The sequence below is a fragment of the Lactuca saligna genome, chromosome 5 (genome assembly GCF_052625555.1).
Source record: "Lactuca saligna cultivar CGN05327 chromosome 5, ASM5262555v1, whole genome shotgun sequence".
NCBI classification, from domain to species: Eukaryota; Viridiplantae; Streptophyta; class Magnoliopsida; order Asterales; family Asteraceae; genus Lactuca; species Lactuca saligna.
The window spans coordinates 136,072,396-136,144,484 of record NC_136421.1 but is presented as its reverse complement, the minus strand read 5'-3'; the positions used below and the strand labels follow the sequence as shown (position 1 = coordinate 136,144,484).

The 72,089-nt window shown below is 37.7% G+C and overlaps 1 protein-coding gene, 2 long non-coding RNA genes and 1 other non-coding gene across 8 annotated transcripts; 1 reads left to right on the top strand and 3 right to left on the bottom strand.

Moving 5' to 3' along the window:
- Window positions 1-31,155: 31,155 nt before the first annotated feature.
- Window positions 31,156-31,584, bottom strand: LOC145045749 (uncharacterized). The gene has a single exon (XM_078994073.1). It carries the CDS (start codon window positions 31,582-31,584, stop codon window positions 31,156-31,158), a length of 429 nt encoding a protein of 142 aa, XP_078850199.1.
- A 1,243-nt stretch (window positions 31,585-32,827) lies between these two features.
- On the top strand, window positions 32,828-32,934 carry LOC144999111 (small nucleolar RNA R71). The gene has a single exon (XR_013660633.1). It is a non-coding gene; the product is annotated as a small nucleolar RNA R71 (small nucleolar RNA).
- Window positions 32,935-38,322: 5,388 nt separating this feature from the next.
- On the bottom strand, window positions 38,323-38,908 carry LOC145047762 (uncharacterized). Its single transcript, XR_013682396.1, has 3 exons — window positions 38,755-38,908; window positions 38,572-38,648; window positions 38,323-38,487 (listed from the first exon to the last, which is right to left on the bottom strand). It is a non-coding gene; the product is annotated as an uncharacterized LOC145047762 (long non-coding RNA).
- A 10,162-nt stretch (window positions 38,909-49,070) lies between these two features.
- LOC144998139 (uncharacterized) lies at window positions 49,071-54,262 on the bottom strand. Of its 5 annotated transcripts, none has more exons than XR_013660147.1 (7): window positions 53,792-54,262; window positions 53,575-53,683; window positions 52,343-53,446; window positions 51,532-51,944; window positions 50,493-50,637; window positions 49,996-50,098; window positions 49,071-49,467 (listed from the first exon to the last, which is right to left on the bottom strand). It is a non-coding gene; the product is annotated as an uncharacterized LOC144998139 (long non-coding RNA). The 5 variants fall into 5 exon arrangements; XR_013660146.1 differs by lacking the exon at window positions 49,071-49,467 and adding an exon at window positions 49,664-49,918; XR_013660149.1 differs by lacking the exons at window positions 49,071-49,467; window positions 49,996-50,098; window positions 50,493-50,637 and adding an exon at window positions 51,016-51,203.
- Window positions 54,263-72,089: the final 17,827 nt, after the last annotated feature.

Below are 72,089 nucleotides of genomic sequence, written 5' to 3'. Positions count from 1 at the left end.
CTTCGGTGTTTTCAGTAGTACGGGCCCAATATACTATCCGCACCGTATCAGTGTACAACCCAAGTCCTCCTCTTAGGATCCCAAGTCCCAAGTACTCTATTATGCATAATCCACTCTCTATAGATGTCTCATAGCTCCTCACTGCTACCTACTCACTCTCAAGCATCTCATAGCAGCTCACCTTCCCCTAGGCTAAGGCATCACAAATCAGGCCACCCTAGTCCTAATAGGAATACCTAGCCCACTCTAGCAAGAGAATACATCATATCAAACTCATAAACATATAACATAAGGGTATTTTGGGAAATCACCGTTCGGGCGCTTATTGATCGTACACACGTCTCTGCTTTGTGTTTGTCTAAAAATGTTTTACTCTTTTTAGAAAACTTGGTTCTCTGTTGAAAATATTTTCCAAATCATCAGTTTGAGTTCAAATACTCCCGAAGGTGTACCCAAATCCCTCAAACCAAGGCGCTGATACCAACTTGTAACGACGTAAATTACCAAAACAATTTTTTGCATTTTATAAAAACATAATTCATTTGTAAATCATAAAAACATTATTGTTTGAAACTCAATTTATAACATATATCAATCCCAAGATCTCATAGCATAAAAATCTCGTGTGTGTACTGATCAAGCCGATGCCTTCCCGCGATCCTCACTAGTACCTGAAGCACATAGCACAAAACACTGTAAGCACAAAGCTTAGTGAGTTCCCCAAAATAACACATATAACACATATTAGCCATTCGAGGCTATAACTCTGTCAGTCTGTGCACCCAAACTCTGTGAACCCTCAGGTTCTAACTCTGCAAGCATGCACAACATAAATCACATAGAAGAATGCAGTGCAACAAACAATATATATATATATATATATATATATATATATATATATATATATATATATATAAAACATTGTATCATATAACTTTATTTACCTACTCAAGGTAAAGTATAGTGAGAAGACTCACCTTGCGTATATCAGTAACTCGTAAATCCCTGAAATTACTAGTGCTCGATCTCCCGAGCTATAGTTCTCCTATACACAAATATATCTCTAATTAACACTTTCCCAACTAGGGTTGAATAATTCTATCAAGTCAACACCGGTCAACTCTGGTCAATGGCCAACTGTCAACCCAACTCGCCAAGTCTGGCGTGGACTCGCCGAGTCCCTACGAGGACACAATTCCCCTGAATCCCTTCCGACTCACCGAGTCACTCACCCAACTCGGTTACCCAACCCCTGGTTCGAAAACACAGAACAACTCGCTCCAACTCGCCGAGTCTGCCAATGGACTCGGCGAGTGCATAGCATGCACAACCCCAAACGACCTTTTGAGGTCAGATTTGTTCCACTAGCTCATAGATCCAGTCTTTCCAAACATATTTACCACATAAAGTTTATGTCTTGGCGCTCATATCACACCTATTGACTCATAAATGGTGTTTTAACCTCTCACACAATGATCCCAAACCAAAACCTCCATAGACTCATATAAAGCCTGGACAAAGAGGCACTCTCGACCTCCATGGGTCCAAATCTAGAACCTAACTCGCTTAAGGGACCATGGGAGCACTAGATCTAGTCACAAAAGGGCTCAATAAGCCCTAAATCAACATGAACATCACCTCAACAGAAAATGGTTCAAAAATAGTTCCTCAAACGTGATGTTCTGGACCTCAGATCTTCAGGAAGTTAACCCTCTTGCTTCCTCTTGGCTATAGCTTCCTTTCCCTTGCTAGACAACACCTCCAAGGTCGATAATGGCTCCTTCTCTCACTCCAAACGCTCAAGTTCACTAGGGTTTCACTCTGGGGGGGCTGGTGAGCACAAATGACGGCCATAAGGCCCTATAAATAGGCCCCAAACCCGAGAAATTAGGGTTTCATTAAACAACACGGACTCACCGAGTCCACCAATGCGACTCGCCGAGTCCGGTTATTAATATAGGTGAGAAATCGCATCTCTACTCGGTGAGTCTACGCACCAACTCGCCGAGTTCTTCCACAAAACTCAAAATAAAATGAATAAATATAATCCTTGAAGTTCCGGATGTTAGAATTCTCTCCAACTTGAATCTGTCTTCGCCCTCGAAGTCCCATTCCTGAAATAGCTCCGGATGCTGCTCCCGCATCTCACGCTCTGGCTCCCAGGTCAACTCGGATCCTTTTCGATGTTGCCACTGAACCTGTACCAGGGGCACCTCCTTGTTCCTCAGAACCTTGATCTCCCGATCCAAAATCGCAACTGGTCTCTCTGCGTAGTTCAGGCTCGCATCCACCTAAATTTCCTCTATTGGCACTACCGCGAACTTGTCGGCTATACACTTCCTCAACTGAGACACATGGAAGGTATTATGAATCTGCTCAAACTCCGCAGGTAGCTCCAAGCAATACGCTACCCTGCCCACCCTTGCGATCACTCTGAACGGCCCAATATACCTGGGCCCTAGCTTGCCCCTCTTCCTGAATCGAATCACTCATTTCCAAGGAGATACCTTCAGGAGAACATAGTCACCGACCTGGAACTCAAGCTTGGATCATCATCTATCCGCATAACTCTTCTGGCGGCTCTGAGCGGTCAACAATCTCTGCCTAACCCGCTGTATCTGCTTTGTCGTCTGAAGCACAATCTCTATGCTACCCATCACTCGTTGCCCTACCTCTCCCCAACAAATAGGAGTCCGACACCTCCTCCCATACAACAGATCAAAAGGCGGCATACTAATGCTCGAATGATGGATGTTATTGTAGGAGAACTCTGCTAAGGGCAAATACGTGTCCCAACTTTCACCAAAATCCAACACACATGCTCGGAGCATGTCCTCGAGCGTCTGAATTGTCCGCTTGCTCTGTCCATCAGTCTGTGGGTGGTATGCGGTACTAAAATGCAGCCTCGTACCCAACTCTTCAATAAATTTATTCCAAAATCTGGAAGTGAAACGCACATCTCGATCTAACACAATCGAGATCGGTACCCCATGCCGCGATACCACCTCTCTCACATATATCTCTGCCAACTTCTCCGCAAAAGAACTCTCACAAATGGCGAGAAAGTGAGTGCTCTTTGTCAAACGGTCTACTATCACCCAAATTGCATCGACACCCCTCGCTATTCTCGACAATTTGGTGATAAAATCCATGGATAACTGTTCCCATTTCCACTCCGGGACTTCCAGTGGCTGCAACTTACCATGAGGTCTCTGATGTTCGGCCTTAACCTTACGACAGGTTAGGCACCTCTCAACAAACCATGCTACATCTCTCTTCATACAGGTCCACCAATACTCCCTTTTAAGATCTAGAAACATCTTAGTGGCTCCGGGATGGATCGAGAATCTCGATTTATGTGCCTCCTCCATCAAGATGGTATGCGTTCCTCCAACAAACGGTACTCAAATCCAATCCTGGAAGGTCATAAGCCCTCTGCTATCGGTCACAAACTCCGTCACCTGCCCGATAACTAGCTCTCTCTTGCGGTTCTCCGGTCTCACTGCCTCTTCCTGAGCCCCTCTGATAATGTCCAATACCGGAGTCATCACTGTCAATCTCATACAAATATCCCGAATCGGGGCGCTCTCTGCTCTACGACTCAGGGTGTCGGCCACTACATTAGCCTTGCCCGAGTGGTACAGGATCTCGCAATCATAATCCTTTACCACTTCCAACCATTTCCTCTGATGCATGTTCAGGTTTTGCTGATCCATCAAATACTTCAAACTCTTGTGATCCGTGTATATCGTACACCGAACCCCATACAGGTAATGGCATCAAATCTTGAGGGCGAACACCACAGCCCCCAACTCTAGATCGTGAGTGGGATATCTTGCCTCATGGGGCTTCAGCTGCCTCGATGCGTAAGCGATCACATGCCCCCTCATTATCAACACTGTGCCCAACTCAGATATCAATGCGTCGCAATACACCACGAAGTCCTCCATCCCCTCTGGAAGAGTCAACACCGGGGCTTCGCATATCTATGGCGAAGAGTCTCAAATTAGGTTTGCTGCTTCGGGCCCCAGCCAAACACCACACCCTTCCGGGCCAACCTGGTGAGAGGAACAGCAATCTTGGAGAAATCCCTGATGAACCTCCGATAATAGCTGACCAACCTTAGAAAACTCCTGATCTCAGAAAGAGATTTCGGCACCTCCCAACTCATTAACGCCTCCATCTTGGCCGGATCGACCAAAATTCCCTCTTGGTTAAAGAGGTGACCAAGGAACTGCACCTCTCGTAACCAAAAACCGCACTTGGAGAATTTGGCGTAAAGCCTCTCCGATTTCAGCACGCTGAGGATCTCCCGCAAATGCTCCTCATGCTGCTCCCTGGACTTTGAATACACTAAAATGTCGTCAATGAACACAATCACTGATCGATCCAACATCGGTCTACATACCTTGTTCATGAGATCCATGAATGTTGCAGGCGCATTGGTGAACCCGAATGGCATCACCACAAACTCGTAATGCCCATAACGAGTCTTGAACGCAGTCTTCTGGATATCCTCCTCGCGCACCCTCATCTGATGATATCCAGATCTCAGATCAATCTTGGAAAACCAAGATGCTCCCTGCAGCTGATCGAAAAAATCATCGATCCTCGGAAAAGGATAACGGTTCTTGACCGTTAACTTGTTCAGATCTCGATAATCTATGCACATTCGCTGCAAACCATCATTTTTCTTCACAAAAAGGATCGGTGCTCCCCACGGCGAGCTACTCGGCCGAACAAACCCTTTCCCCAGCAGCTTCTGAAGTTGCGAGGATAACTCCTGCATCTATGGAGGTGCAAGGCAATAGGGTGCCTTGGCAATAGGAGTTGCCCCCGGAATCAAATCAATGCGAAACTCAACCTGTCTCTCGGGAGACACACCCGGTAACCCCTCGGGGAAGACATCCGGGAATTCATGCACTATCAGGACCTCCTCAACCATACTTGGTCTCCCTGCACCAACCCTCGTATCCGACACATACGTTACAAAACCACTACATCCCTGCTGTAGACTTTGCCTCGCTCTAGAAGCCGAACAAAACGCTGAATCGGGGCGGGTACCCTCGCCGTACACCGTAAGAACTCCCCCACTTGGGTCTCGTATAGTCATCAGCTGTCGCTCGCAGTCGATAACTGCTCCAAATCTGCTCAACCAATCCATGCCTACGATGACACATACGTCCCCCATCGCAATCAGGACCAAATCAATAGGAAACTCTACACCGAAAATCTCAAGTACATATCCTCGAATCACCTCCGTGGCATACACTGCTCTCTCATCGGCGATGGAAACTCTCAGAGGTCGACTCAACGCCTCTCGACTAATACTGATGTGCCGACTGAAAGCCAACGATATAAAAGATCGACTCGCACCCGAGTCAAATAACACCAAAGTAGGTACAAAATTCACAAGAAAAGTACCTATGCATATCATAATATAAGCACAAAATCTTAAACATTAAAATAATTACATGAAAGAATACATACCAGCCACGACATTGGGCATTGCGTGGACCTCCTCCACGGTCAACTGGAAGGCTCTCCCTCGCGCCTTCGGTACCTCGGCCTTCACTGGCCGGCTCTCAGTAGCTCTGATAGCAGCAGGGGCTGATCCCTGTGGTGCTCCCTGGGTAGTCCCTCGCAACAGCGGACACTCTGCCTTCCGGTGTCCGGTCTAGTTGCAGTGAAAACACACTGCAAACCCCGTTGGGCAGTCCTTGTCCATATGCCCCTCCTTGCCACACTTGTAGCAAGATCCCGCTCTACAAACTCGATCATGACCCTTACCGAACTTCCCACAAGTGCGGCCCTTCTGGTTCCCTGCCTTGGGATCAGCGGGCTAGGCCCGTTTGGCTGCCGGCTGAGACTGTACCGGTCGTTGATCCCTCCCCTGAGACTCCGCCTCCTCCCTCATCTGAGTCACTAGCTCGATCTCCCTCTTCCGAGCATTTTTCTGAAGCTCGGAAAATGTCGGGTACGAGGAGTTCGACACGAACTCCCGAATGTTTCCCCTCAAAATACTCAGATAACGGCTCATTCGTGCCTGCTCAGTAGACACTGGTTCAGGGCAGAACATTTCCCTCTCGTGAAACATCCTGGTAATAACCGTAACAGACTCTGTACCCTGCTTGAGGGTCAAAAACTCTTGTGCCAACCGATCTCGTTCTACCGAGGGAACATACTCATCATGAAACATGGTGGTGAACCTCTCCCAGGTCACCGCCGCAAGCTCTGCTGGAGAATAGTGTGCTGTCGCGAACTTCCACCAGTCCTTCACCCCTAGGTGAAGCTGGTTCAGCGCAAACCGAACCCTCAAGTGCTTCGGATACGAGCAAGTATAGAAACACCCCTTAATGTCAGATACCCACCTCATTGCTGCAATCGGATCCTGCGTCCCATCAAACTCTGGTGGCTTCGTGTTGCTGAACTCCATGAACAACAATGAGTCACCCATGAACAACAATGAGTCACCCCCTTGCGGTGTAACAGCAACGACGGCTGCAGTGGCCGCTGCGACGGCAGCCTCAGAAAGAGCGGTATAACGCTCGTCAAAAGTCTCAATCAACATGGTCTTAATAGACCCGAACATCTCTGGTATCTCTTCCCTGATGGCCACAGCCACCTCCTCATGGATGATCCGGTGGATCTCCTCATCACTAGTCTCGCTGGTCTCTGGCATAAGTCGTGTCCTCACCATCATCTACCTCTGAAACACAACATACGATATATTAGAAATTCATTCGAGCATACTCGCACTCGATAACGCATCCCTCCTTTATCTCTGGCATCCCGAAGATTCTTACTTGAATTGTACACCGCTTCGGTGTTTTCAGTAGTACGGGCCCAATATTACTGTCCGCACCGTATCAGTGTACAACCCAAGTCCTCCTCTTAGGATCCCAAGTCCCAAGTACTCTATTATGCATAATCCACTCTCTATAGGTGTCTCATAGCTCCTCACTACTACCTACTCACTCTCAAGCATCTCATAGCAGCTCACCTTCCCCTAGGCTAAGGCATCACAAATCAGGCCACCCTAGTCCTAATAGGAATTCCTAGCCCACTCTAGCAAGAGAATACATCATATCAATCTCATAAACATATAACATAAGGGTATTTTGGGAAATCACCGTTCGGGTGCTGACTGATCGTACACACGTCTCTGCTCTGTGTTTGTCTAAAAATGTTTTACTCTTTTTAGAAAACTTGGTTCTCTTTTGAAAATATTTTCCAAATCCTCAGTTTGAGTTCAAATACTCCAGAAGGTGTACCCGAATCCCTCAAACCAAGGCTCTGATACCAACTTGTAACGACGTAAATTATTAAAACAATTTTTTTCATTTTATAAACATAATTCATTTGTAAATCATAAAAACATTATTGTTTGAAACTCAATTTATAACATATATCAATCCCAAGATCTCACAACATAAAAATCCCGTGTGTGTACTGATCAAGCCGGCGCCTTCCCGCGATCCTCACTAGTACCTGAAACACATAACACAAAACACTGTAAGCACAAAGCTTAGTGAGTTACCCAAAATACCACATATAACACATATTAGCCACTCGAGGCTATAACTCTGTGGGTATGTGCACCCAAACTCTGTGAACCCTCAGGTTCTAACTCTGCAAGCATGCACAACATAAATCACATAGAAGAATGCAGTGCAACAAACAATATATATAAAACACTATATCACATAACTCTATTTACCTACTCAAGGTAAAGTATAGTGAGAAGACTCACCTTGCATATCTCGGTAACTCGTAAATCCCTGAAATTACTAGTGCTCGATCTCCCGAGCTATAGTCCTCCTAGACACAAATATATCTCTAATTAACACTTTCCCAACTAGGGTTGACTAATTCTATCAAGTCAACACCGGTCAACTCTGGTCAATGGCCAATGGTCAACCCAACTCGCCGAGTCTGGCATGGACACGCCGAGTCCCTACGAGGACCCGATTCCCTTGAATCCCTTCCGACTCACCGAGTCACTCACCCAACTCAGTTACCCAACCCCTGGTTCGAAAACATGGAACAACTCGCTCCAACTCGTCGAGTCTGCTAATGGATTCGGCGAGTGCATTCCATGCACAACCCCAAACGACCTTCTGAGGTCAGATCTGTTCCACTAGCTCATAGATCCAATCTTTCCAAACTTATTTACCACGTAAAGTTTATGTCTTGGCGCTCATATCACACCTATTGACTCATAAATGGTGTTTCAACCTCACACACAATGATCCCAAACCAAAACCTCCATAGACTCATATAAAGCTTGGACAAAGAGGCACTCTGGACCTCCGTGGGTCAAAATCTAGAACCTAACTCGCTTAAGGGACCATGGGAGCACTAGATCTAGTCACAAAAGGGCTCAATAAGCCTTAAATCAACATGAACATCACCTCAACAGAAAATGGTTCGAAAAGAATACCTCAAACATGATGTTCTGGACCTCGGATCTTCAAGAAGTTAACCGTCTTGCTTCCTCTTGGCTATAGCTTCCTTTCCCTTGCTAGACAACACCTCCAAGGTCGACAATGGCTCCTTCTCTCACTCGAAACGCTCAAGTTCACTAGGGTTTCGCTCTGGGGGGGCTGGTGAGCACAAATGATGGCCATAAGGCCCTATAAATAGGCCCCAAACCCGAGAAATTAGGGTTTCATTAAACAGTGCGGATTCGCCGAGTCCACCAATGCGACTCGCCAAGTACGATTATTAATCTAGGTGAGAAATCGCGTCTCTACTCGGTGTGTCTACGCACCAACTCGCCGAGTTCTTCCACAAAACTCAAAATAAAATGAATAAATATAATACCTGAAATTCCGGATGTTACAACTTGCCCCTATTCCGAAACCTGATAACACCCTTCCAGGGCGATACCTTTAGGAGGGACATATCGCCCACCTGGAACTCCAAATCTGAATGCCTCCTATCGGCGTAACTCTTCTGCCGACTCTGCGCAGTCTGCAGTCTGCCACGAACCTGCTGGATCAATTCTGTCATCTTGAGCACCACCTCGGTGCTTCCAATGATTCGCTGACCGACCTCGCCCCAACAAATCAGGGTCCTGCACTTCCTCCCATAGAGCATTTCGAAGGGAGGTCGATCGATACTCACATGGTAACTGTTTTTATACGAAAATTCCGCTAACGGAAGGTACATATCCCAACTGCCACCGAAGTCTAGAACACATGCTCGCAGTATGTCCTCGAGGGTCTGAATCGTTCTCTCGCTCTGTCTGTCCGTCTGAGGATGGAAAGCAGTGCTAAAATGGTGATGAGTACCCATCTCGTCTTGAAACCGTTTCCAGAATCTGGAAGTAAAACAGATATCTCGGTCTGACACCACTGAAACAGGCACTCCATGACGTGCCACCACCTCCCTCACATAAATATCGGCTAACTTTTCTGCTGATATGCTCTCCTGGATTGGTATAAAATGAGCACTCTTCGTCAACCGATCCACAATAACCCATATAGAATCCACTGCACGTGCAGTCCTGGGAAGCTTCGTGATGAAATCCATGGTAATGTCTTCCAATTTCCACACCGGAATGTCTAACGGCTGCATCTTTCCATGAGGTCTCTGGTGTTCTGCCTTAACCTTCCTGCAGGTCAGGCACATCTCCACATACCAGGCGACATCCCGCTTCATGTAGGGGCACCAATAATAGTGCGAAGATCTCTATACATCTTCGTAGCCCCTGGATGAATGGAAAATAAAGACTTATGGGGCTCATCCATCAACACTTGTCGTACTCCGCCCCAGTACGACTCCCAAACTCTCCCGTGAAGGGTCAACAATCCTCTACTATCATAGTCAAAAGAAGCTACTCGGCCCACGATCCTCTCACACTTATGTCTCTCCCCCTTAAGGCCCTCTACCGGTGCCTCCTTATTTTGCTCCAATAATGGAGCAATCACCGTCATCCTCAAACAAATGTCTCTGATCGGGGCTGCTACTGCCTTGCGGATCAAGGCGTCGGCCACTACGTTGGCTTTCCCTGGGTGATAGAGGATCTCACAGTCGTAATCCTTCAACACATCTAACCATCGCCTCTGCCTCATGTTCAGATTCGGCTGATCCATGAGGTACCTCAAGCTCTTGTGATCCGTGTAAATGGTACAAAGGACCCCATAAAGGTAATGTCTCCAAATCTTGAGGGCAAACACCACTGCCCTCAACTCTAAATCATGTGTAGGATAATTAGCCTCGTGAGGCTTCAACTGTCTCGACGCATAAGCTATCACACAGCCTCGCTGCATCAACACTGCTCCCATACCTGTGATCGAGGCATCACAGTAGACTACGAAATCCTCTACTCCCTCTGGTAGGGTAGGAATTGGTGCCTCACACAATCTCTGCCTGAGGGTCTCAAACGCTACCTGCTGCTCAGGCCCCCCACGAAACACTACTGACTTCTTGGTCAGTCGGGTGAGCAGTACTGCTATCTTGGAGAAATCCTGGATGAATCTCCTGTAATACCCTGCCAATCCTAGGAAACTCCGAATCTCGGATGGAGACTTCGGAACCTCCCCCTGCATCACAGCCTCAATCTTGGCCGGATCTACAAAAATACCCTTCTGGTTGACGAGGTGACTAAGGAACTGCACCTCACGCAACCAAAACTCACACTTGGAGAACTTCGCGAAAAGTCTCTCCCTCCTCAAAACCTCTAGCACCTTTCTCAGGTGCTCCTCATGTTGCTCCTGGGTCTTGGAATACACAAAGATATCGTCTATGAATACTATCACAGATCGATCCAGCATCGGCTTGCACACGCGGTTCATGAGGTCCATGAACGCGGCCGGAGCGTTGGTGAGCCCAAACGGCATCACCACAAACTCATAATGACCATACCTGGTCCTGAAGGTAGTCTTCTGCACATCCTCGCCTCTGAACCGCATCTGGTGATATCCAGAGCGTAAATCAATCTTGGAGAACCAAGATGCTCCCTGAAGCTGATCAAACAAATCATTTATCCTCGGAAGTGGGTAACGATTCTTCACCGTTACCTTATGCATCTCCCGGTAATCTATACACATACGGTGCGACCCGTCCTTTTTCATCACGAATAAAATCAGTGCACCCCAGGGAGAACCGCTCGGCCTGATAAATCCCTTGTCCAGCAGCTCTTGCAGCTGCATAGACAACTCCTGCATCTCTGGGGGAGCCAACCGATACGGTGCCTTGGCTATCGGAGCCGCACCAGGGACTAGATGAATCCCGAACTCAACCTGTCTTTGAGGAGGTACCGTCGGCAATTCCTCCGGAAATACATCCGAGTAGTCTCGCACCACCGGAACATCATCAACTGTCATCTTGCCCTTCTCCCGCGCATCTGAAACATAGGCAATATAGCCGACACAACCCTGCTGGAAGTAGCGTCTTGCCCTCGCTGTTGAACATAGTACTGGCCCGTGCTGTGGCTTCTCTCCCTGAATCACTAACTCTCCCCCACTGGGAGTGCGAGCCCTCACCAACTGTAGCTCACAATCTATCACCACCCCATTGGGGCTTAGCCAATCCATGCCTACTATGACCTTATTCCCTCGCAAGGGAATAGGGACCAAGTCCACCGGAAACTGCTCATCGAATAACTGCAGAGAACACCCTCTGTGCACCCTTGCAACCCTAACGGTCCTATCAGCTGCTATCTCAACCTCAAGTGGACAATCTAGCTCCCCTGGAGCTCTGCTAAACCTCTTGCTAAGTGCAAGAGAGACGAATGATCGGGTAGCTCCAGAATCAAACAATACTGTAGCTGAGATGCCGTTCACCGAGAACGACCCTTTACAAATCATATTACCATAAGAAACAATAAGGAAATAAATACTGAGATAAGGGAAAAATACATACCCACTACCAGCGTCTCGACTCGGCCCTGACGGCCATCTGAAATCCTCAAGGTAGCAGGAGCTGGTGCTGACACCTTCCCTGCTGACGCTAAACTCGGACACTGGGACTTTTTATGTCCCCTATGATTGCACTGGAAGCAAGTCAGATCTGATGCCGCAATGGTGGTGGTAGTGGTTGTACAATCTCTGCTCATATGCCCAGTCCGGCCGCACATATAGCAGCCGACACTCCCTGCCTTGCACGCCCGTCGTGCAATCTCCCACACTTGTCACACCCAGCGTGGCTCTGCTGATTCCTAGCTCTATGATCTGAACCCTTGGGCTTTTTGCCCAAATTCCCTGAACCTGGAGCCGCCTCCGGATTCCTCTTTCTCTCCATCTCAAGGTCAATCTCTCTCTCTCGAGCCCTAGCAATCATGTCATCCAACCTCTTACAGCTGGACCGGCTCACGAACTGGCGGATATCACTCCGCAGCATCTCATGATAACGGGCTTTCTTCATTTCCTCATCAGCTGCGTACTAAGGAACGAGAAGTGCCCTCTCTTTGAACTTGGCGGTAATTTCCGCCGCCATCTCTGTAGTCTGAGTCAACTCCTGGAACTGACGTGCTAACTGTTGCACCTCAATAATCAGTGCAAACTCAGCTCTGAACCTGGTAGAAAAATCTGTCCAGGTCATGGGATCCAAAGCCGCGTCATCCCCAATGGCATGACCAACCTCCTCCCACCAATCTCGTGCCCTATCCTTCAGAAGACAGGACGCCAATCTGACCTTGTCTCCCTTGGGACATCTGCTCGTGCAGAATGCGTTGGCCACATCTGCCAACCATCTGGTACTCGCAATGGGGTCCCGCGCCCCGTGGTTATCTGGAGCTCCACATGCACGGAATTCCCTAAAGGTAAGCATGCGCGACCCCATCATGGCCGCTACCTCAGCACAGAAAGTACTCAATCTCTCATCCATCAACTCCAAGATACCCTCCTTGATCGAACCAAAGATCACAGGAGTCTGCTCAAGTATGGTGCAAGTAATCTCTGAAGAGAGAAACTCCCTGGTCTGCTCCTCCATCTACCCGGCCTCCGGGCCTGATCCTGATCCCCCTTCGGCACCTGAACTACCGACTGCTGGTCAAGGACGCAATACCACCATTCTGAAAACACATCAAAATAAATTTCAGAATCATAAATATATCTCGAGGGATCACTATTATCACAAGTTTCCTGGTCTCATCTCAGCTTTCTTGATTTGAGTACGGATCCTCTGCTTTCAGTAGTACGGGCCCATACTACCTTCCACATCTATCCGTACCTTCCTCAAGAACTGCCTTGACTCCACTAAGTCACTTTACAACTACTGATCTCTAATACTACCTTCCTAGGCTTGCCCTAGGGAACTTCTGATGCTACCCAAACCAGTCCTCAACTGCTGAAAGCCTCCTTGTAATGCCAATTAGCCATTACCTGAATACCATCATATGTGGCGAGGCTCGGATAATCCTTCGAGTAAAGACCCGTCCCTACAACGGTCAGACTCATACCGGAGCTGCGCAATAGGGCCAAGTCTAGCACTTTGAGATTATTCAACCCTATTCACATGTGACGTGGCGTATTCACCTAATGGCTAACTCCCATCACTCAGAGCCCCACATAGCACAAAGCAAGCAGCATTCAGACACAGGAAACTACTCAAGCAACTCTATCCTCAGAACAAGGGCCTATCCTAGCATACAATGCTAAGCTCATGATATTAGGCATACCCTAAACATGACATCCTACTGCTGCCCACTCAACTAGTATGAAATTCTCATAAAGCAGAAGCACATTTAGCTGACACATATGGCATCCTCTTAGACCTTAGTCCTATTCTAGCATATTGTTCTACTGAATACTGAAACTGATAAATCATAACATAAACTTGTATGGGTAATTTTGGAGTACTTACTTGAGCTCGGCTGATCGCATGCACCACACCCCTTTTCTCTTTTCAAAGTTCTTTTCTTTCTAAAAATTCTCTTCACTTTTCTAAAACTCTTTTCATTTTTTTTGTTAAAAAAACATTTTACCACTTCCTTAGTTTGAGTTCAGACACACCCAAGAGTGTGCCCGAATCCCTCAAACCAAGGCTTTGATACCAACTTGTAACATCCTAAAATACGACCCAATTTTTTTTTGTTTTAATAGTAATAAAAATCATATACTGATCGTCATATCATAAAAACCATACGTCAAATATCTCAACTCATATAAAAATGTTGTGAAACAACTGTATCAAATCAAACTATGAATCAAAACAAACTCCCAGGATAAAGACTGAAGCTGTGGTGTGTGCGATGCCATCATCCCGAGCTCTTCCCCTTACTTGCGGAAGTACCTGAAACCAAAACTGAAACTGTAAGCACAAAGCTTAGTGAGCTCCCCCAAACTACCACATACCATACAATAACATATAAGCACATATTGGGCCTTGCCCACTGCATCGGACCGAAACCCGGAAACTGCATCGGACCGTAGTATGGAACTGACTGGGACCTTGTCCCCTGCATCGGACCGTAGTCCGGAACTAGCTGCATCGGACCGAATTCCGGAACTGACTGCATCGGACCGAAGTTCGGAATTTACTGATCATAGCATAGCATAAACAAATATCAACTAGCATAACACACATCATCATAAACTCATATACTGCATACTACATCAGGCTGTAGCACAGAACACATAACACATAAATCAAGTCTGAGCCACGAAGGCATCAAACACACTAAAAACTGCATCAGACCGAAGTACGGAAGCTACTACTAACTAAACGGGTCGGCATTGTGGCCTTAGACCTGTTCCTACTAGAAGGAAACTCACATCGTAGCCTAGCTGCTGAAAGGACTGCTCCGGAATCTGTCTGTTGCGTCTCCGGTTTCACTCCGGCTACAATATCCATGAGCACCATCAATCAAATACTGATAATAATACTGAGGGTAAAATGACTCTCCTACCCCTGGTCCAAGTCAACCTAACTGTCAAAGTCAACATTCATTTGACCTGACGCATCGATTTGGGTCGCCAACTCGTCGAGTCCTTACTCTTACTTTCTTGATTCCACTCGCTACTACTCGTCGAGTTTTGGCGCAAACTCGGCGAATTCCTCTTTGCTACTAACACTCAGACAATCTGCATCCGACTCGCCGAGTTGTATGAACAACTCATCGATTTCTCCTTCATCATATGATCATTCTAGCTGTGACTCGCCGAGTTGTATGAACAACTAGTCGATTCTGTTCTTGAAGTATGAAGATGGCCTTGGACTCGCCGAGTCAGGGCATTGACTCGCTGGGTTCTTCCACGAATGAGTCTAACCCTTTAGCTCACCGAGTCCATCTCTCACTCACTGGTTACACTCGACATAACTCGAAAAAGGAAAAACAGGGGACTCGCGACTCGAATCGCTGAGTCATAAGAACGACTCGCCGAGTCGTATGCATGCAAACACTATATACTCGATTCTGCTTGAAACCAGTCCATACCATTAATAGATCTGGGTTCCTGGGACTTGATTTACAGGTAAAGTTTCCAACTTTACGTGTAAATAACATCAAATGAAGGTTTTAAGGTTCAAAGCACAATATAATAGTAGATCTAGAGCTTCCATGCAAAATGGATCCATAAAGGTGCTAGACCTAAGCTTCTGGAATTCAAATCTAGCTAGATCAGAAATCTAATCAACTCGATGAGTCCTCTATGCTCCTACCAAGCCAAGAAATGGTTCAAGAATAGATTTAATAACTTCTGAAGGGGGATTTAAGCATAGAAACAAAAAAGGGCCAAGATATACCTTACTATCTTCTGAAATTCCTCAAGGATCTAGGATCTCCTTCTTCTCCTCTTGATCTACCTTCCTCTATCTCTCAAGATCTTCAAAGAACACACCAAAATCACACAAAATGCAAAGAGGGTTCTAGGGTTTCGAGAATAGTGCTCCGAGGGGTGATGGGGACTGACTTGTGGCCTCAAAAGTTGTTTAAAGAGGGTGAAAACCCTTGAAATTAGGGTTTCATCCAGACTGGCGGACTCGCCGAGTCGCCAACTTAAACATGTTCGAAATCCCGGCTCTATTGGATGACTCCAGCTACCGATTCGTCGAGTTCCCCTTAAAACTTGAAGAAAAATAACAATAAAAATATAAATATCATACCAGAATTGGGGTGTTACAACGAATCTTAGTGAGTTCTCCAAAATAACACACATATCTCATTATCCTCTCATGGCTATGCTCAAATAGGACCCTCCGATCAATGTGTCTCAGTGGACCCTCCGGTCCCACAACTCGGGTGGACCCTCCGGTCCTAACTCAGTATGCTTAGAATAATACACACCACAAATCACAAAGATATAATGCAGGATATCACAACACTAAATATAAGCACATAAGACCCTACGATCACACAAGGATTACCACTCTAGGTAAGTATAGTGAGAAGACTTACCTCTCAGAGTAAAGCAAAGTATCCCGCACTTGATCTACTGGTCAAACCTTCGCCCCTCCATGGCCTCCAACATCCCCACTTGACCAAAACCCTAAAGTCAACGGGCGTCAACAACCAAAGATGATCAAACTCTAAAAGTGAACGGAAGTCCACACCAAAGTCAACTGTCCATGTGACTCAACTCGCTGAGTACAGCTCATGAACTCGTTGATCCTCTCAGAAGTAAAAACCCGTATCTACTTGTCGAGTTGCTAGCCAACTCGTCGAGTCCATGTAGCGTCCAAAAGATCAGGTAAAACCCAACCTACTCGTTAATCACTGAAGAAAAACCAGATCCAAAGGCGGGTAAAACCCTCTAAACTCATTGAGTTGCCTCATCAACTCACTGAGTCTATCGCGCATCCAATCCATCGGGTAAACCCTAACTGACTCATCGAGTTGGCTCACCTACTCGTTGAGTCTATTAAGTCCCTTTTCTCATTCATACAATTTTGGGCATAAATAAGGTCTCATACTCTGGATCTAGCCTCCTAAGGATGAATCAACACGTAAAGCTGCAAGCTTTATGTTCATGCATGGCATGAAAGGCACAAAATGCCAAAATAAGCTCCATAAATGGTCCAAAGCATAAAAGCTTTCCTTTAGCTTGATAAAGCATGGATCTTTGGGATCATAAGGACTCATATAGCTCGGATCTGGAGTTTCAACCTCCATTATTGACTCAATAACTCAAAAAATAAAAAGATGGATGGGAATAATCCCTTAAACACCCCAGGAAGAGATGTATCACAAGAAAAGCTCAAGATAGAAGATTTTTACCTTCACAGAAGCTAATCACTAATGAAAAACCGGATCCAAGAGTCTCTCCTTGATCCAAATCATGTTGCTCTCTAAAGTCTGTTTACACAAAGGCACAAGATCGCTCAATTTAGTCTCTCTCTCTCTCTCTCTCTCAACATTGAATGGAGCTGGTCTAGGGTTTTTCTTAGAGCTCTAAGGTGTTATGGGCGACTGGAATGAGGCTTAAGGTCCTTTAAATAGGACACAAACCTAAGGAATTAGGGTTTTCTCTAAACAACTCCAACTTATCGAGTTGGTCTCTCAACTCGTTGAGTTGATCACTAAACCCATGTGGCCAAAACCGTCTCCACTCCCCAAGTTGGGCACCAAACTCGTCGAGTCACTATGTTATAATGAATATAAATTGCATAAATATGATACTTGGAATTTCGGGATGTTACAGAGATTGTGTTGCATATGGAAGAGTGATGTTTCATAAAGAGAATAGCAACAAGTAAGAGGTGGCAATGTTTTAGATGTTTCAATCATATGACTAAATCTTAAATAAGGAGTTTGTTTCATTGTGTGACAACCTGAATTTTCATTTTTCTTTTTAAAGCTCAGTCAGTCAACTCAACAGAGTGTCACAATCATTAGTGCAGATTTCTGGCCTGGTTACAGGTCATTCTAAGGAGTTTTGAGCATAATACACTTTAGGTATAAGTGTTAGAAAGTACCCGCTAGAACAACAGTGTAGCAAAACGAACCTCAACCCCATCTAAATGAGTTCACAACCACAAGACCATGAGTTTACGGCCGTAAACTCATGTGGCCGTAAACTCAAGAGTATATATAGGGCATTGGGTCATTTCTTCATCTCTTGGCCAAACTTTCCTTCATTCTCTCTCAACTATCATAACTACAATCACCCTAGATCTTCAAAACTAGTAAGTATTCATCCTTTATTAGTTGATACACCTCTTAATATAGCATTCTCTCATGATTTCATCCACAAAAATCATGTTTCTTAGATCTTCAAGAAACACCAAGAACACCAAGAACACACACTAGTGTTCTTGGCCAAAACCGACCCTTCAAGCTCCTAGATCGTAAGTACTCTTGTTCTAACTTGTTATGTACTAGATTTAACATGTTTAGGTATCAAAAACATCAAGGAAAAAGGATTGGATGAGAGTTTACGACCAAGGATCACCCAAGGCCGTAAACTTCCTTTTATGGTGCAAAGTTGCCCTAAATTCCTTCCTTATACATGGAAACTAGCCTAGACCTTTACCTTGATGTGCTAAGTACTTGAGAACATCAAAAGACCATCATCCATATGGGTTTACGGCCGCAAGCACATGGAGAAGTGGTCCATGGGCCGTAAACTCCATTTAGGAGTGTATTGATGCCACAAACACTTCCTAAGGCTTAGACTTGAAGATAGGATGCTTCATTATGACTTTTAGGACTTCAAACCACAAAATGGTAGGAGTACCATGAGGTTACAGCCGTAAACTCATGGGTTTACGACTGTAAAATCCAATGGAGTTGGTCTAGTGGCTGTAAACACCCTTAGATACCATTTCACTTCCCTTTGATGAATCACATGTGATTCCAACACTTAATCAAGGTGTTTCGTAGTCCCGTAAGGTTTTCCTTTTCATATAGTTGTTTATAAACACTATATTCATGTCAATATGTGTCCTTAAATGTCATTTAGGACTTATTGTGTCTCGGGAATTCATTCGTGGAACTTCTCATCCTTACACGCATACCCGATTGAATCACCCACATCAGGTGAGTTCATACCCCATAATGAATCTTTTAATTGTTTTAACTGTTTAAGCTGAGGGGGGGGGGGAGGGGAATACAAGTTGAACATAATGATAATTGTGTAAATGTTTGTTGTTAAACATCTTTCAAAATGTTACTTATGTTATTTATAAGTTGTCAAATCATTTCAAAACTCTTTAAAGTTATGTTACTTTATAGTTACACAAAACTTCGCTTTTAAAGTACAAGCATAACTTAGTAGATAAATGAGTCTTTTCAATAACAATCCAAGTAGAACATTAGTAAACTATAATAGGTATTGTTTAGGAGAATGCTATTCGTTACTTCTAGTACAATGAAGCACACAAAGAGTCAGTTCATGCAAGAATCAAACAAACAGTGAAGAGATACATAACAATACCATACAGAACATGTAGAAAAGAGATACAAAACAATAACATACAGAACATGTAGAAAAGAGATATAGAACAATACCATATAGAACAAATAAGTTAGGTTGCTATAGCATGAGAACACACAAACAGGATCTAATTATACCAATGAATCACTAGCTTATTGTTTTAAACAAAAGGTGATAGTTATATTAGGTATACATGATCATATAACTTTAATGTGAATTACATAGCTTGCAAGAATTTGCAGGGGTCGTGTTTGGTTCTCTTAATCTCTTGATATGGAGAGCATTTAGTAGGGGCTGTAGCCTTCACATTATGACCGTAATAAAACAAATATGTTTTTAGGTTATTTAGTACATCCGTATGTCATTATAAACAACATCTGTGTACTTACTTTTCCCATTACTTTCATAAAGTGACAACACCACTTGAAAGTTGAACTATTTTTTAGTCAAGATAGTTATAAACTAAGGAAAATATACTTTTTACAAATCGACAAAGGAATAGTCAGGTCTAGCACAGAACAGAAGATGCCTTTGTAGAAGGATATGATTAAAGGATAGGACCATAATGCTTGTCTTATGATTCCTTAATGTATACATCACAAGATACATATATACCAATAGGTTCCAACAGCTAATAGGATGTGTGCTCTCTACTTCATTTCCTGTTCCTCTTTGGGTTGTGGGCTTGGAACAGATTCACCCAATCTGTTATCTATCGGATTCTATGTATATGTATTCTTAGTATACATTAAGTCATCATAAGAGTACCAGGTATGGGTCAGGTTATAGGACACAGAGTCAGAGCACGGTTTTCTAGTACAAAACATACTTTCCAAAGTCATTACTTTTGAGTATTCAAAACTAGAAACTTCCTAGTAAAGGGGTTTAATCCATTTTATTAAACCAATACAATTTTAAAGACTTTAGGTGAGTAACTCTATAATACCTTAGTTTATACACCATGTTTATATATGAAACTAATACCCAATAGGTAGTTAAATGTGTATTTTATGCCTTACTTCTTGTTCCTCGTTGGGTTGTGGGCTTAGGGCAGATTCACCCAATTAACTTTCTAATCGATATTAGATTATATATAGCAATATAAACTAAGCTATTATAAAAGTAGTCACTATGGTCACTATTTTTACTATAAGAAATATAGGTTTTCTTAAAGAACTTTTCATTAGATATAAAGGAATCATTACAACTAATTCCATGAGTAACAAGTGAATACACCAGGGTTATATATGACAACGATCTAACAACCAATGGGATGTGTGCTATCCACCTTACTTTTTGTTCCTCATTGGGTTGTGAACTTAGGGCAGATACACACAATTGATTGTTTTTTTACTCCGAGACTTATATAACTTGTACCCACTTAGTACCCATAGAAAGGCATGTAGTGTCATTTTACTTAACTTTCATTCAAGTAGGAAATATATGATTTTCTAGAGGAACAGGCGAACTTTTCAAAACAGAGTTACACGTTACATCATGATGTGTGTAAAATGCACTTGTTTTTATCCCTACTTTTTATTAATAAATTTAGCACACAAAGGCAGTGAACCTGTCTTTTAGTGGTATAGATTAGTAAGTTAGGTGTCGAACTCAGGGAATGGAAAATTAAACTAATACCTAATTTTAACTAAAACAATTAATAAAAGTAAAAGGGGTTTCTCCTAGTTTTTCAAGACTAGAAACTTAGGCACACTAAATTAACTAAATAACTAAAGCAAACAACTAATTCACGAATTTGATAAAGATGTTTCTATTTAGGTTCAACCAATTAACTCCTATGGTTATTTGTATTTATGATAGATTAATTGTTATTGGTTACCAATTATAATGGTTAGGTTCATGTTCATTACTCCTAACCCTTAGACAATTAACTAATTTAAGCGGTGATCAAGTGTTTAAACTAATTAATTCCCTAGATTAACGATTTGGATTAAATAAGATTTGTATGGTCAATTAAGTTACTAATTCAATTAACCTCTTGTTTGATGGTTTCTCAAACAAGCTCACACATTAATATTCCTATTGTCTTATTAATCTTAGTTTCATAATCATTACTCCAAAGCATATGGTTTAGTGTTCACATAGACATATGAGGTTAACAACTAAGAGATGTTCATGCAGCCTAATTGTCTTCCAATTAACAGAAAATAGTAGTGATTAATGCATAAGGTTCTTTAACAAACTTAATTTAATAGATCACCAATAAACAATCAAACAAAAACTAATAATTAAACCATAGGAGTTCCTTGGTATTCCCCAAACAGAAACAAAAACGAATTTAGTTCATAGTTGCTGTAGAAACAAACACAAAAACAAGTTTTACTAGATCAAACATATTCAATTCCTAAATCTAAGTGGTAGGATTAACCTAGTTGCTTGAATTCTTCAAAAGATTGAAGCTTAGGGTTCCTCAGCGTCTTCTAGGGCTTTTAATCGCAGCTTAACCTTGAAAAATCGCCAGGAATGTTGCCCCATTGGATAAAGACTCGGTTTTTATAGATATCTCAAACCATGGTGTACTCGGCGAGTAGTAGGACCAACTCGCCGAGTAGGTGCATAGTTATCTGTCTTGAATCAGGCATCGTAGCTATCTTCTGGAACATCCTCGTGTACTCGCTGAGTAGAGTCGTCTACTCGCTGAGTAGATGGTCTTTTGTCTCTTATTTTCATCCTTTGGTCTTCAATTGCTTTCCCTTGCTCCCTTTTACTCCCAAGCATGTCTTCTGGACTGAAAACAAAATTCAAACCATTTTAAGTACCTTTTGTCCACATTGTTCACATAATTAATTAAAAATGATTGAAAATGTATACTAAATAATTAACTAATTATGCACATATCAAAATACCCCACACTTGACTTTTCCTTGCCCCCAAGCAAAACTAAATTTTAAGCATATTAGAATCACATATAATAACTCCAATCTAACCCAGCCATTATGCCAAGACCGCAACGTATGCATTTGTGTCTAAAATTTTTCCTAAGGACCCCCCATACTCCAAATACTCACAATCCTCATAAACATTCGCCCACTCACCCCGAACTATGCTCATTTTATGCAACCCTCTGAGTCCATCCTCAGAAAACCTCTTACCCTCAAGGTATTTTTAATTGAGCAACCCAAGCATACATAATCTAGAATTACAACTTTTCGATACCACTGTGGAGCTCTTTGAATTCTTCACTTCCTTGATAATTTGATCTTTGATCTCTTTGAATTCACCACCTTGTATTGATTGATTTTTGGTATCTTCAACTTTTTGGATTTCTTGGAATTTTGATCTTTAGATCTTCACTTTATTTGCTCCAAAATTCTTACAACTTTTCTAGTAATTCTCTCTCTTTTTTTTTACATGTATTCCTCACTTTTTCCACTCAAATCCCTACATGCTTAGGTAGGGGCGCTCAATCTCAACCTTTATTGGCTAACGATAACAATTTTCCTGGATACATTTCAGGTTTAGGCTGCTAAATGTATTGCATCCCTTAGGCTGAGCAAGGTCGTGTTTTTGTCCCATGATTTCACTGGAATAAGGAAGCCACAAATGCACTAGAACGTATATAGGCTCACCTAAACATTTGGGTCTTCATGCGATTATCAACATAATTCTAACATGGAATCCTAATTTTCTTTTACCAAAATTTTCTAAATTAAATCCCTAAGTCATATTTTTGGTATGCAACAATTTTTAAAATTAGCCTAAATTAAGATTCTAAATTTTCTAAAATGTGACTAACCCCCTACCCCACACTTATTTTATGCAATGCCCTCATTGCATACTATGCAAAAAGAAAAATGCAAATATAGAGAGAATTGGAACAAACTCCCCTGGGGTAGCAGTCGATAGGTTGACAATCTCTTCTTCAGCTCCTTCTTCAATTGACTTTAGCCATGGGAACAGCTCATCCATGGCACGGGTGTCATGCGTCTCGTGTGGTGGACAACTCGAAAATTCCACGGAACAAGGTCGTTAGAAAGTCTCCAATAGCCATCCCTCAAAAAGAGTGTATGAATGTTGCAGTGAAAGTGCTCAAAGCAATTCTGGAAATCCAAAAGTAGCAGGCTACTCGGCGAGTAGTATCGTGGACTCGGCGAGTAGGCCTTGATGCAGAATAAGATCGTGTAACATCACATGTACTCGCCGAGTAGAGTTTGTGCACTCGGCGAGTAGTGAGTGTTTTTCCAAAATTGGTCTAATTGCTGCTTCTCTCGACTTTGGTGTTGAAATCGGAAATGTAAACTGACTCTCACTCTAATTCCTTCAGCAGCAACACTCCCTATGACCCTCGACTCTCACGGACTCAATCCTAAGGACAAAACTCCATAATTTCTTAAAAATCTCTCATTCCTTTCTCGGCCCTCACAAGTTAGTATGCTTCCTTATCTTCTATCCCTGAAAAATAAACAACTAACAGTGACAATAATAATCCACCCACCATAAAAATCCAAAGTGTTTAACAATTGTTTAGAACAAAACATCATAAGCATAAAACATAAAAACAAAACAAATTCTTCAATCTTCATCATCCATTCCAGCTCCTCCTGCTCCACTTCCTCCCTCTCCATCTCTACTTCTCATCCTCTCATCCCAATTCATGATATAGGGATAGCCGGGTCCAGGTCTTGGGGCAATTTGCATTTGTTGAAAGAGGTATTCGAAAGATTGATTAGTGTAGTTCACCCCTTGCCCAATATCATCCAAGTAGTGTCGGTACTCTACTTGGTTCCAGCCATCATTTTCCTCCACCGGAATAACCGGTGGATCTTCCCGCACCCGTTCGCTCCTTTGTCGGACCCGCCTTCCCGGCTTCTCGGGGACCGCCGGCTCATCTTCATGTGGAATAGTGAAGGAATCGCCAAACTTCTCAACTATCCGTGCCCTCCTATAAAGTGCAGTGTTGAATGGTGGAGGGTGGATAACCGTTATGCTTGAGCTTGTGGCAAATCCAAGATCCCAAATGACTTGGCCAGTCGGGTAATAAACATGCCTCCACTTATCTTTGAATTGATTTTCTCTTTGACCGCCCCCTCAGCAAGGAATTTGGAAATGCAGTAAGGAAGGTTGCAAAAAGCATCAAGAGTGATGATGCTCCACAAGTAGAAGATGTCAAGGGTGGGGACTTTGTCCCCATCCTTCCGTATGTTTATTGTACTAGCCACAAACCGGTGAATGAGTCGGTGGATTGGAGAACGAATGTGGCCTTCTTGCGCGGTGGAAGGAATTTAGACTTGGTTGGCAATTGTGTTCCACCATGTAGACGCCACCACCTCCTCGGGAAGTTCTTTGTGACAATTCTCCAAGAAAGCTTCAAAATAGTCCGTCATCACCATGTCTTGATCATAAACACCCAACCTCCATGAGAACTCCACCATGCTGCATTGTCGCAGCTCCCCGCCCAAAGAGAAAGAGATTGTGTTAGGATTATAGAACTCACTACCACCTCGAAATGCGATGGTAGCAAAAAATTCCTAGCACAACTCAGCATAAACCGGCTCTTGGATCTTAAATAACTGCAACCACCCATCACAAGTGATGTTGGCATATCCCAAATTGCAATCCTTTACCAAGTACGGGGTGAGTTCTTCTTCCAACCCAACATTTCCCAACCACCCCCAATCCACTGCATTTGGAAGGTGAATTTCCTTCTGCCTGAGTGCCTCCAGTCTGTTTATGGCCCTTGTTTTTGACGACTTGGAAGTAATTTGTTGAAAAGATAGCCATGGCATATCACCATGGCTTCCCCCACGCAAAGATTGACCCCTTCTTGCCATGATACCTGCATACAAACATCAAGAACACATAAACAAACAACACCCAGTAATTAAAAACAAAGAATTAGGTCTGCACTGTTACCTACTCACCGAGTACACGACTCTACTCGGCGAGTAGTATGAACACCAAGACAGATCGAGTGCCGGATCTGTATAGACTGTCCAAAAGTCCAAATTTTTCATAGGATTTTGTTGTAATTACTTATCTAACCATAGATCTTGAAGAAAATCCTCCTAACATTATCTAATTTGTGACTAAATCAAAACCCTAGAGTTTGAGGAAAACCCCCCAAATCCGAAATCACTTAAAATCTGGACAAATCTATGATAAAAATCAAACCTTTCATGAATTTAAAGGGTAAAGATGTTACCTTTTTGCTTGAATAGGGAGAATTGAGTAGAAAATTGAAGAAACTTGAAAATAGTTGAGAGGCTGTTGCACGACGAGTAATGGGATGGAATGGTGAAAACCCTTTTTTTACAGATTTATGTTTCACGCTTTTTAAATTGGCTACTCGCCGAGTAGAATGGGTCTACTTGCCGAGTAGAAATGCTTTTAAACATCATCTTAGCTTAACCGGGCATCTACTCGCCGAGTACACGACTCTACTCAGCGAGTAAATGTCACAGATTGAAAATTTCTGTGAATTTAGAAAAATTAATGTATTAATTCATGTTTTTAAACCATCCACCCCACACTCTAAGCATGGCTTATCCTCAAGCAGTTATGGGCATAAAAGTAGATGAAGAACAATGAAAAAAAACAATGAAAATAAAGAAAAGGAAAGAAAATGCAAACTTGAGACTCGAGTTGCCTCCCGAGAAGCGCTTCTTTTTATGGAGTCATTAGCTGGACTCCTCCCCTTCTACGTAGTTGCAATCCCTTCCAGCATCAACTCTTCCATTCCTTCATTCTGGGGGACTCCTTCTTCATACTTTTTTACTCTATGACCATTGACTTTGAAGGGCGTGCCATCTCTTGATAACAACTCTATAGCACCATGTGGAAACACCGTCTTCACCAGAAAAGGACCATCCCACCTTGATTTGAGTTTGCCCGAGAAAAGCTTTAATCGTGAATTGAAAAGCAACACTTTTTGGCCTTCATGGATTTGTTTATCTTTAATCCTTTTATCATGCCATTTCTTGGTCTTCTCTTTATAAAGCCATGAACTAGAGTATGCATCATTCCTTAGCTCTTCAAGGGCATTCATTTGCATCAACCGGTTGCTCTTTAGTTCTTTCATGTCGAAGTTACACCTCTTTAAAGCCCAAAACGCCTTATGCTCTAGCTCGACTGGTAAATGGCATTGCTTTCCATAAACTAACCTATATGGTGTAGTACCAATAGGTGTTTTGAAAGCTGTACGAAAAGCCCATAACGCATCATCTAGCTTATCCGACCATTCCTTGCGGTTGCTTCCCACCGATTTCTCTAAAATTCGCTTCAAGGCTCGATTTGTCACTTCGGTTTGTCCACTAGATTGTGGATGGTATGATGTGGAGAAATTATGGGTAACCCCATATTTCTTTAGCACCTTTTCCAATTGATCATTGGCAAAATGTGTGCATCGGTCACTTATTAGGGCCTTCAAACGCCAAAACGTGAAAATAGCTTCTTCAAGAATCGCACCACTACCCGTCCGTCATTTGTTGGTAACACTTGTGCCTCCACCCATTTTGATACATAATCAACCGCTACTAGTATGTACTTGTTTCCTTTGGACATGGGAAATGGTCCCATGAAGTCAATTCCCCATACATCAAACACCTCGCACACTTGGATACTATGTTGTAGCATTTCATTTCGAGATGAAATGTTTCCCACTCTTTGATAAGCATCACATTCTTTGACAAATTGGGCTGCATCTTTAAAGATTGTAGGCCAATAAAACCCAATGTCAAAGATCTTCTTTGCAGTGTAGTGTACTCCATGATGTCCTCCCGTGGGCCCGCTATGGCAATGCTCTAGTATTCTTCGGCTTTCCTTCCCGGACACACATCTTCGTATGATACCATCCGCACAGCTCCGAAATAGGTATGGGTCATCCCAAAAGTAATATTTTATTTCAGCAAAGAATTTCTTCTTTTGTTGACTGCTATATTCCTTCGAGATGTATTTTGTAGCTAAATAATTAGCTATGTCTGCGAACCATGGCTCTTCTCCCACTGACACCATAATGTATTTGTCCGGAAAGTCGTCTCTATCTTTATCTCCTTGCAATTACGGGTTCTCCAGCCTTGACAAGTGGTCAGCTGCTACGTTCTCCATTCCCTTCTTGTCTCGTATCTCTATGTTGAATTCTTGAAGAAGTAGCACCCATCGTATCAGTCTTGGCTTAGCATCCTGTTTGGAAAACAAACACTTGATAGCCGAGTGGTCAGTAAAAACAGTAGTTTTAGATAAAACCAAGTAAGGGCAAAATTTGTGAAACGACCCAGAAATACGACCCAAAATTTTCGTTTTTAATACCATCAAAACTATAATCAGAGTATCATATAAATAAACCATGCGTGATATGCCCCAAAATATAATAAAGTACTGTGCGGAAACTGTAACATACTATATCCAAAAACAACAACTAAATCAAATCCAGACTAAAGCTGAAACGGTGGTGTGTGCGATGCCGTCACCCAGAGCTCTTCCCTTTGCTTGCGGAAGTACCTGAAACCAAAACTGAAATTGTAAGCACGAAGCTTAGTGAGCTCCCCCAACTTACCACATACCATACAACAACATATAAACACATATTGGGCCTTGCCCACTGCATCGGGCCGGGGCCCGGAAACTGCATCGGATCGAAGTCCGGAACTGACTGGGACCTTGTCCCCTGCATCAGACCAAAGTCCGGAACTAACTGCATCGGACCGGAGTCCGGAACTGGCTGCATCGGACCGAAGTCCGGAACTGACTGCATCGGACCGAAGTCCGGAACTGACTGCATCGGACCGAAGTCCGGAACTGACTGGGACCGTGTCCCCTGCATCGGACCGGAGCCCGGAACTGACTGAGCATAGCATAGCATATCATAACAAACATATTGCATACTGCATCGGGCCGCAACCCGGAACATAAAACACATAACACATAGCACATGAATTATGTCTGAACCACGAAGGCATCAAACATACTAACTACTACATCGGACCGAAGTCCGGAACTACTATTAACTGGACGGGCCGGCATTGTGGCCTTAGACCCGCCCCTACGGGAAGGAAACTCACCTCGTAAGCTAGCGGATGAGTGTGGCTCGGAAAGCTAACGGCTGCTGCTCCTGAATCTCCTCGGCTACAAATCCATAAACACACTCAATCAATCACTAGCACTACACTCAGGGTAAAATGACTCTTTTACCCTTGGTCAAAGTTGACTTACTCAGGGCTGACTCACCGAGTCGGGATACCCGACTCGCCGAGTCCTAGACTCTCCGCTCAACTCTTACATGCTGTTACTCGTCGAGTGTGGCATCGACTCGACGAGTACCCTCTGGATCCAAGAACTCAGATGATCTTCATCCGACTCGCCGAGTCAGATGAACAGACTCGACGAGTTGTTCTTGATCCTCAAGAAGATTGCCTTGGACTCGCCGAGTTGGATGAACAAACTCGCCGAGTCCCTCCATCACTGAGTCTACTCTTAACTCGCCGAGTCCACTCCCTAACTCACCTCGTCCACTCGACACTGAAGAAACTGAGGAACTCGGGACTCGCGACCTGACTCGTCGAGTCGTTCTTCCGACTCGCCGAGTCGCCGCCATGCAACATATTTTTACTCGATTTCTCTTGAATCCAACACATGCAAATGATAGATCTAGGTCCATTAAGCTGTTTTACCACGTAAAGTTTCCAACTTTACGTGCACAACCACATGAATGAGGGAAATAAGACTAAAATATGCACAATAAGGGTAGATCCATGGCTAATAAGCAATGTAACTCCAAAAAGACAGTAGATCTGGACTCTACAACACCCCAACACTCAGATCCAAAGGTATTTCGGCTTAATAACACATTCAAGCAAGCATAAAGCTTGGAACAAGCATCAAATAGCCCTTAAAAGAGCTCTAATGGAAGTTTAAGCATGAAACCAGAAAAGAACTCCGAAAATACCTCAATAAGTTCACACTTGATCTTGGATCTTGGCACTAGAACTCGTTTCCTTGCTTCCTTCTTCTTCTCCTTCTTCACCCCTTCACAAAATGGAACAAGATCACTTATAAGCTCACAAGAGGAAGGTTTAGGGTTTCTCACAGTGCTCTCAGGGGGAAAGTGACGAGATGGAGGCTATAATGGGGTTTAAATAGTGAGCAAATCCGGGGAGTTAGGGTTTCACCCAGACGGACGGACTCGCCGAGTCCAGGATATGGACTCGCCGAGTCGCCGGCTCCCGCGTGCACAAGATGCGCGACCCGACTCGGCGAGTCAGGCTAGAACTCGCCGAGTCCCTCTTGAAAACTTAGCCCAAATCAAATTAATTAACATACCGGAAACGGGTCGTTACAATTTGTCAAAAGCATATACCACAGCTAACAACTCTTTTTCAGTGGTGGTGTAGTTTTCTTGGGCTGGGTTTAAAGTCTTGCTAGCATAATATATGGGTTGAAAGTGCTTATCAACCCTTTGACCAAGGACAGCTCCTAATGCATAGTCACTAGCATCACACATAATCTCAAAGGGTAAGTTCCAATTTGGTGCAATAATGATCGGGACATTAGTTAATTTTTCCTTTAAAAATTCAAATGCCTCTAAACACTCTTTAGTAAAATTAAATGGTGCATCTTTTAGTAGTAATTGTGTTAGAGGTCTAGTTATTTTGGAAAAATCTTTTATGAAACGCCGGTAAAAACCCGCGTATCCTAGAAAACTCCTAATGCCCTTTAGATTAGTTGGTGGGGGTAATCTAGCAATGGTGTCAATCTTTGTCCGATCCACTTCAATTCCCTTTTTGGAAACTTTGTGGCCCAAAACTATACCCTCCTTGACCATGAAGTGACATTTTTCCCAATTGAGGACCAAGTCGGGTTTTTCACACCTATCAAGCATTGAGTCAAGATTTGTGAGACAGTCATGGAAAGAAGATCCGAAAATGGAAAAGTCATCCATAAAAACTTCCATGAATTTTTCCACCATATCGTGGAATATAGCTGTCATACACCTTTGAAAAGTCGCAGGTGCATTGCATAGCCCAAAAGGCATGCATCTATAGGCAAAAGTCCCACTTGGGCAAGTGAATGTGGTCTTTTCTTGGTCCATTGGGTCTATGGGTATTTGAAAATAACCCGAAAATCCATCTAGAAAGCAATAATAGCTATGGCCCGATAGTCTTTATAACATTTGATCAATAAAAGGTAAGGGAAAATGGTCTTTACGAGTAGCATTGTTTAGCTTTCGATAATCGATGCACACTCTCCAACTGGTTACTGTTCGTGTCGGGATTAGCTCGTTCTTTTCGTTGGTTATGACCGTCATCCCTCCTTTCTTGGGCACCACTTGGACCGGACTAACCCATGGACTATCGGAAATGGAGTAAATGATTCCTGCATCTAAGAGTTTGACCACTTCCTTCTTGACTACTTCTTGCATGTTCGGGTTCAACCTTCTTTGGTGTTGTACCACCGGCCTTGCTCCTTCTTCTAGATTGATCTTGTGAGAGCAATAGGATGGGCTTATTCCCTTGATGTCGGTGATGCTTCATGCTATGGCCCGTTTCCGCTTCTTCAACACTTGCACGAGCTCCTCCTTTTCAGACTTGGACAGATCAGAGGCTATGATTACTGGCTTTTGATTGCCTTCTTCCAGAAAACCATACTCCAAATGGTCTGGTAACGTTTTGAGCTATGTTCGTTGGTTCTAAGTGATGGACTCGCCGAGTGCAGGTAAGGTACTCGGCGAGTTGGTGGCTGCATTCACGAATTCTAACTTTTCTTCAGAGGTACTCGGCGAGTAGATCGGTCCTACTCGGCGAGTAGGACTGTCAGATTGCTTCATTAGCTCTTCATACTCTGCTTCTTCCAACAGTCTTTCAATTTCCATTGAATCTTTTTATGGATCAAATGCTTCATCTAAAGCTGTAAACTTGCTGGAATCTTCAAGAATGTCTTCCTCCAATAGTTCATCAAGCATATCTATTGAGAATGTCGTGTCGTCACTACTCCTAAAATACTTCATAGCTTGGTCCACCCCGAATGTTACTGAATCGTCTCCGACCCGCAAGGTGAGATTTGAGCATCTCATGTCTACTATAGCGCTGGCCGTGTTGAGGAAGGGCCTTCCAAGGATGATTGGAACTTGTGGATCTGCCTTCATGTCTAGAATGATGAAATCAGTGGGAAAGACAAATTTATCCACTATCACTAGTAAGTCTTCACATATGCCTCTTGGGAAGGTGACTGTCTTGTTTGCCAAATGTATTGCCATGCAAATTGGCCTTGGCTCCGGGAGGTCCTGCTTCTTAAAGAATGAGTATGGCATTAGGTTCACGCTTGCTCCAGAATCAGCTAAGGCATGAATAGCAGCCAAGTTGCCAAATTGGCAAGGTAAAGTCAAGCTCCCCGGATCACCCTTCTTCTTTGGTAGCTTATTTAGCATCGCAGCGGAGCAGTTTTCATTGAGCACTACCTTCTTCACTTCTTCCATCTTTCTTCTATTGGTGAGAAGTTCCTTAAGGAACTTTGCATATTTAGGCATTTTCATGACGGCTTCAATGAAGGGTATGTTGATTTGAAGAGTCTTGATGTGGTCTAGAAACTTCTGATACTCTTCTTCCTGTTTCTCTTTCTTAGCTTGGGCTAAGTATGGCATTGGAGGCTGGTAAGGCTTTTCAGGAACCTGCTCATTGGTTTTTGATGGTGTACTCGCCGAGTCCATAGGAGGTACTCGGCGAGTAGGACTGTCAGATTGTAAATTTTGGTTTTCTGCTTGCTTTTCTGCCTCATCCTTCTGTGAATCCTTGGGTGCTTCAGTCTGAATAGGTGCCAGGGGAGTGATTATCTTCCCACTTCTTGTTGTGACAATGCTTATGTGCGCGCCTCGTGGGTTATTTTCGGTTTTGCTAGGAAGTTCGCCCGGTGACCTTTGGTTAAGTTGTTGAGCAAGTTACCCAAGCTGTGTTTCTATATTGTGGATAGATGCTTGCTGGTTCCTAAGCATGGTTCTTGTTTCTTGAATTGCAGCATCATGATCACTATGCCTTTTCTCTGAAGTAGCTACAAATTTAGTGAGCATATCTTCCAAGCTCGGCTTCCTTTCTTGTCTATACTTCTCCTCCTTGGCTTTCTTGTACTCGTCATAAGGGAGTCACTCTTTCTTTTGTTTGCACCAATCTTCATCATATCGGTCTCCACTCGAGTAACACACTTGCGCCTTCTTGTTGCCATTCTCATCTAAATCACAGTCTCTAGTGAGGTGAGGTCCATTGCAGTTTTTACAACCCACCCGAATAGCATTGATCGTCTGATCCATTTTATCCATTCTCCTATCCATGGTTTTTAGCATAACCATGACCGCGGATAGGTCTTCAGTAGCAGCATAAGCGGCTCCCCTAGTGACATCATGTCTAGGGTTATGGTATTCTCTAGAGTGTTTAGAGAATTCTTCAATCAATTCTTTAATCACCGGGGGCGGCTTCTTTGTAAGTGGGCCTTGCGAGTCTAGTAACTGCCTAGTTGTGACATTGACTCCATCATAGAAGATGGAGACTTCTTGCTGGCTGTTTAGATCATGGTGTGGGCAATTTCTTAGCAAGCTCTTGTACCTCTCCCATGCTTCATATAGCGACTCTCCAGCTTGTTGTTCAAAGTTTGCAATGGCCTTCTTCAACTTGGCTATCTTAGAAGGTGGGCAAAAGTGATCAATGAATTCTTCCTTCATCTTGGCCCAAGTAGTGACTAATCCGGGGGGAAGTGACTTTAGCCAGTCTTTGGCAGCACCCTTGAATGTTACCGGAAGAATACGAAGTAGTTGAGTCTCGCGGGTTACATTTGGAATATTGAAGTAATAAGCTACATCATTGACTTCATCCAAATGCTTGTAGGTATCTTCATGATCTTTCCCATAAAAAGGTATTTCTTTGAGTGAAGCTAGGATATGACCCTTTAGCTCGAAGGTAGCAGTCGCGGGAATTGCGGGTTGCACAAGTCCCGGGCCATTGTCGTCGTGCATCCTCTTCTTCTATTCTCCCATGGGGATTTCATCAATGTTAGCCATTGTGAAAGCTAACTCTTCCTCGGACTCGGTTTCGTGCTCGTATGTAGGCTCCTCTTCTTCCTCGGTCTCATACCCGGTATCTTCTTGATTTGGATCTTCGATTATCAAAGAGGCACTGGATGCTCCTGATTTACTGCTCTTCTTTTTCCCAAAAACGGTCTTCAAGTTGGACAAAGGCGACTTCTTTGGTGTACTTGAACTCTCCACGTCCTTTCCTTTGTTCCTTTTCAATGCGGATTCGGGATCTTCAAACGGGGGTACCAGTGGGGTGTTTGATCCTCTGGTCATGAAAGTCCTGAAATAAATAGAATAAAAGCGTAAAAAGAACAAAAAAATGTACTAAAAAAATAAAAATTAACTGCTAAATAAACTGGTACTCGCCGAGTAGGTGCGACTGCACTCGGCGAGTATCAGTGAAATTTTAAAAAATTCTAAACTTAATATTAAAACTAAAACAGATGCTAAAACCTAATTACTAATTACTAAATTGCAATAAATGAACTCTATGCAAGTAAACTCACACAAAGGATCGAAAAAATTAGGAATTGGATTAATTATTTAGAACCGTTCCCCGACAACGGCCCCAAAAACTTGATGTGTGTAAAATGCACTTGTTTTATCCATACTTTTTATTAATAAATTTAGCACACAAAGGCAGTGAATCTGTCTTTTAGTGGTATAGATTAGTAAGTAAGGTGTCGAACTCAGGGAACGGAAAATTAAACTAATAACTAATTTTAACTAAAACAATTAATAAAAGTAAAAGGGGTTTCTCCTAGTTTTGCAAGACTAGAAACTTAGGCACACTAAATTAACTAAATAACTAAAGCAAACAACTAATTCACCAAATTTGATAAAGATGTTTCTATTTAGGTTCAACCAATTCACTCCTATGGTTATTTGTATTTATGATAGATTAATTGTTATTGGTTACCAATTATAATGGTTAGGTTCATGTTCATTACTCCTAACCCTTAGACAATTAACTAATTTAAGCAGTGATCAAGTGTTTAAACTAATTAATTCCCTAGATTAACGATTTGGATTAAATAAGATTTGTAGTGGTCAATTAAGTTACTAATTCAATTAACCTCTTGTCTGATGGTTTCTCAAACAAGCTCCCACATTAATCTTAGTTTCATAATCATTACTCCTAAGCATATGGTTTAGTGTTCACATAGACATATGAGGTTAACAACTAAGAGATGTTCATGCAGCCTAATTGTCTTCCAATTAACATAAAATAGTAGTGATTAATGCATAAGGTTCTTTAACAAACTTAATTTAATAGATCACCAATAAACAATCAAACAAAAACTAATAATTAAACCATAGGAGTTCCTTGGTATTCCCCAAACAGAAACAAAAACGAATTTAGTTCATAGTTGCAGTAGAAACAAACACAAAAACAAGTTTTACTAGATCAAACATATTCAATTCCTAAATCTAAGTGGTAGGATCAACCTAGTTGCTTGAATTCGTCAAAAGATTGAAGCTTAGGGTTCCTCAGAGTCTTCTAGGGCTCTTAATCGCAGCTTAACCTTCAAAAATCGCCAGGAATGTTGCCCCATTGGATAAAGACTCGGTTTTTATAGATATCTCAAAACAGGGTGTACTCGGCGAGTAGCAGGACCAACTCGCCGAGTAGGTGCATAGTTATCCATCTTGAATCAGGAATCGTAGCTATCTTCTGGAACATCCACGTGTACTCGCCGAGTAGAGTCGTCTACAATAGATGGTCTTTTGTCTCTTATTTTCATCCTTTGGTCTTCAATTGCTTGCCCTTGCTCCCTTTTACTCCCAAGCATGTCTTCTGGACTGAAAACAAAATTCAAACCATTTTAAGTACCTTTTGTCCACATTGTTCACATAATTAATTAAAAATGATTGAAAATGTATACTAAATAATTAACTAATTATGCACATATCACATCACTTTTACATATACATTTTCAACAACACTTTACAGCTTACTCATATCACTAAAATCTTATGAACTCACCAGCTTAATTGCTGATCAACTCTTTCAAATAACTTGTATTCTCAGGAGACTATTAGACAGGTGTTCGTGTTGGGAAATCAGAAGATGTAGCATTATTGCTTCAAGTCTTGTTTTGTTACTTTTTTATGAATTCTATGTTTTGTGAACACATACACTGTAAACACTTTCTTTCTAAATGAAATGGTTGTTCATTGCTTGCTTACCATATACATATCTCATGATACTAAACATGATATCCTCCACCCCTGAACGTTTCCGCCGTTCCGGTTTTAGGGTGTGACACATTGGGAGAATTTAAGGAGTTTGAATGTTGAGGAACAAAGATGAGCTATATGTGTGTCAATGTTAGTGGTAAAACTATTATCACCCTTGTAATCATGTAATGTATTTTAATAATACGCAATTCAAAGGAAACATAGACATATTGGTCTTCATTTGATACTACAAAAATAGATAGAAATCCACCCCTAGATAATCTTCTATCATGGAAATCAAACCCCATGATGCTAAGAACATATGTCAAAAATGAACTTCCTTCATGTTTTCATCCAAACAACCATAAACATGCCAATTTATCCTTTCTTCTTTAACCTATTTTAAACAACAGTGATCAAATGAAACCATAGAAGGGTTGGTTTTCATTTTATACTTTAACTAATTACAAGTTGAACCTAAATCTTTTATAGCCTATGATTGTTCCATTCATTTAGAGGCTGCATGAAACACGTTGAATGCTAACTGATTCAGATGCCGTCTCTAAATGGTTCCATTCATAGGTTATCAAACAACCCCTAAGATGGCGATTCCATAAATTTGTAACTTTTATCCTATCATAAAAGATGAGTTTTTATCCTATTGACCTGAGTCTTCATCCTAGTTCAATGCATGTCAAACACAATATAAATATTTGTACCTAATCTTGTAAAAAAGCGAGGCATACGAGTTGTTTTTTTTTCTTAAAAATGAACTTCATCATCCGTGTGTCAACTGACAATTGCCTCTAAGAGTCTAATGGGTGCCTCCAGTTGTCTAAAAAACACTGTCATGCGATATGCAACTCGACTTCCTGGAGCCTGTTCAACAATGTCATGACAAAGAATGACATCTACTGATCTGGGAAGGGATCATGCATGTATTTCCTTTTGTGTTCCTTGCATCCCGGTCGTACGCCTAAGGGAGACCGATCTGGATCACGAGTACGCGAGGAGTACGAGCTGAGTACCTAGGACATACTCGGTCTGGGTTGACTTTTCTTGACCCATTGAATTTGAATTTGACTTTGACCAAGTTTGACTTAAGGGTATTTTAAGTTATAGTTGTGCCTTGGTCTCTATCTATTAAATAGGTGACCTGCAAAGTTGGTATTTGGAGCAATTGCTCGTTCAACTTTTCGTCAAACAGTGTGGTGAGTTTTCCTCACTGTACTTACAAGTCGAAGGCACCAAGGCCGATCCATTGGATTGATATCCTGCTATATATTGATATGCTGAGTATGAGATAGATCTGTATAATTATATGCTAGTTGCTGATATGCGTAGATCGGTTGATCTGTAGGATTACCTATGATTTTTGACTATATGATTATTTGATCATTGATTATGTTTGTTATATGTCGATACATTGTGTTGGGTTGAGACTTTACTTCTTTGTGTGTGAGTCAACAAACCAGGGGTATTCTAGTCCGATGACTGAATAGACCTGGGGGTATTCCAGTCCGATGACTGAGTGGGCCCACTCTATACTGGTATTCCAGTCCAATGACTGAATGAACGTGTTGTATATTGGCATTCTAGTCTGATGAATGATTTGGCCAGGAGGGGGTAATCCAATCTGATAGCTGTGGACTCGTGAGTATTCTAGTCCGATGACTGATTGGACCTAGCATGCTTGTTCAATTATGATATGTGTTTTGTGTGGTGGTACTTGCGGTGAACTAACTAAGCGTTGACTTACAGTTTTTGGTTATGGTTTCAAGTACTTTTGAGGATCGTGGAAAGACGAAGTTGTGACCATACACATCCTGATTTTATGTTGTTAATATTGGGAAACTCTTTTTTCAACAATGATTTAAAACAAGGTTTTTGTAGACACTTTTATTAGTAAGTGAGTTGATTTGAAAAGTTTAAATTAATTGTGATTTTTGAGATGTTACAGTGGAAGAATTCACACATGAATGTATCGGCGTCGAAGCATCAATAAAGTTTTATAGACTTTCGTTAAGATACTCTTTTATATAGTAATAAATTGCAATGTTTTGTAAGATATATATTTTTAAATAAAAATGAAAAAAAAAATGCCTTTGAAGTTTGGAACATTACACCATAAGATCTAATGTCATTGGGACTCCAAAGCAGGGGCGGAGTTAGAACTTGTTGAAAAGGGAGCTTACATATATTGGAAAAAAATTTATATCAAAAAGCATAATAATGCCTTTAAATTGAAAGAAATTAATAAAGAAAAAGCTGTCTAAATAGGAGCTACATTGTTCCTTACAAAAATCAACCTTAAATTAAATTGAGTTTTTTTCGAGTTCATAGTTAATCGACTCTTCCATACTATTTTCTTTATCAAGCTTGTGAACATGCATTATGAATATATTCATTATCATTAACAAGATTTGTTAATGTGGTTGTGGGTATCTTTTCGTTTCGCAAAAAATTTGATGTTTTTTTTTTGCTCATGATTTACTTTATAACTACAAGGAATTAAGAAAAAAAATCATAATAATATCATTAATTACGTATTATATTGCTAAAAAATATATTAACCATAAATTACATAAAAATTAAATATTAACCATAACTAATAAGAATTTAAAATTATATTTTCTTGAAAATGATTGTAATTGTCATTGCCAACTTATCGTATAACTGTTTGTGTTATCATTTTTTTCATTTATTTATACTTTGTGTGTTATTTATTATGTATGTAAATGTAAATTATAATTATCAAATAAAAAGTAAGGAAATTGGGCTTTGGTGGGGACATGGTTGTTTTGCGTCTAGGTGATGAGTTTTTATTATGAGCTAAAAACAATTGACCAATAGTCTAATACTATGAGAGAGAGAGAGGGAGAGAGAGAGAGAGATAGATATGTATGTCCTCCTATTGCCTATCGTCCATGCTCTTAGCAGTCATAAAATTACAAACTTTATCTCTTTGCTCCACTGAAAATCCAATAAAATAGTTTATTAAACAAAATAACTTTAAAACTCTAAGGAGAAATTAAATGATTAGATCAAGAATCTTACAAAAGGTTCAACAAGGTGCTTTCAGAGGTTGGGGAGTGTTGCTTGCTGGTCTCTTGTACAAAATCTTCTTCTACTTCCTTCAAAACCACAAAAAGCTAGCAAATAAACCCAAAAGCTTCAAGGAATATAAGAGTTAGAGTTTATGAGGGTTTTAAGATTGATGGAAATTGAAGATGAATAAACCTTGGCCTCGTCGGTCCTTTAAATAGGATGCAAAGCCCGAGAATTTCAGTTTCATTATAATTAGCTGCCACGTCGTGGCGGGTCTTTAAATCCCGTGATCTTTGAAAACATCGCTATGCCGTGGTGAAGCTCCTACACGTCGTGACCACCCAAAATGAAGACTTTACAATATAATGGATTAGTTCATACCTGAAGCGGATCTTATAGTTTTCTTTATAAATGATTTTTAATGGTTTTCATTATGATTGAAGGTTGAAAGTTACTTTTTTAAGAATATATTCAAAAAAAATTATAGGATGTTATAAGATTTTATGATTCTTGAAATCCTTGAACGAACGATTGTGTTGTATAATCTTGCTTTTGTTTTCTTTTCTGATTTATAGGATGTTATAAGATTTTATGATTCTTGAGATCCTTAAACGAACGATTGTGTTGTATAATCTTGCTCTTGTTTTCTTTTCTAAGGCTTAGACTTGAAGATAGGATGCTTCATGATGACTTTTAGGACTTCAAACCACAAAATGGTAGGAGTACCATGAGTTTACGGCCGTAAACTCATGGGTTTACGACCGTAAAATCCAATGGAGTTGGTCTAGTGGCCGTAAACACCCTTAGATACCATTTCACTTCCCTTTGATAAATCACATGTGATTCCAACACTTAATCAAGGTGTTTCTTAGTCCCGTAAGGTTTTCCTTTTCATATAGTTGTTTATAAACACTATATTCATGTCAACATGTATCTTCTTGATCTCTATTCTGACAATTCACATTCTAACTATTATACAAAAAAAAAAAAAAATACACAATCGAACAACTTGAAGAACTTTCACTTCATGATCTTTATGTAGAAACACGGCCAAAAAAAAAAAGAAGACATTACTCTTAGAGAAAGTTCGATAGTCTAGGAACAATGCTATGTAGTTAATTATTTGTCTTTAATTGTGTGTTGCATGGGTGGAAGATCGGAAGCTTTTCGGCTAGATTTTCATAAAAGGTTTAAAGAGCGTGTTCATATCATACCCGACACCATGACTGAAGAAAAAACCTTGGAGGAAAAAACCATGGAGGAGTATTTATATCCACGAGTAGATGTGCAGAGAGCCATCGTGAGGCCTATAATTGAAGCAGAATCTTATGAGATCAACCCTGTAATTCTCCAAATAATCATCCAAGATTATCGATTCAATGGGAATGTCGATGAAGATCCATATGACCATATTTCAGATTTCTTGGATATATGTTACACATTCAAGCTAAAAGATGTCTCCGAAGATGCAGTTCGTCTTCTACTTTTTCCTTTCACTTTGAGGAATAAAGCAAAGGAGTGGCTTTGATCCCTTCCAGCTAATTCAATCACTACTTGGGATGAGTTGATGCAGAAATTTCTAAGGAGATTTTATTGGGAATTCAAGACCTCGAGGATGAGGAATCAAGAACAACAATTCCAACAACCAAAGAAGAAAAACAATCTTGAGGAGTTGATGACAAAATACATTGCTGATCAGGAGAGGAGAAATGATCAATTGGATGATGGCCTAAGAAATCTACAAGCATCGATTCATAATCTTGATATGAGTCTTGAGTATCAAGTGGGACAAATTTCCAATATGCTTTTTGAGAGACAAGCTGGTGGTTTTGAAGAAACAAACAGAGGACATTATCAGTCTTACAATTATAGCTGATTGGAGATGTTAACTTTAGAAAATAGCTCATGTTATTTGCTTGAGAAGTGGCAAAATTAGTCATTTTGACATTAGTACTTTGTTAATGCTGATGGGTATTGAATAGATCGTTTTTGAGTATGGCATATGTTCATTATCTTTTTAATGCATGTTGTACTTGATAACTGTGTCAATTTGTACGTATTAAATCTTATTATTTTTTTTAAGGTTTATTGGTAATTTGTTCGACCTATATTTTATTTTTGTTTGCGTTTGACGGATCTTTGGATTGGGGCCATGTCATTCATCAACCTGTTGATGATTGAGGTTAGGCCAGAACTTCTTCACGATAGTTTCAAGTGTTTGGACTGTTTTCATATAATTGTCCAATGTTCTTATAATTCAACTTCTAACTATATTTACTTTTAAGGTTTTTATAAATTTCACATTTATCTTCATCTTACATAATTTTCATTTTCAACTATAATATATATAGCGTAGTATGTGTTCGGAAAAAAGATGCGATGTGCAAGGAAGATAATAGTGAAATTTCGAAAATCTTGAAAGTAAATCAAGTTAAGGGTTGAAGTTTAAGAACATTATAATGAATATATCAAACAAAACGACGTATTATAGTAAGTTTGGGTACCTAAGCTTATATACCCTTAAGGGTATATTCACTTTTCCCTATATATATATATAGGGTTAGGTTCATGTTAGACAGCCTAATTTTGTGAGACCGTGAAACGTATTTTTTATTTTTTTTAGTTAATTCAAGTTCCGAAAATAATATTTAAAAAAATAATTTTTGGATTTTTCCATTTATATTGCATTTTAAAATTATTTTTTAGAATATGTACAGTGTAATATTTTATTAGAATATTTCACGTATTTGTGAAAAAAATGGAATTTTTATTTTTATTTTTATTTTTTTTAGTTAATTCAAGTTCCGAAAATAATATTAAATTTTTTTTTTTTTAGATTTTTCCATTTATTTTCCAATTTAAAATTATTTTTTAGAATATGTTAGTGTAATATTCTATTAGAATATTTCACATATTTAAAAAAAAAAAACGGGATATTTATTTTATTTTATTTTTTTAGTTAATTCAAGTTCTGAAAATAATATTTAAAAAAAGAATTTTTGGATTTTTCCATTTATTTTGCATTTTAAAATTATTTTTTAGAATATGTACAGTGTAATATTCTATTAGAATATTTCACGTATTTGTCAAAAAAAAAATGGAAATTTATTTATTTATTTATTTATTTTTTAGTTAATTCAAGTTTCGAAAATAATATTAAATTTTCTTTTTAGATTTTTCCATTTATTTTGCATTTTAAAATTATTTTTTAGAATATGTTAGTGTAATATTCTATTAGAAAATTTCACGTATTTAGTTAATTCACGTTCCAAAAATAATATTTAAAAAAAGAATTTTTGGATTTTTCCATTTATTTTGCATTTTAAAATTATTTTTAGATTTGGTTTCACGGTCTCACAAAATTAAAATGGTCTCAAATGAACCTAAACCTATATATATATATATATATATATATATATATATATATATATATATATATATATATATATATATATATATATATATATATATATATATATATATATATATATATAAAATCTTTATTACTTTTATAAAAAAAAAAGTCATAAATTTCCATATGGTTTAAGATAAATCGTCTATCTTAAATCATATTAATTTGAAACTCCGCAACCTTTCAATTATGCAATTTGCAATTTAATGAATGATTAATTTGAATTTTTTGCCTATATAAACACTCGTTTAGAGAGGATGAAAATGAAAAAGAATGACCTCATAGGTAAAGGTATTTGGAATCTTTTCTCTCTTTCAATTTTTATATTAATAAAAACTTTCTTGATTTTATTTTTTGTTAGCAACAAATTTTTTTAGCTACCTATAGTACATAAAAAACACAAACAAATGTGAAAATAGATAAATTTATATAGATTTTTTTTTTCTTTCATTCAATTTATACATTTGTAAAAACTTTCTTTATTCGTTTAGTTATTCACATTTCTCTTTTTCTTTTTGTTTTAGTTGTCTAGAATGTATGAAATGAAAATGAATACGAAAATAGATAAGAAGACTATTTTATATCTTTCAATTTATATGTACGTATGTAAATAGAAACACACATAACATGTGGCTAATTTTTTTTATCACGTTAAAATTTAGCTTTTTTAACATCAAAACCCATTTTTTTTCTTTCCTACAACCTATAAAATCTTTACTTCTTAAAACCTATAAAATAATTAAATTTTAGATGAATCATTTTTTTTTACAATTTCTATAAAATTCTTTTGTAATTTGTGATTTATTTTGTTAAATATTTATTCATCATAAATATATAAATATATGTATTTCAAAATGGACGTTTCAGATTTTGATATTTCAAAAAGAAAAAAAGAAGCACTGAAATGTTTCTATATAAATCAAGTAAATCACAACGACTAGATTGTTTTAGACATTCATTGTTGAAGTTTGTAAGTTAATAAATTGACTATTATATCACCATCTAGGATGATAACGGTTCAATTTAAGATACTTAAAAAAAATATTTATTAGTTTTAGTGTTCATCTTAAGTTCAAAATTTTTAACTAATTATTTAAATAGTAATGAATCTGATTATAATATTAAAATATATAAAGTAGCAATAAAAATCAAAACCAAAAAATAATTGTTATTTAAATAGAAAAAAAAAATAGAATGATTGAGTTTGATGAATTAAATCAAATATTACAAACATAAATATTCATAAAAAATATTGATAAATTAAAGAAACCATGTATAAATCTAAATATCTTTATAATATTTATATTTATAAATATATATGGTTCAAAATAAATTCATATCTTGAAACTCACCCATTGTAAACTACCATGGCTTTTTAACTTATCTAATAAGTAGTACAAACCAAAAGATCATTTAACTCATTTATATATCTAATAAAAAATCATTCAATTAAAATATGATTAATAATAATTTGATATTTTTATTCATTAACTTCTACAAATTAACATAAAGCCTTTGAGTTGGTTGGTATTTTTATTTATTTATGTTTAACAAACGTACTCATATATTATTTACTTTAGTAAAGTAAAGAAAAAAAGGAAAAAGAAATACATAGATTTTATCATCATTTGTTATATAGAAAGGTAACATTGTTTTAAGTAAAATTTATACATTATATTATACAACATAATTGTATCACCTTTTAAATTTTTTTCGTTAACGACATAATTTTAATAATTCATAAACCAATTGCAATATATTATTTATCATAAACTTATTTTTAATTATATAAGCTTTTTAGTTGGTGTTATTAATGGTTTAATTTGTTAATTAAAGGTTTAATTATTATTATGTAATCAACTAGAATACTAAATACCAAAGGGCTTCTAACCCAGCGGTATCCGGTGTTGTCCTCCCTCCTTGAGATCGAGGGTTCAAGTCTCGTGAGGGACATAGGTGGATGTTAAAAGTGTATGTTTATAAGCAAGATTAACATTGAGAAAGGGTAGCTTTATTTGAGTCATATTTGTAATATTGTAAAGTTAAAACTTAGTGTTTTTTAGTTTGGGGTGTATTGTGTATTATTTTAATAATGCAGGTATTGAAGGTGATCTAAAAGAACTTGGAAGCATGCGCGGATCTATATATTACAGGTTTGGTTAATGGGTTGAACCGGGAGTATATATGTGGTTAATGTTCAGACTAGCAGACACTTAATCAACTTAAGTGTCTGCTAGTCCACAACAGAATGGTGTTGTGGAGAGGAAGCATAGACATCTCTTAAATGTAGCCAGGTCTCTTTTATTTCAATCTGGACTACCTCTTAATTTTTGGGGTGAGTCAATTTTGACTGCTGTGTTTTTAATAAATAGGCTTCCTACTTCAGTTTTAAAAGGGAAGTCTCCTTTTGAAATGATTTACAAGTGCTTACCTAAGTTTGAGAATTTGAGAGTTTTTGGATGTTTATGTTTTTCTGTTAAGCAAAATATTTCAGATAAGTTTGTTGAAAGATCTGAAAAATGTATTTTTATTGGTTATTCTAATGAAAAGAAAGGCTATAAGCTGTATAATCTTGATAATTCTTCTGTTTTCTTTTCCAGGGATGTAGTGTTTTATGAGTATGTGTTTCCATATAAAATGAAGAAGGATTTGGTTAATAAAAATTTGTTTTCATTTTTTAATGATTCTTTTGTTAATGACCCTATGCCTTCTAGTCCCTATGATGAAATCTTACAATCATCCTATATGGATGAAGTTCCTATGTCTGAAACTCCTGAGATTAACCACCAGACTGATGGTGCTAGTGCAGCCTTTTCTCCTGAGGTTGCTAGTGATAGTAGCCAGGATGGCATGGCACAAGTGTCTCAGTCTCAAGAGGTTGGTTCAGGTATTTCTGATATTTCTGAGGGAAATGTTTTTGAAAGTTCTGAACCATCTAGTAGTAGTTCTGTTAGAAGGTCTAATAGAGAGTCCAGGATGCCACTTAGATTTAGTGATTATGTTGTTGAGGGAAAATATAAATATGGTATTGAAAAAACTATAAATTATGCAAGATTGAGTCCAGAAAATTTATGTTTTGTTTCAAATTTAAATAAAACAGTTGAACCTAAGAATTTTTGTGAAGCTTCTACTGATTCAAATTGGATAACTGCAATGAATGAGGAAATGGAAGCTTTATATCGAAATAAAACATGGGAAATTACAAGTTTACCCACTAATCGTAAACCCATTGGATGTAAGTGGGTGTGTAAGATTAAATATAAATCTAATGGTGAAGTAGAAAGGTATAAAGCTAGACTTGTAGTTAAAGGATATAGTCAAAAAGAAGGTATAGATTACGAGGAGACTTTTTCTCCTGTAGCTAAAATGGTTACTGTTAGGGTTGTTGTTTCTTTAGCTGTCAATTATTCCTGGAAATTGTTTCAACTTGATGTTAATAATGCTTTTCTCTATGGGAATCTTGATGAAGAGGTTTATATGACTCTTCCTCAAGGGTATCATACTCCTGGTGATACACGTGTGTGTAAATTGTTAAAATCTTTATATGGTTTGAAGCAGGCACCTAGGAAATGGAATGAAAAGCTGTGTTCTTCTTTGTTTGAAGTTGGTTTTGCTCAAAGCATAAATTATTACTCATTATTTGTTAGAAATACAGGTGATACTGTTGTTATTTTACTTGTATATGTTGATGATATTGTTATAACAGGAAATTGTGAGCTTGAAATTACTAAAGTAAAAGATTTTTTAAAATCTAAATATTTAATTAAGGACTTAGGGAAGTTAAAGTTCTTTTTAGGAATTGAGGTGTTTGATAAAGGTAATGGAATTTGTCTATCTCAACGTAAATATTGTTTGGAATTAATTCATGAATTTGGAAAATTAGCTTGTAAACCAGTTAAAACTCCATTAGATTTGAATTTTAATATATCTGGAAAAGGAGTTGATGAAAAGGATTTTTTACTAAGTAATATAACAGAATATCAAAAACTTATAGGAAAGTTGATTTATTTAACCATAACTAGACCTGATATTTCTTTTACTGTTCAAACTCTCAGTCAATTTATGCATTCTCCAAGAAAATCTCACTTGGATATTGCTATGCGTGTGTTAAGATATCTGAAACAAAATCCAGGTAGAGGTATTAGTTTTTTTTAAAATCAAAAGCCTAGTTTATGTGCATATGTGGATGCTGATTGGGCTAAATGTGTTACATCCAGGAGATCTGTTACTGGTTATTGTGTGTATTTTGGAGATTCATTAATTTATTGAGAAAGTAAAAAACAAGATACTGTTTCCAGGTCCTCTACAGAATCTGAGTATAGGGCCTTGGCTTCAGTTACTTGTGAAATTATGTTGATTATAAAACTTTATTATGATTTGGGAGTTAAAAATTTGTTTCCAGTAAATGTTTTTTTGTGATAATGATTCTGCTATTAAACTGGCTCTTAATCCTGTGTTTCATGAAAAAAAACTAAGCATTTTGAAGTGGATGTTCATTTTGTTCGAGATAGAGTGTCAAAAGGAATTTTAAAAATTGTTAAAATAAAGTCAGAACTTCAAAGGCTGATATTTTTACTAAAGCTTTGTCTTCAAAACAACATGATTTCTTATGTTCTGAATTGGGATTATATGATCCGTTTAAATTTGAGTAATTCATTCTCAATGTTTATCTTGAGAGGGGGTGTTAAAAGTGTATGTTCATAAGCAAGATTAACATTGAGAAAGGGTAGCTTTATTTGAGTCATATTTGTAATATTGTAAAGTTAAAACTTAGTGTTTTTTAGTTTTGGGTGTATTGTGTATTATTTTAATAATGCAGGTATTGAAGGTAATCTAAAAGAACTTGGAAGCATGCGCGGATCTATATATTACGGGTTTGGTTAATGGGTTGAACCGGGAGTATATATGTGGTTAATGTGCAGACTAGCAGACACTTAATCAACTTAATCGAGTTAACCGAGTCTCTTTATTCTCTCATCTTCATCTTCTTCAGATTAAGGTTTTTTGTTAAATCTTGTTTTGTTTGTTCTAATTAAATGTTTTAGATGGAAAACTCTGTAATCTATTCTTGTTGTCTATTTTGTTTGAGGGTGAGTGTTATGTAGTGAGGTTTTGATTTGTAAGTTTCCTGAAAACCAACTGGATCTTATTAATAAAAGGTCCGTTGATATTGTGATAGAGTTGTTGTTTTAGTTTTTATCAGTGGAGATTTAGGAGAATTGTAGGAGTAGAATAGAGTAGATTTGTTGTTCAAAAAAACTAGAATACTAAATAATAACTATAACAAAAAATATAGTTATTTATATCTTGTATTATTTGTCAATAAACAGTATGTGTATATATATCTTATTATTGTGACTTTCTTTTTCATGTGATTGAAAATAAATATTATGCTTTAACCATTATAATTTATTTTTTATAAAGACAATGGATTTTTTTTATTAATTTAATTATAACTAGAGAAAGGTCACTTGCACCATCAACGTGAGTTTGAACGGGTCCGACCGGGTCAGAGAGAGATGTGTTCCATCGCAAAACCAATGAGATCCAACAAAGTTGTCTGTTATTAGATGCATTAGTATTGGTATCAAATATCATCACCCTGTTAATCTTATTATTTATTGTTCTATCTCTCAACCTACATCTGACTTCAGTTATCATCTACCCAAACAATACCAATACAATAAAACATCAGGTTATGAATTCATAACAACAAAATCTAAAAATCAATTGGAATTTCTCAACATTATCTAATCAAGATTGAATGTAACATGTATATATACTTAAATTCACTTCTTGCATACAATTCGACCTTAATGATAAATTCACCAACAAAATTACGCATTTACCCTGAATAATTCACTAACAACATTCTATATTCTTTCATACCACTCACCAATCCTCGTGTGTTCCATCATATCTTTACCTGATGTTAGATAGCAAATAGGTCTCAACAGCCCAAACACTACTAGGTCAGCAAAATTTGGCTTCAAATCCCATGTAACAATCACAATATATATATATATATATATATATATATATATATATATATATATATATATATATATATATATATATATATATATATATATATATATATAGAAATGTAAATACTCATACAACAAAACTGAGAGAAATAAAATAACAATATAATTAATAGAGTAAATTACACGGATGGTCCTTATGGTTTAGAGTAATTTGCGTGTTTGGTCCCTAACTTACTTTTTTTAACTCGGAAGGTCCCTACTGTTTGTTTTTGTTACGCGTTTGGTCCCTCTCTTACCTAAAAAGACTATTTTTCCTTTGATTTTTTAATTTATTTAAATAAACACACCCCAACCCCACTTCCCTCACCTTATTTTACCTACCCCACCATTTTTTCCTATATAAATAATTGTCTTTTTAAGTAAGACATGGACCAAGCGCGTAATAAAAACAAACAGTAGGGACCAAGTGCATAACAAAAACAATCAGTAGGGACCTTCCGAATTAAAAAAATAAGTTAAGGACCCAACGCGCAAATTACCCCAAACAATAGGGACCATTCATGTAATTTACTCTAATTAATAATATGAAACTATGAACTCCCTGCCATCAAGTGCACCAATCCATGTTTAACAAACTTCATATAAGATTGTCCTTTCATCACTGATATTATATTTTTTCTTTAGTTTCTTGGACACAAAGTACGTAGCAGCAGCCCCCACGTATTTTATTATGTATTTCTCAATATAGCTGAAATTACATGCATAATATTGGATACACTTTTACTCAGAATATCACTAATATTTGTTTACAACAGATTGATGATGTTAATTTCCATGGCATACCATTGCTAGTGATATAGTTGAAGGATTTAAGAGCATCAAAACTGTTTCGGTATATATTTGGTGATAACATATGCACCAAATGATCATCAACCCACCTATATATATACTAGTGAATTTTATAGGGCCATGCTCAGCATGGCCCACAAAGGGTAATTTTGAAAATTTAAAAGTGACATGACATCAAAAGTATAATCCCTTATTAAGACAAATATTGAAAGTACAATGCCATTATTGGATGAATGTTAAAAATTAAAATGCCTTATAATAAGAAAATGGAACTACAACTCTACAATTTATATAAATAAAAATAGCTAGGTATAATACACAAGCAAAATGAAAACACGTTCTTTTGGTCTTTGTTTGATGGGTTTCATATCGACATGTTTCTTCCAAAGACATTTGGCTGGATGGAACACTACTCTTCCCCTCTTATGTCTTCTATCTCTAGCAACAATTTGGATTTAAAACCTAAATTCGAACTCTTAACGCGAAATGGCTTGATGCTTGATGTTTAATTTTTAATTTTGTGTTATTGAACCATCACTCCACCTCTCATCTGAACAACACCTAGTGAAAAATGTGAAGCCAAAAGAAGTAAATAAACACTCCTCAATTAAAAACACTGCTTCTCCCCTGCTTTGATGTTCTCTGTCTCCTCCTTACCTAGAAAAAATGTGAATATAATTGAAGAAATAAAATATCAAATAACTAAAATTTAGTCTACCTTTTGATAATCAGTTTTGACCGCTAAATAAAAATGAAGATGTAAATAGGCACATCCAAACACCCCTACCATGACGACGAATATGAGACTGAACCAATGATTTTATAAACTTAAAGAGGGAGAACCCAAATCATAGAAATAAAAATATGCAAATTTGACAATCACCAATGATGTTACATAGTATTACTTACAGGACAGCTAAAAGAGTTGTATAAAATTATATGAAGTTATCAAATCAATCAAGCATTATCCATAGGTAAAGCCACTTTCCCCTGGAATTAGACTGCACAACTACCACCACTACCAATTTGATATTCTTCCCTTTAATCAATGATCATCTTATATTGATATATCAGCTACACATAAGTATACTTCCTCTTGCACTTCAATCTATAAATCAGTATGGATCTTTAACATCTCTACCAACTTATAAAATACTATGATGTAAAAAGAAGGCGAATTAACACCTGCGCTGGAGAGCCATATATAATGATATGTAGAGATTCATCCCACTATGTAGGGCCAATTAGACGTCTTCTAATTTTTGGTTCTGAAGCAACATACTTTTCCCTAAAAATACCAATTAAGTTGCTCACATATGTCAACAAAAATCATAAAGTAAAAACTAAACAAGAAAATAAAGATAATAAAATAAATAGTATCAACAAAAAATGGTTAATTATGTTGGTGTAAAAAAGTTTATATTCACCTATTTTTCTTGACATATTGAAAGCACGTTTCTATTTCTTACATTTAATCCCTACCATAAATGGAATGGGCACTGACAAGTAAAACTACTTCTTACCAATTATGTTTATATATAACAGATAAGTAAAACTACTTCTAAACCCTAAACCGTCTCCACATCTTTAGGCAAGTTGTGCAACATTTGTGACATTTGACTTTTAGGTTCCAAAGAAATAGACAATTAAGAAAAAAAAATGAAAGACTTAACTCTTCTTACCTCTTAGAGTTAGTGTGTGAATGAAAGATGTAGATGGTAACTAAGCATCTTGCCAAACAAGATAGCGGTTCCCTTAAAAGTCTTCAAGAACACATGGACTATTCATCTTATAGCTCCCCTAATAGCCCCCAAACATTGTCCAATTCTAAAAGAAAAAAAAGGTTTCATTATTTTAACTATTTTCATAATTTTGTCGGTCTTTTATTTAATAAAAAAATGTCCAGCATCACGACCACAACGTTGTGGCATCTTTGATGTTTGTGATTAACTGAGTTATTTTATGTCCTAGAGTCATTTATCCATGTTTATTTAGATTTAGATGAAAACTAATGGCTACTATGACTTTATCAGGTAGTTTTGTTTAGATTTGGCTAAAAACCAAACATGCTAAGATAATACTGCAACTTTAATATGTTATTATCATGTCAAAACTACGATATATATAGAAGTCAATGAAACTGAGGTGAAAGTAACAAAGTATTGACATGAAAACTTTAAAAATAATCTAAAATTTTCCACATGTATGCAAACGATATAACATAAAATCAAAACTACTGCTGGATGAATAGTTTCTGGAAGAAATTATGTTGCAATTTCACAAAATAAGATGAAATTAAAATATCGTCAACTGAAAGATGCACCAACTTATGCATGCATCATGAAGCTTTTGAAGCTCTTTGAAGTCTTGCTATTGCGGGTCAGCTAGCTTGGCTATCCAAAGAGAAGATTTGAGGGAGAAAATTTACATAATAAAACTATATTAAAACCCCAACTTGGGAACAAAAAAATAAATTACATCTCGTAGCTTTACATATAATACTAAAGAACAATAACTAAAAAACCAAACATTGACCTTCTCCTCTGGAGGAAATTCAACATTGTTCTATCGAATCTTCGGGAGACAAAACTTGGTTAAAATAGCATTTTAAAATAAAGGTAATTCTTTTGATTTATAACCCAAGCAAGCAAATAAAGAGAATCCCACATCACTATATACTAAATCTGAAATAGAGTTAGAATATGTTTTTTTTTGGCTAACCTGTTACTAAGAATAGGGAAGAAAACGTAGTCAAAAATGTCAGCTGTCCTGGACAGGGGGTAGGAATATACGTTAATCCCATTAGATACAACTTTAAATCAGTCACGAGGATTAGAAGAAGCCTCCTGTCAATTGAATCTAGTTACTGCACTTCCAAATAAAAATATTTGTAACAAAAAAAGAATGTTATGAAAATTATTAAAATATAAAAACAAACCCCCATGTTGAAAAAATAAGTCATTGAAATTGTGAAAGACAAATAGATACCTTTCTTTGTTCAAAATTTCAAGAAACTTCAGTATTTTAGTTAGCATGAAGGCGTAACAGTTTGAAGCTGTTGTTTTCTTGTTACCTCATACCTCCCCTGATGCTTCTTCTCCCTCCAGTCACTCTTTAGTTATTAACGGCAACTCCTAATCAGAATGGATATTAGAATAGTACGTGAGTTAGTAAACCCTAACCAGATTTGTAGAGAACAATACAACATAAGCAATCAGTGACTGGAGGCATAGTCTTCTAATTTTGCACCAAACAAAATCACAAAGAAGAAAATCACAACATCACAAAGTAAATAAAATAAATTGCTGATTTTGATTCCCCTTCATGACCGATCCCGAGAGGGATATCAACTATGAAGCACCAATATTCAAGCCTTTGAATTCACAAGCATCATAAAGCATAAATAATACAATATTAAAATTAAATTAAAACCTCACCTGAAGTGTTGTATAGAGAGAGAAGTAGCAAAAATATCAAAGATAAAGAGAAGGAGACAAAGTCTATATATATGCAAAACAATATAAAAGATTACCTTGAAGCCCACATCAGGAGCTGAAGCCATAACAAAGGGTGAGTCGGCAAAGTGAAGAAGAGGCGGAAAGGGCACATTTCATCGGCACTTCAAACCAAGCATTATGTGGCAAGAAGCTTTGCGGAAACACCCCACCGTCAAGAAGGAAACCCCACTGCCAGGTCGGTATTACCTGATTTAGGTTGAGTCAGCCGCAAAGAAGGAGATGTGCCGATTAAAGGGTATCTAAAAGTGGCAAACACCGGGAGAAACTACACCGACAAGATGGAAAAACCACCACCAAGTCTTCTGCCTCATCATGATGTCAGGCTCACCGGAAGCAAGCAGGAAAGCAGCTTCATCTGGAACCAAACGACGCCGTTTCTTGTATCCCAATGTCACATGAGCCTGATGTAGGGCTGAGAGGTGTTTAAGCACCCACACAGGAAGCTTACCTCCAGATGACGGAGTCATGAGGGTGGTCGGTAGGGAAGCTGCTCATCGATGTAAATACCTTAATATTGCTGTATGTACCTCATTGTTGATGTTTTTGAGATGATTTCCTTCACTTTCTAAAGTTGAATTGAGCCCATAAAGGCATAAACCTTCCCCTCCAATCCCTGTATTCTATTTAATTGGCTCAAATTCTCCCATGTTGCTCCTTATTATCCTTCAAGGACTGGGGCACCTTGGTTCAATCATTTTATCAAGCAGTTGATGTGCATCATGAAACTTTCTTTCAAATCTCAGTAACAAGTGGGTGAGCATAACAGAATCATGCTCTTGGGTTATGACTGAAGGAAATCAGCTTCCCCAGACTGATGTCTCGTATTCCTTCCACAATAATAACTTACTCTTTGATTTATTACATATTTGTACTTGGTAAAATCGTCAAACGCTTCTACCTTGAAGCATCAAACTATTTTTTTTTTCAGTTCGGTAGTTTAAAAAAATCTTAATGTTAAATGAAATCAATAGTGATACTAAGAACATGAGTTGCAAGAATTTGGAGAAGATAACCAATCAGATTCTAGAATCAAAACACAAGAGGTAAGATTGTAGAATCAAACCTGCAAGTTGACGGTTATACCGAGCTTGAACCCTGAATTTAAAACCCAAGCAAACCTAAAACAAAATACCAATTGTTATAGCGGTGTATTGGGACGGTTTGTAGCGATTGAAGAGCAATTGATCTGAATTTCAATTGATTGTTTCTACTACAAATAAACATCAACAAAAATAGAACCCATTACCTAGACCATAACAGGAGGCGTCATCTGGTGGGTGAAACAGGGACATCTGCCGACAACGTCAGGTGTCCGGGGGAACACGAGGAGGCGGTGGGGAAAACTACTGCGGATCCTTTTGCAAACGAAAGAAAGAGAAATAGAATAAAAAGTATTTAGAGTAAGGTTGTGGTTGAAAATTTGAGAAGAATGAAGAGAGAAGAGGTGGGCGTTAATATGAAACCTCAATTTTCGGTTGTTGTAGAATACAGACAAAAACGTGGCGGGAAATAGAGATGTCGGCAGGGCCACTAACCGCCGATCATGAAAACTGGCAAGGCTAGAAGCAGGAAGTGGCAAGTATAAGAGCAAAACCCACTATGAAGTCTCTTGACCGACAACTGAAACCAAGGATAGGTGTTGATTAAAGGGGATCCAAGAGTGGCAAGCAGCATCGAGAGAAACGACGCCGCCAACAAGGAAAACCCACCACCAAGTCTTCTTCCTCATGGTGATGTCAGGCTGACCGGAAGCAAGCACCAAGGTGGTTTTCATCAGCAGCCAAACGACGCCGTTTCTTCAATCCCAATGTGGTCATGCTATTCTTGTCTAAAAGGAGTTTAAGCACACAAAGAAGTAGCTTAGCTCTAGATGACGGAGGACTGAGGTTGGTCGGTGGAAAAGCTTCTATAGACGTGGACATGCTCATCTTGCAGAAAAGGATTTCGCATATAGGTATATGATATATATATATATATATATATATATATATATATATATATATATATATATATATATATATATATATATATATATATATATATATATATATATATATATATATATATAATCATGTAACAAAAATATTAGCTAAACACAATGTTTAACATGATTATTGACACAAACACGCACAAATAGAGACATAGAAATGATTGGCGGTGATGAAAAAGAAAATTTTAAAAAGCGTACAGTTCAATCAAACCTTTGATTATATGTTAAAAAAAGTCACCATCCGTTTTGCAAATATAACTTTCAGTTCAAAGAAACCTTTGACCATATGTTAAACAAAAAGATTACATGACATCCTATAATTTCTTCAACTCTCTCTTTTTTTTTTTTTTTTTGAGATATTACTTCCCTAAAACTTTATGAAAAAAATCTAAAGAAATATACAGTTGAATATGAAAAAAAATCAAATTAAAAAACCTTTGCTTTCTTTTTTATTTTCCTTTGAGACATGGGCTTTGCAGGAACATCCTCATCAGCAACCTTATAACAAATGATTTTATCATCATTTGTTATCAAAGTTTATTTTCACATCCTCTACTATGGTAACAAACGTAATTGTATTCTTTACTACTATGGAGCTAAATAGTGCACAAGAAATATCAGAATCCTTTATAGAAGAAGAAGGACTCATTGTGAAATAAACCCTGAGAATTTAACCTAAGTCAATTTTCTCATTATACAAGGTGCATACACTACTAGAAAAACAGCCTTTTACGACGCTCATTGCGCGTCGTAAAAGGCTCAGACGACGCGCAAATGCGTGTCAAGGAAGGCCCTGTCATAAAGAGAGACGACGCGCTTTTACGACGCGCAATTACGACGCGCGTTTACGACACGCAATGCGTATCAAGGAAGGCCCTGTCATAAAGGAAGACGACACGCATTCGTGTGTCGTAACCTTACGACGCGCGTGTTAATGACACGCAAAGCGTATCAAGAAAGGCCATGTCATAAATGAAGATGACACACATTTTTGCGTATCGTAAATTTAAATGTTTAAAAAAATAAATTTATATATTTATTAATTTTTAAATTAAATTTGCATTTAATTTCTCCTAATAGAAATAAACCACCATATACAAAAAATACAATCCATTGCACAAAAATTAATGTCATACAAGATACAAAATAACATACAATAAATAAGTAAGATAATTCATTGCATAAAATGTCAAATACAAGTAATCATCGGTAACTATCTAACCTAATACTACATTGCTATTAAGGGACATCATCATAACTCACTGAAGGTCTTGGAACAATGTTCTCATCATCAACTCTTACACCAACCTTGCTTTAGTAGATGACTTTCACACAATCAATATTGAAATAGATGCTGCTCGGGCCACCATAGATGATGCCCGAACTTTCCGAGTTCAAACTTCCACTGTTTGCTTCATCTCTGCTAACCTCTTTCTGCTTCAAGAACACAAAAGAAAATGAAACCATGAAAATATCACATGAAATTTAATACCCTCATAAAATGATATTAGGATTAAGGGAGTTGAAGGTACTTGTATTCTTTGAGGAAACAACTATCATCAGGATCATCTTCTAAATCTTTGAGTTCTTCTGTCTTTTTATTGATCCGAGATTTGGTTTTAGGTTTGGAATCTTCGTCTTCTGCAGGAGTGAAGGGATCGGGTTTGAAGGCAGAGGGTTTAGGAGGTAAGTTCCTGAGTTTTCTTTGAATATCATCCCATTGAGTTGATACTCCTTCAACATCTTTGTAGACAAAGTGAAGATCAGCTTTATCACTTGGCTCCCAAGATCTCTACATGCATAAGGAATAATGGGTATTAAGACTTAAGAGATTACATGATAAAAGTTATAGAATCTGAATTACAATATAAATCATACCTTCATATATCTTTCCTGCCCATCAAAAGCCCTTTGTAGTTTCAGCTGACTTTTGGTAGAAGCTAGGATTTAAAAAAAGCAATTAAGTTAGCTTTATCAAATTTAATACATGAATTTGGTAACTTTTTAAGGAAATTGATAGTAAGAACATGTGTCTCCAAAGAGCCAAAACCTCCTTCAGAATCAAGAATGTTGATTAGCTCTTCAAATCCTCCCATGATTGACTCAGTGAGCGACTCAACATATAAAACTGCATCTCGACCAATTCTAGTTAACTGCATCAACCAATCAATATTCAGTAAATTTTCCTTCAAAATATAAAATAAAATTTACATATAAAATTTAGAGTAAGTTACACTTTCGGCCCCTGTTCCAAGTAAAGTTGGGAACAAGAACCAAAAATGTTACAAGCCTTCTTTTCCAGTAGACCATTCCCTTCGGATAACAAGCCTTCTTTTCCAGTAGACACTGTTGCTTTCTCCAAATGTCTTATGTTAATTGAAGATCGTGCAGAAGTAACAATCATTAAAATTGATAACCAATCTTTACATAATTCCTGTTTATGTAATTTTTTTATACATTATATACATGAGTATAAATATAAATAAATTAAACAAAACCATGTCACATATTTGAATGGATTAAAATTAAAGATTATACTTACTGATAAATCACATGTAATTGCAGAGATATTTCCACCCTATGGTTTTGGAATATTTTCAAGATGGTCAATTTTTTTTTGGAAAAGCCCTATTAGAGTGGTGTCCAGGTCAAGAGCATAATATTAACTGCATTGTCAACTGTCATTCCAGGTATAACCTTCATCAATACTTGCACAACATATTCCCTCTTGTTGTAGTTGTCATTGTGTAGCATCACTCTATATGGTGGTGCCATTTTCCTTGATTTCCTTAAAAAAAAAAAAAAAAAAAAAAAAAAAAAAAGGTAAATCGACCTAATCTTTTACTTTATGCATTTCAAACTTCATTGAAAGTGATACAATACCTCAAGTCAAACTCAGACTCTCTTCCAGGAGTTGTTTTCTCTATTACTGGCTTATCTAACACCCCGACACCCTTTTCCAGCCTTGGAGGCGCCATTGTCATAACTGTGATCCATTTTGTGCTTTGTTTATGAAGCAGGTATTTGTCCCCTGTGTATGGTAGAGTAATCCGTTTATGACAATTATTTCTTAGAGCAAAGTAACAATTCTGATAACAAATAGAAATGTTCAAATGTCTGTGAAGTAAAAAGAATGATTCTTGGTTAAGATTCAGCATGCTAGGTGTATTCAGTAAAAACCGGACGCGGACCTCTGAAGATGACGGGTAGGATAAACCATACCCTCTCACAGCTGTAAAAAAATTGTGTAAATATTTAAACCCGAGCCTCAAGGGTAAAAGGGTAATTAAACATTTTATACCCTCACCTACAATGTATTTGTGGGATCATTTGCATTCTACACGTGTTGACAAGTCAAACTTGTTAATATATATATATATATATATATATATATATATATATATATATATATATATATATATATATATATATATATATATATAGAAAAAACAATAATTTATGAAGTAATATCTGCCCCCACCTATTCACAGAAGCTCTCTCTTTGCATCATAAAAGTCACATGGCCTGCCATAATATGGTCTTTTGCACCCATCCTCACAAAGATACGATCAACGGGGAGACATCTTAAAGATTTGCGCGGGCACATCTGCCCCCACCTGGAACATCCATCCATAACTAACTGTATGAATATTGAAAATAATACCTAATTGTATGAACATCCATCCATAACTAACTGGAGATCCTGTTTCAATATCAATTGCAAGAATAGAACAATATGGAGAACCAGTGAGGATCACTGATGACAAAAACACACATTCAAAATCAAGTTTAAAGAAATAGCAACTATGTTGCTACTGAGGGTAAAAAGTAAATTACATGGCTCAAGAGTATATAAAGTATAAACAATGTTGGTTCATTACCAAGTCCTTCACTGATAAATCTAACAGCTCTACAAGATTCACTGTGTGCACGAACTTTCAACACCCTGAAATGATAGTTTTTAGAGAAATCACATTATAAGAACGGTTTTTACTGACGAAATTACCCCTAAAAATGTTATCTAACAAAATGAGAGTCAACTACCTCATGGTGAGCGGATTCTTCAAGTGTATCTTTCCTGAAAGATGAAAGCCTGAAAGAAGCTGCAACAGTAGTAGTTGCAGCTGCAAGCACATCCTGGGCTTCCTTGTGCCTTCTCTCTTTTCTCCCTTGTTTCTTGACTTCTCTAAGCTCAAAAAGATATTGGCTCACCAACACAGCATCCCGGTTTCATTTTCTTAGTGTCTCAATCTCTTCTAGAAGAACCTTGATCACCTTTGAAATCAAATCATCTAAAACAATAAATAAAAAAACATCACAAAGTAAAACATCCAACCTTCTTATTTTGATACTTAGTAAGTTGCAATGATTAAATTTTCAAACTTACATGGTATCAAGGATGTCATTCATAGGATTTAAACAATCATGGTTCCCAAGATTGGAATTCACCCTGGTATCACACTTAGATTCTATAGCCTCAATTTGACCACTGTCAGAATTATTGACCAACAGATTAGAAGTAGGACAGGATTCTGCTGATATCTGCAAGAAAAAAAAGTTAAAGTTATTGTTAGATTCTCAAAGCCACCAATCTATAATCATCAATATACAATCACAAAGTTGATTATGTGACAACCTTTTCCATAGAATCAGGAGAAGACTGCCCCTGCTTATCTACAATGAAAGATTTATAATTTGGCTACCCTTAAAATCCTTTCCCTTCTCCACTTTTTCCTCTTTTTTCCTAGAATCCACACTCTCTTTCCCATTATGCCCCTGCTTATCTACAATGAAAGATTTATTATTTGCAGCAACAAACTCGTGTTTCTTTTGATGATTCCAATGGCTAACACTCCCCCTATTCCAATTCCCATTATGACTTCTGTTATTCCAACCTTTATTACCCTTATTAACACTATTATAGCTTCCTCTTTTGTTATTCCCTCCATTCCAATTACTACCTTTGCTTCCAGAAACATTGGGATGAATATCACCTGTACCGTACCCCTTCACAGTAGCAGTCCCTGCATTTCCAGATTTTTTTGTGACGATAGTGAACCCCTCACCATCTTTATCAATCACATCCTGAATATCACTTTTGACAACCTACCATTATTCCAGCAGTAACAACTATGGCTGGATAATTCTAAGCTTTTACCTATTCAAAATAGACACCCATCAGTAATTAACTTCAACATTTTCATTTGATGATATGTCAGATGGATTTATGTCAGTTAAACTGAAACAAGATACATTGGCACTCATATTATCAACTGGTGAATATGATTTCATGTAAAAGTAGAACTCTTCTTTCCGAGGATCACCCTATTCCTGCAATAGAGCAAGTCATTCACATTTAGAAAGAAACATACTAATATTATCATAGCATCCTGGTTTGAGTTTCCAAAACAAAAAAATATTATATATAAATCACCTCCCATTCTGCAGTTGTAAGAGGAATAGTTGGACCAAGCATTGTAGTCACAACATCTACAAATGGTACTCCAGCTATAGTAGCCTTAAATAAATCAGGTCTCATGTTCACAACAGCACCAATAAGAAACCCCCCTGCACTTCTTCCATTAATGGATAGCTTTTCTTTCGTACAATATTTCTTTTGGTCTGAGAAGTTTGAGTTCCACCTATGTCGTTGGGTGATTGAAGGCGATGAGGCTGCATTTTCTTCTTAGAGAGAGGGAGGGCAAGAAAGTAAACAAAAACCTCACAGATTAGAGAGGTTATCGAAGCCAGTAAGGGGAACACCAATGAAAAATCCAACGAATTATTGAGAGAAAAACTGATTTTTGTTTGTTTAAAAGCTAGCGAAGTATCAAGAAATTTCCAATCCAGGAGAATTCAGAAAGCAGATAGATAGGTACCTGATTTGACTAGAAGCGCAAATGGACTAGGGTTTGTAAATTTAAGGAGTCATTGTAGATGGAGTAGGGTAGAGGTGAAGAGGAGTTCAGTTACGAATTTTATGTTGAGATTATTGTGTCTAAATTTCGCCATAAAGAGACGATCGAGAGAGAATGGTCTTCGATTTTTGGAAGGAAGCGAGGCTGTTACAGAGAGGGGGGATCAGACTCACATGGAGATCTAAGGAGAGAGTGAGTGGTCTTCGATCCGATCGAGATAGAATCATTTCCATAAAGATACGATCAAGGAGAATCGTCTTGAGAGGGGAAATTATTTGGGAAGAACTTGAAGCATTTGAAACCCTAGACCTTGATTCGATGTAACTTGATAGTGGACATTGTAGATTGCTAGATTGAAGACCTGGAGCGATCCCTTGTGAAGAAAGTTGCGTGATTACAGAGAGTCCTTATTGACCGGATCGGAAGATTCCATCAATGGATCTATCGGGTTTGGTTAAATCCCTAGTTTGGAATGTGCTACATCTGGTTCATGAACTTGCCAAGTCAATTAGGGTTTTTTTTAATGAAAAATGAAAGGGGTTAATGGATTAGGATGATGTTGTACCTGAGAAAACAAAGAAAAGAAGGAGACCTCGCAGATCAATTACGATTCACCTTCGAGGTTTACAGAGAGACGGGAGGTAGAGAATGAAGGGAGATCTAGAGGAGAGAGTATCAGAGAGGGGAGACTGGATTGCAAGGATGAAAAATAGATAGAAGATAGAAAAAACAAGGCGGGTTTTCAAAATTTTGGGGATTTCGTTTCCCCCTTCATTAACTAAAAGCGCGTTTCATTAAAATTATAAAGCGACATGTACAGACGACGTGCGTTTAAGATAAAGCGCCCTCCGTGTTTCTAATTTTTTTTCTTGAGACACTAAATTAAGGGCACGCAATAATGCGTGACGTAAATCCTTACCTTTTTTTGGAGAGATAACACTATTTTAAGGGCACGTCCTATTGCGTATCGTTAATCAGCGCGTGTCGTAAAAAGCGCGTCGTTAAAGGTCTTTTTTCTAGTAGTGATAATAAAGCGTGGAATAACTTGTTGGAATTATCTAAACCAGTAACCCTTTCTGAGAAGCATCGAAACAATATAGTAAATAGGACAATCCATATTGGTGGCAGAGAAGACTTTCTGAATTTCTACAACACGTACAAATCATAATTGTAACCATTATACTTGAGGAAGAAACCAATTCATGGTTTGTATTAGCATCACCAATTTTCAACCGTAACAACTTGAAAAAAATCATTCTTGGTAATTGCAATCTTGTGCCCTTGAGCATTGAAAATCATCACATCCATCTTCTTATTGTAACTTGCAGAAGGTAAAACCAAAATCAGGGCAGAAAGAGGAACATCTTCATGATGAGTTTATGCCCTCTTCAAAATTGAATGATTTAGACAATAAATTTTTGGTTGAACATCAGTAGAGTGCTTGGATGCATCAAATCAACAATTATATTATGATTTTCTTGATAATGAGATGATATGGTGAAATGGGTTGATCAATAAAGGAAATATGATCAACACATGACTCCATTTGGGATTTGATTAATGAAAACACATAAAAATTCGAAAAAAGGAGAAGTATAGCTTGCAATACTCTTTGTCTCTATGAATCGTCTGAATGCGTAACAAGAATAATTATGTGTATTTTGGGTATTTATACATAGTAGAATGGCAATCGTCATGTTTGAATTTGAAAATTTTAGGTTTCTAGGAGAGATAAATCGCCAAAGACATCCCATAATTATCCATCTAACCCCATGTTAGAGTTGAGTACCACACTAATCATCATGTTAAAGAGGTCTAATAAGAACTTGTATGCTCAGTCTATCTTCACCAGAAATAAAACAACCGTCTTCCATTGTGTTTGCATGAATGTCTTCGCAAAAGAATCAAAAAGGATTTGTTCGCAACATAAATACATGCGATTTCGGTTTGCAGAACCAAGTAAAAAAGAGTCTCATCATAATCAAGTTTATAATGATTGGAATCATAAACTAGAATTGCTAAAATCATGGTTCAAGTTGGTTGTACTTGAGACCAAGAGGATTTTAAGTGCAAGAGTGTGCCAAAGAAAAAGATATAACCAAACAAAAGTTATAGGAATAGGTGATATTCAAAATAAACTTTGATATGAAAGTAATGTGATCCCAAGCAAAGATTTTCTTCCTGTAAAGTCAAGAGAGACCTTGAAGTGTCAATGTGGTTTCTCGTTAAATTACAATCATCAACTTGTTAAGAAGTGAGGAAGGGTCTCTTTTGATTGGTTTAAAAGGTAGGGTAGTTTTCAAAAATATATGCAACTTAACATAAGTGCAGTGATATGAAAGAAAAAACTTTAATGATCAGTGTAACCATTTCAAGAAATGAATTGTAAGATGTAATTGACAAAAGGATTACAAATGTTCAAACGAAAATCCTATAGCCTAGAAAAGAAAATCTACATCCATTGGGATGAAACGATATGGAATAAATCAGTCTCATTACAATCTCACAAACAAATGAATTTTGATATTTTAACCATGAAATTAGGGTATAGTAAAACATACCGCATTTCTCTGTCAATTCATAGTTTCATGCTAGATTTTTTCAATTCACTGTCAATTCATTATGGTTTAGAAATTGTGAAACCTATTTCAAGTTTGTTTAAACCTGGGATGTTATGGGTTCGAAGTTTGGTTAAGAAAGACCATATTACCTCTGTTATAAGAATAAGTGACCAAGCATGCATCTATTAACTCCGAACATGAGTAGAGAAAGGTAGCTCGATGATTTCTGCTAGTACAATCTATTAGAAAGAAATTCTTAGAATTAAGAAATTTCATTAAGGCTTCACAAACAAAGAATCTATGAGGCTTAGGACAACATCCTGCATCATGCTTCTAGGGACACCTAACTAGTTAATGGCATTGCAAAACATAAAATTTTTCCCGTCAAATTTTGGGTTTTTATTCAAAATTAGTTTCATAAACATGATTTTAGCAACAAAATACTCGAGTATTTTAGAAAAATTATAAAAAAGTTATAACCAACCATGGATCTTCTTCCAAAGTATGGAAAGAAAACAAGCACAAAAGAAGAAGAAGAGTTTAACAACCTTTGTAGACTTTGAATCCTCAAGGAAGGCTTGGAATTTGATGGAGAATGTGGAACCTTCGAGATACCAACATGAAACCAACTTGATTTAAGATGCTAGTCTTGTAAAACTCATATAACTCTTAAGCTTAAAGTTCATATCCAAATATGAACTTCAAGAGAGAAAATAAGAGACAAATATTCTTTATAAGATGAAAAAAGGAGTGAGTAAGCATTCACCCATGCATCTTACATTTTTGTGCATTAAGAAGAAAGAGAGAAATATAAGCCTCATATTTATAGGCATAAAGTGAATTCTTGGACCATAATTCCTTAACATTTTAAGCACCTTATGTCCCTAAGCTCTACTTGTCTCCTTATGCTTTAAGTGTAATGCCCTGGTCCAAATCGTTTCCTAATGCGCGGTGGTGACTAAAGATTGGGTATCATCAGGATTTGGGTGTGGGTGATGTAACTTAGATGATACGAGAGTTTGGGTTGTGTTTTGGAGCTAAGAGGTATATCAATAAAGTTTCGGTTCGGGTTTATATGAAAATTGGATTTTAGTTCCGGAAGGTAAGTATGAGTTATTAGAAATGCAGAGCTTCTTGTTACCTTTTCTTGGATATAAGGATTGTCGAAAACAAACTTATAACGAAGAAGTTATGGCCTTCGGAAGTTTGGTGAAATTAGGGTTTAACCAGGTACGCGGGACATACAAAAGTGTATGCATGGCGTACTAGGGTTAAGGTCAGTACGCGATGTGTACATTAGCGTAGGTTGGGCATACTAAGAAAAGTGGCCACGGATGTTCTTTGGACTACGCATGGCGTATAGGAATTACGCATATCGTACTCCACTCAGACCCAAATCCTATTTTAGGGTATTGGATCCTATTTAAGCTCCTTATCTCATCACCTAACCCTAATATTTTCATCCTCCATCCCTCTAAACCCTAGAATCGAAAATCTAGCCCCCATTTGAGTGGTTTTTGAGCTTTGGTGGTATTTCATACTTTTTGGTGTTCATAGAAGAAGAAGGAACTTCTTGGAGAAGCGTGTGATTTCTTGAAGCTTTTGGATCCAAAATTGTTGCATCTTGATCTACATTTTGGAGGTATAAAGTTTCTATCTTGATAATCTTATATGTTAGATCTATTTTATGGAGTATTTTATGCATTTTGGAGTCTTTGTGTTAAAGATGGGTTTTTAATCTACTCTAGAAGAAATGGGTGTTAGGTCTTAGCTCCATTCAATCCTAAGGTTCATAAAAATGCAATCTTTATGGTGTATTTTGGTCCATGCAAGCATTAAGATCTTTGTTAAGTCCTTATTGACCTTTCGAGTCCCTTTTTCCATGTAAGCACGTAAAGTTGCCAACTTTACGTGATAAGTAGTCTTATGGAATTAGATCTGAGAGTTTGACAATTTATCTTAACTGATTAAGGACTTTTTGGAGTGAAAAGGTGGTTTGAGGAGTACATGGATCATACTTAAGAGTACACTTAGCGTAATGCTGAGGTTGTGCATAATGGATTTGTACAGTATGCTTCGAGGGCAAGTACGCGGGGGTACCATTCGGTTACGCTGGGCATACTCAGCAGTGTGTCATTTTGAGCTTTTGAGGTTTGGTCCATTGTTGATTTTCTTGGTTGGGCCTTGTTGGGCCATTAGACTTCTATGTTAGGATTCTGGTTTGTATCTTTAGGGATCCTTTGGATTTAGGCCCATGATGGGTTTTGGGGGCCCAATTTAGAAGATTGGGCCATATTGGGATTTGGATCATCATTTAGGATATGGACCTTGGAAGTAGCCAAGTTGGGCCTTGGCTTTGCGCTAAGCGAGTCAAACATGTAGAATGGTCTTTTACCCTGGTTTTGGGCTATGTAGTGTAGACTCTCGGTTATGGGTTGGAATTTAGATATTAATTGGATGTTATTTGATATTAATAGTGCGAGGATTTTCCGGACCAACAGTCAGAGATTCATTCAAGTGATTATCGGTGGATTGAGGTGAGTTTCCTCACTGTATTTAGCGGGTCTAAGGTACGAATGTCAGACCATGATTTGTTATGCAAGAATACTAGATGTTTATTTGACTCTTGTGTGTGTATGTGCTGGTATGCTTACTGGGCGAGGCCCGTTATGTGTTTGGTCAGGGCCCGTTATACTCAGTGTGTGGGGCCCATTATATTCAGTGGGTGGGGCCCATTATGCGAGTGTGGGTAGGGCCCGATACACTCATTGGGCAGGGCTCATTACGTGTTTATTTATGTATGGTATGTGGTATTTGGGGAACTCACTAACTTTTGTACTTACAATTTTTATGGTTATGGTTTCAGATATTTCCGGTTTGTAAAGGAATGGCCCAACTTAATCGCAGTGCATTCACCCCATGTTTCCACATGATGATGATTTTGGGATTGTACTATGATAATTGTTTTCTTACAAAGTACTTTTGAATATTTAGCAAAGGAGTATTGAATGTTGACTTAAATATAATTAATGTTTTTGTTGAATTAAAATCAAAATTTTTACCTCATAATTTAGGGATGTTACATTAAGGCATGTCTTTCTTTTGCATAAAATAATCAAAAGGCCATACATAGTCTAACTACTTAGGGATTTTATAAACGAAAGTCAAAGTTTTATAAATTTTATAAACTCTCTTATAAAATGGAAAACTTAACTGTTAGGATAAAGACAAAAAGTCTTTCTAGTCCAAAAAGATATACATGACTTTATAAATCTTACCATATGATATATTATATTAATTGATAATAAAAATTATTATTTCTAAGAAATAAATAAATTTTAATTAGTTATAAAAGTTTATTGAATATTTATAAATATCAATTTCAAACAAATAATCAACTTTATCAAGTTGTTGTTACTGTGACCCATTAGTATCATATGTTAATTAGTAATATCATTTTAATACGACTCTTGAGCATACAAGATCTTTCAATTTCCCACTTGCACAAGGCTCATATTAGACTGATATAGATAGTGGTGAACGTCTATCAACATTTCACTACCCTCAACAACATACGACTTTGTGCCATTATATCAACACCCAATTCCCAAATGCCCAAGGCTACAATTGGTATATAGTGTAAGCTTATTGGTTATCCCTTTGTTATAGACATCATGTTGAACAAGAGATACAGATTGCGATCAATAACATTAGGTGTTAAACTTTAGGTAAGTTGCCTTAGATGTCTAACTCTTAACACATAAGAGGAACAAATCCCATCTTGACTACGTAAGCATTTTGCATAGTTCACACCATACCTGGAAATGGATTTTATAATTGCCCGGTTAAGGACCAACATTTCACCATATCAAAGCGCATCACTCCCTATACTTAAGTCTCACTATGTATATCAGGTGTTAAGGATACAAAGATAATACCTTTTAATCGAGTATCATTCATGATAGCGATCCATCAGATGATCTTGATGTGAGTCAGTTCAGTACTAGTTCTTTGACAAGTATCTGTGAAACTTGGTTAAAACTCATTGCCTACCTTCATCTGGTGAAAGTCAACCAATCCAATTTATATTAGTCTTACTTCATAATTTCTCCCACAATTATCACCGACTATGAACTATTAGAATAATAAGATTATTCATGGATTAAACATGTTATTATAGAACACAACAAGTATTGATGTTATGATCATATCCTAGTATATCAAAACATTATATAATAGTTGTTGTCACAATGTTCTATATCCAAATACTAAATCCAAATAAAAATCCCATTTCTACAATAATAAAGTCTTGTAGCTGAAATTGTGAATTTTGTGAATACCATCATATGTATATTTGACTTTACTCTAGGTATAGTTAAATATATTATAGTATATGATTGGTCTTCTTTCGTGACATAGAGTCTCTTAGCTTTATTAACTATATACTTGAAGTCACGAAGATTTCTATGTGATCCTTGAATGGAAGAAATCAAAATGGTTTTTTAATGAACTCATTCAACTAATCATGTTAGATTTCATCTTCTAAAGTGGTGTATTCTTATTTTGTAGTAGATTGTGTCATTTTGTTTTGCTTGGAACCCATTCTAACTAAATGTACTCTTCATCCCACATTGAAGTCGTAATCCAATTATGATTCATAATTATCTACATGGAGATTTTATTCTAAACTAATTGTATCATATACATTATATTAGTTCTTCTAAATTACTCTTAAAATGTTCATATAGTAATCTAGTGGCTTAACCGTGAATCTAATTGGTGTTTTATGATATGCTCATAGTATGATCATATACCAGGTCTTATGCATAACATGGCATAAATGATAGATTCATTTTCCAAGAAAATCGAATATAAATCATTTCAGCTAGTTTAAACCTAGGAGCTAGGTCCTTTTGAGGTTGGATCAAACTTAGTTCCATGTGACAATGCCAAGATTTCTCTAACTGAATCTTCTATTTTGATTTCTTTCAAGGAATTATCAATATATACATAAAGATATAAAACTTATAACATTCATTTTATCTATCTATATAGATTTTACATTCTAATAATGTATCTTGTCATTCCTAAGTCTTTCATCTTAGAAACACATTCCAAGTCAAGGTGAAAAGGCAACATGGTCAGAATGTATGTTCTCATGATTAAGTATGTCTCATTCATACAAGAGTAGTAATGTCACTATGATCTCACTAGCTTTTAGTAAACACACATGTTCTATTAATTTTGATATAAAAGCATAACTTGTGGTTTCATATTAAAATGATGATTGCAAAATTGAGATATTTGCTTCATATCTACAAGTGGATCTCAAGCTTTACACATTTTGTTAGGATAACATGGATTAAGAAAACCTACAGGCTAATCTATATAGATATCATAAAGTAGATGTCTATTAAGAAAAACGGTCTTTCTTGAAATCTATTTGCTATATGTCATATTAAGAATACGAATTTAAAGTAAATAATATCCTTGTTGATCTATTCATAGCTACTTATGAAAACTGTTTGATTATAGTCAATACCATGAGTATGATAAGGACCATAGTCAATGACATGATTATGAGAAAATCCTTTTATAAAAAGTCTTGCTTTAAATATGTATGGTTATCCATGTAATGTATTCTTTCTAGAAGAATCGCTTACTCCTTTTGGCCTGACTATGGAGAGGAAGGTTAATTAAGACCATACATGGTTATTATACATGGATGACATCTTATGTTCATGACTCCAATTCATTTATCAGATTTGAGATCTGACATAACATCTTGGTATTTGATGAATTTTCCGGAAACCATAAAAAAGCTCATCAATGAGAGATTCCACATTTCTCAAGTCATAGATGATTTCTACCATTAATGTAAAAAATTTGTGTTTGTGAATAGCTATTATTCTAGTTTAACAACCCCTTTTTAAAACTAGTGCCAAATATTACTACATCAGGCCATGGTTCTTGAGCTGGTTCAAGTTCCATGAACCTCCCACTCACTTTGTCATTAGAAGCTTACTTTCTACTAACCCAACTATCAAAGGAATAAGAAAACAAATTCTTGGTGGATATGCATATAATAATCTAAGCCACATTTAGAGTATTATATAATATCTATTTAGTAGATTTTGGGTTTAATAGCTTTAGTCCAACATAGGCTTTAAATCCACAAAACATTTAATAAGATATGGATGGAACCTTTCCAAACAAAATCTTATGAAGAAAATATTATATCTACTTGTTAGTTGGTGTTTGTACTCAACATATAATTAATAGTGTTCTAGGTTATCTACTTGTTACAAGATTAGAAATTAATAGAAAATGTTATATCTACTTGTTACAAGACTAGAAACTTAAGCAACTGCTTAAACTCTTTAACAAAGGACAATTAACAACTAACGAGAAACAAAAGACAACTAGATTCAATAATGGAGGAGACTTCTGTTTAGGTTTGAATCATTTATTCCTATGGTTGATTTTATGGCAACTGTAATGGATTAATTGGATCTGGCTACCGATTAGTGTGATTAGGTCCACGTTTACTATTATTAATCCTTAGAAAACAAATTAATTCAAGCAGTGATCAAGTGATTAAACTAATAGATTTCCTAGTTTATTGATCCGGGTTAAGTAAGACTTGTAATGAGCTAATCAAATATGCTAATTCAATTAACTCATTGTTGATGGTTCGTCACACAGGCTCACACATTAACGTACCTATTTTCTATTTAATCCTAGTTTCACGTTCGCTATTCCTAGGCATATAACAATGTTTTCACATAAATCATATGAGATTAGCAACTAAGAGATGTTCATGCAACTTAATTACTGGTTAATTAACAGAAAATAGTTGTAATTAACACATAAGGTTCTTTAACAAGCTAACAAAAAAATCACCAAATTAAATTAATCCATTCATAAAATCAAACCATATTCATAAAATCATCTATCCTAAATAGAAGTTATGAGTTTTTAGCTCATGTCTACAAGAAATAACAAACTAAAAACATAATCTAATGACTGAAACATGGTTCATGCAAAAGATTAAGATAAAAGTAATGTGTTATTGCCTTTGATCTTCTTCTAAATTGATATCTAAGTTCAAATCTCGAAAACCACAGCTTCTAAGAACCCTTCTGGCCTCCAAAAATCATCCTAAACTTCCCCCATTCGTTAGGGTTCGAATGAGAAGCATTTCTATATATATTCTGGAAATAGGGGCGACTCAATGATTCCAGTGACCGAATCGACGAGTCCAACACTTAAAATCCGTGGACAACAAGTTAGCGTAAAGAATCGCGAAACTTCTTACCAACTCGTCGAGTTGATGGCCAATTCGTCGCATCCATTTGGAATCAACATTTTCTCAAAACACGAAAGTCATCTGAAATTGTGTCTGTTTTTCAGAACATTTTGAATCTCATCAAGTGGAATTACGGTTCATCAAATATGGCCAAAACACTGATGAGGGGTCAAGCTGTCCATCAACATCCTTCTTTCTTCAAAATCTAAGATCCAAGCTTCCAATTGCTAAGTCCGCTTCCTTTTGCTTCCGAGCACATTTTTTAGGCTGAAATACAATTTAATCACGATTAAGTACCTTTTTTTTTTCCATAAATTGCAATAAATTAGCCAAAAAGTATTAAAATTCTATATGAAATATATAGCTAAATATGCACATATCAAAATACCTCACACTTAACTTTTGCTTGCACCCAAGCAATACTGAATTTTAGCACACTAATATAATATAAGACAATCCCAATCAAACCCAACCATTATGCCAAGACCGCAATGCATGAATTTGTGTCAAAAAGTTTTCCTAAGGACGCCCTAGTTCTAAATACTCACAATCCTCATAAACACTTGCCCACTTCTTTTGAACAACGCTCATTTTATGCATCCCTCCGAATCCATCCGCATAAATCTTCTTAAGCTCAAAGTATTTTTGGTCAAGCAGCCCAAGCATACCTAATTTAGAAAGAATTACAACTTTTCGATACCACAATGGAGCTCTTTGGAATTCTTCACTTCTTTGATATTTGATCTTTGATTACTTTGAATTCACCACCTTTTTGATTTTTGGTATCTTCAACTTTTTGAATTTCTTCAGAATTTTGATCTTTGAATTTATACTTTGATAGCTTCATAAACTCTTTCAACTTTTTGGTAATTTCTCTCTTTTTTTCATGTAACTCACTTTTTTTTTCACTTAAATCCTACATGCTTAAGCAAGGGTGCTCAAGTTCAACCTTTATCGGTTAAGGCATTAGTCTTAGTGCAATGACTACTTAAGCTTTCCTGGATACATTTCTGGTACACAATGCTAAACATATTGCGATCCTCAAATTAAGCGAGGTTGTGTTTTTATCTCATGATTTCACTAGAATAAAGGGGGCCATAAATGCACTGTAACGTATGTAGGCTCAACTAAACATTTGGGTCCTCAAAGAATCATCAAACACAATACTAGCATGGAATCATAATTGCTTTTACCATACTTTTCTGAATTAACCCTAGCAATTTTTATGCAATTTTTTTTTCAAATTTAAACCTAGGATTTTAATTTAACTAATGTAACGAACCCCCTACCCCACACTTAATTTATGCAATGTCCCCATTGCATGTTATGCATGATAAAGAACATAAAAGTAAAGAGAGAATTAGAACAAACTCCCCTGGGATAGTAGTGACGAGGGTGATCTTCTTCAATTTAGCTCCATCTTCAGCTGACTTTAGGCATGAGAACAGCTCATCCACGCCTTGGGTGTCAAAATCTGGAGATGGTTGATAGCTCTAAGTATTTAGGAAAAAGCTTCTTGGAAAACTTCAAAAATGGGCTTCAAAAAATAGTGTCAATGCCCGCCTTGAATGGAATCAAATTGAAAACTTGAAAGAAAATTGATTGAGCAACTCGCCGAGTTATAAGTGAAGGCTTGCCGAATTGGTTCGTGACTCAGGCAGAAAACGTGAATTTCCTCTAGAACTCGTCGAGTTTAGATGTGCACTCGACGAGTTTAAGGTGTTGAACATGAATTTTCTTCTTTCTGCTTCAGTTCTGATTTTGTGGTCAAAGAGGGTATTAAGGTAATACACCTCCTTATACTCTTCAGTGATGAGACTCCATTTAGAAAATATAAACATCGAACTCAATATATCACTCAAAGTCTTCTAATCTTCTCGTAAACAACTTGACCCCTCACTTTATTTTCCTCATGCTTTATGAAATTGCTCTAATCTCACCCTAACTTCTGCAAAGATCAATGACAAAAAACTACATAATAAC

What these genes read in the sequence shown, in the direction of transcription:
- LOC145045749 (XM_078994073.1), bottom strand. Translation starts at nt 31,584, where the DNA reads ATGCCATACTCATTCTTTAAGAAGCAGGACCTCCCGGAGCCAAGGCCA.